The sequence below is a fragment of the Equus przewalskii genome, chromosome 10 (genome assembly GCF_037783145.1).
Source record: "Equus przewalskii isolate Varuska chromosome 10, EquPr2, whole genome shotgun sequence".
Classification (NCBI taxonomy): Eukaryota; Metazoa; Chordata; class Mammalia; order Perissodactyla; family Equidae; genus Equus; species Equus przewalskii.
In genome coordinates this window covers 25699573-25769223 of record NC_091840.1, presented here as the reverse complement: position 1 = coordinate 25769223, position 69651 = coordinate 25699573, and the positions used below count along the sequence as shown (strand labels likewise).

The window sequence follows — 69651 nt, the reverse complement described above, 5'->3', positions numbered from 1 at the left end:
AGCCTTTTCCCCCCTGTGATGCCATTGTTATTGTATTATAATCATTCTCCTTGTCATGATCTGAACTCGTAGAAAACATGGTCACAATATTCACAATGTTAAAAGATTAGACTATTTCCCTCCCGATCCACAGGCCATGTCAAGGGCTGGTAACACTCAAATTACAAGTCACTTAAGTTGCACACTTAGGTGCTGTCGCTCAGGTGCCGCCATGATGATGCTCCATGAGTGTGTACCCCGTATCACAGCTGACAACGTCAACCGTCCTGTACATGTTTGTTAGATTTACAGGTTAAGTATTTCTTCTTTTCTTGAGCAATTATAAACGGTACTTTTAAATTTCAGTTTCCATGTGCTCATTGCTAGCATCTAGAAGTATAAGAACAGCTTGATTTCTTCCCTTCTGATCTGTGCTTATTTTCAATTCCTTTTCTTGCCTTGCTGAGCTGGCTAGGACTTCCAGCATTACATCGAGTGGCAGTGATGGAGGGCACCTCCTTGCTTTGTTCCTGATCTTAAGGATAAGATATGCAGTCTTTCCAAAGAGGGACAGTATATAATGATAAAAGGGACTCTCCACCAAGAAGACATAACACTTATAAATATATACGCACCCAACACAGGAGCACCAAAATTTGTAAAGCAACTCTTAATAGATCTAAAAGAAGACATCAACAACAATACAATAATAGTAGGGGACCTCAACACACCATTAACACCAATGGACAGAACATCCAGACAGAAAATCAACAAGGAAATAATAGAATTAAATGAAAAATTAGACCAGATGGACTTAATAGATATATATAGAACACTTCATCCAAAAACAGCAGGTTCCACATTCTTCTCAAGTGCACATGGAACATTCTCAAGGATTGACCATATTTTGGGAACCAAAGCAAACATCAATAAATACAAGAGAGTTGAAATAATATCAAGCATCTTTTCTGATCATAACGCTATTAAACTAGAAATCAACTACAAGAAAAAAGTAGAGAAAGGTGCAAAAATGTGGAGACTAAACAACACGCTTCTCAACAAACAATGGATCATTGAAGAAATTAAAGAAGAAATCAAATATTATCTGGAGACAAATGAAAATGAGAACACGACATACCAAATCATTTGGGATGCAGCAAAAGCAGTCCTAAGAGGGAAATTCATCGCAATACAGGCTCACCTCACTAAACAAGAAAAAGCTCACGTAAGCAACCTCAAACGACACCTAACAGAACTAGAAAAAGAAGAACAAACAAGGCCCAGAGTCAGTAGAAGGAGGGAAATAATAAAAATAAGAGCAGAAATAAACGATATTGAAACAAAAAAGACAATAGAAAGGATCAATGAAACAAAGAGTTGGTTCTTCGAAAGAATTAACAAAATTGACAAACCCCTAGCCAGACTCACCAAGAAAAGAAGAGAGAAATCGCAAATTAATAAAATCAGGAATGTCAGAGGAGAAATCACAACAGATACCAATGAAATACAAGAGATCATAAGAGAATACTATGAAAAACTATATGCCAACAAATTGAACAACCTGGAAGAAATGGACAAATTCCTAGACTCCTACAATCTCCCCAAACTGAATCAGGAAGAAATGGAGAATCTGAATAGACCAATCACAAGTAAGGAAATAGAAACGGTAATCAAAAACCTCCCCAAAAACAAGAGTCCAGGACCAGACGGCTTCTCTGGAGAATTCTACCAAACATTCAAAGAAGACTTAATACCTATTCTCCTCAAACTGTTCCAGAAAATTGAGAAAGATGGAGAACTCCCTAACACATTCTATGAAGCCAACATCACTCTGATCCCCAAACCTGACAAGGACAACACAAAGAAGGAGAACTACAGGCCGATATCACTGATGAACATAGATGCAAAAATCCTCAACAAAATTTTGGCAAACCGATTACAGCAATACATCAAAAAGATTATACACCATGATCAAGTGGGATTTATACCAGGGACACAGGGATGGTTCAACATCCGCAAGTCAATCAACGTGATACACTACATTAACAAAATGAAAACCAAAAACCACATGATCATCTCAATAGATGCAGAGAAAGCATTCGACAAGATCCAACACCCATTTATGATAAAAACCCTCAGTAAAATGGGTATAGAAGGAAAGTACCTCAACATAATAAAGGCCATATATGATAGACCCACAGCCAACATCATACTCAATGGACAAAAGCTGAAAGCCATCCCTCTGAGGACAGGAACAAGACAAGGGTGCCCACTTTCACCACTCCTATTCAACATAGTTCTGGAGGTGCTGGCCAGAGCAATTCGGCAGGAAAAAGAAATAAAAGGAATCCAAATAGGTAACGAAGAAGTAAAACTCTCGTTGTTTGCAGACGACATGATCTTATACATAGAAAACCCCAAAGAATCCACAGAAAAACTATTAGAAATAATCAACAACTACAGCAAAGTAGCAGGGTATAAAATTAACGTGCATAAATCAGTAGCATTTCTATACACTAACAATAAACTAACAGAAAAAGAACTCAAGAACTCTATCCCATTCACAATAGCAACGAAAAGAATAAAATACCTTGGGATAAACTTAACCAAGGAAGTGAAGGATCTATACAATGAAAACTACAAGACTCTCTTGAAAGAAATAGGCGATGACATAAAGAGATGGAAAGACATCCCTTGCACATGGATCGGAAGAATAAACATAGTTAAAATGTCCATACTACCTAAAGCAATATACAGATTCAATGCTATCCCAATCAGAATCCCAAGAACATTCTTCACAGAAATTGAACAAACAATCCTAAAATTCATATGGGGCAACAAAAGACCGCGAATTGCTAAAGCAATCCTGAGCAAGAAAAACAAAGCCGGCGGAATCACAATCCCCGATTTCAAAACATACTACAAAGCTACAGTGATCAAAACAGCATGGTACTGGTACCAAAACAGGTCCACAGATCAATGGAACAGAATTGAAAGCCCAGAGATAAAACCACACATCTATGGACAGCTAATCTTCGACAAAGGAGCAGAGGGCCTACAATGGAGAAAAGAAAGTCTCTTCAACAAATGGTGCTGGGAAAACTGGACAGCCACATGCAAAAGATTGAAAATTGACCATTCTTTTTCACCACACACCAAAATAAACTCAAAATGGATCAAAGACCTAAAGATTAGGCCTGAGACAATAAGTCTTTTGGAAGAGAATATAGGCAGTACACTCTTTGACATCAGTTTCAAAAGAATCTTTTCGGACACTGTAACTCCTCAGTTGAGGGAAACAATAGAAAGAATAAACAAATGGGACTTCATCAGACTAAAGAGCTTCTTCAAGGCAAGGGAAAACAGGATTGAAACAAAAAAACAGCTCACTAATTGGGAAAAAATATTTACAAGCCACTTATCCGACAAAGGGTTAATCTCCATAACATACAAAGAACTCACACTGCTTAACAACAAAAAAACAAACAACCCGATCAAAAAATGGGCAGAGGACATGAACAGACATTTCTCAAAAGAAGATATGAATATGGCCAATAGACACATGAAAAGATGTTCATCATCGCTAATCATCAGGGAAATGCAAATCAAAACTACACTAAGATATCACCTTACCCCCGTTAGATTGGCAAAAACATCCAAAACCAAGAACGACAAATGTTGGAGGGGTTGTGGAGAAAGAGGAACCCTCATACACTGTTGGTGGGAATGCAAACTGGTACAGCCACTATGGAAAACAGTATGGAGATTTCTCAAAAAGTTAAAAATAGAAATACCCTATGACCCAGCCATCCCATTACTGGGTATCTATCCTAAGAACCTGATATCAGATATCTCAAGAGTCCGTTGCACCCCTATGTTCATTGCAGCATTATTTACAATAGCCAAGACGTGGAACCAGCCTACATGCCCAGAAACTAATGATTGGATAAAGAAGATGTGGTATATATACACAATGGAATACTACTCAGCCATAAAAAAAGACGAAATTGGCCCATTCACAACAATGTGGATGGACCTCGAGGGTATTATGTTAAGCGAAATAAGTCAGTCAGAGAAAGACGAACTCTATATGACTCCACTCATAGGGGGAAATTAGTATATTGAGAAGGAGATCTGATTGGTGGTTACCAGGGAAAAGGGGGGGTGGGGGGAGGGTACGGAGGGGGAAGTGGTGTACCCACAACATGACTAACAAAAATGTACAACTGAAATCTCACAAGGTTGTAATCTATCATAACATTAATAAAAAAAAAAAAAAATTAAAAAAAAAAAAAAAAAAAAAAAAAAAAAAAGATATGCAGTCTTTCACCATTAAGTATGATGTCAGCCGCAGATTTTTGGTAGATGCTCTTTATCGAGTTGAGGAAATTCCTCTACTCCTAGTTTGCTGAGAATTTTCATCATGAATCTATTGAATTTTGTCAGATGCCTTTTTCTTCATCAATTGATATGATCATGTGATTTTCCTCCTTTAGCCTATTAATATGGTGGACTACATTGATTTTCAAATATTTAATCATCCTTATATCCTTGGAATACATCCCACCTGGTCATGGTATATAATTGTTTTTATGTAATGCTGAATTCTATTTGCTAATATTTTGATAAAGATTTTTGTATCTATATTCATTAGGAATTGATGTGTACTGGCTAACTATTCTTTTTAAATTCTGTGGCTTACCCTTTCACTGTTTATAAGCAAATATATCCCCCTTTTTAGATGACTGGTAACATACCATACACATTTCTCTCCATCTTGATTTTTTTACTTAATATATCTTGAAGAGAGTGAGCTTCAAAAAAAGTCAGGGATGACATCATGGCAAATGGTTGAATTGGATGCTCCAAGAATCAGCTTTTTCATGGGCCGGCCCAGTGGTGCAGCAGTTAAGTTTGCACATTCCGCTTCTTGGCGGCCCAGGGTTTGCTGGTTCAGATCCCAGGTGCAGACATGGCACTGCTTGGCACACCATGCTGTGGTAGGCGTCCCACATATAAAGTAGAGGAAGATGGGCACAGATGTTAGCTCAGGGCCAGGCTTCCTCAGCAAAAAGAGGAGGATCGGCAGTAGCTACCTCAGGGCTAATCTTCCTCAAAAAAAAAAAAAAATCAGCTTTTTCACTGAACAATCATTAAGCTGGCAATTGACAGAATCAACTTTTTTTGAACTCTGAAATCTAATTAAAAAGTTACAGCTACCAGAGGAATGCATAATGAAGAAAGGAGCTGCTGAATTTTGACATTTAAGATCAGGCCACTGACTGGTCACTGAGATATTAGAGCAGAAGCCTCAGTGACCACACAGGACAAGGAGTATAGTCTTAGCAAAAACACTTTGGAAAAGTCAGTAAACAAATGGATAACCACATCCCTCAGCAAGCAACAACAGCAAACCCTGGGGAAGAGGAAAAATCTGATTTCCAGAGTCACCACATTATAAAATTCAAAATATCTAGTTTTCAACCCCAAAATTACAAGGCATATAAAGAAACCAAAAATATGGCCCATTCACAGGAAAAGAAATTGGCAGATACCATCCCTAAGGAAGTATAGACATTGGATTAGCAGAAAAAGACTTTAAATGAACTGTTTTAAAAATATGCCCAAAGAGCTAAAGAATGGACAAAGAACTAAAAGAAACCAAGAGAATGATGTCTGAACAAATAGAAAATATCAATAGAGATAGGAATTATACAACAGAACCAAATAGAAATTCTGGAGCTGAGGACAATACCTGAAATGAAAAATTCACTAGAGGGGTTCAACAGTAGATTTAAGCAAGCAGAAGAGTCCATGAATGAAAGTCAATTGAAATTATCCAGCTGGAAGGACAGAAAGAAAAAAACAAAGAAAAATGAACAGAGCCTAAGAGACCTGTGGGACACCATCAAAAATACCAACATAGGCATTATGGAAGTCCCAGGAGGAGAAGGGGACAGAAAGAATATTTGAAGAAACAACAGCCAAAAATGTCCCAAATTTGATGAAAGACACGAATCCACACATCCAAGAAGCTCAAAGAACTCCAAGCAGGGTAAACTTGGAAAAATCCAAACTGAGGCACATTCTAATGAAAAACAAGTTAGACTATGTCACTCCTCTGCTCAAAATTCTGCAATGCCTCCTCATCCCACTTAGAGTAAAATGCAAAGTCCTTGTGATACCCTGTAAGGCCCAGATAGTCCCCTAACCCCTGCCACATCACCTTTCTGACTTCATCTCTGACATTCTCCCTCACTCTCTCTCCAGCCACAATGGCCTCCTTCCTGCTCTTCAAACCCATTAGTAATTCAAACCTATTAGTAATTCAAACTCAATTACTAATGGGAGGTGTGTCTCCAACTATAATAGTAGATTTGTCTATTTCTCCTTGTAGTTCAACTATTTTTTGCTTCACATATTTTGACACTCTTGTTAGGTGCACACACATCAAGGATTGTTGTGTCTTCCTGGAGAATTAACCCCTTTATCATTATATACTGTCCTTCTTTATCCCTGATAATTCTACTTGTTCTGAAGTCTGTTTTGTCTGAAATTAATATAGTGATTCCAGCTTTCTTTTGATTAGTGTTAGTATAGTATATCTTTCTCCTTTGCTTTACCTTTTTTTTTTTTCAAGGAAGATTAGCCCTGAGCTAACATCTGCTGCCAATCTTCCTCTTTCGTTTTGCTGAGGAAGACTGGCCCTGAGCTAACATCCATGCCCATCTTCCTTTACTTTATATGTGGGATGCCTACCACAGGATGGCTTGCCAAGAGGTGCTGTGTCCGCACCCAGAATCCAAACCAGCAAACCCCAGGCTGCTAAAGTGGAATGTGTGCACTTAACCGCTATGCCACTGGGCTGGCCCCCATTCCTTTACTTTTAATCTATTGTATCTTTATACTTAACGTGGGTTTCTTGTAGACAACATATAGTTGAGTTTTCATTTGTTTTTTATCCACTCTGTCAGTCTCTGTCTTTTAATTGGTGTATTTATACCATTAACATTTAAATGATTATTGATACAGCTGAATTGACATCTACCATATCTGTGGCTGTTTTCTATTTATTTTTCTTGTCTTTATTCTTTTTTCTTTTTTTTAAAACCCATCCCTCTTTTTCTACCTTCTCTGGCTTTAGTTGAACATTTTATGATTCTGTTCTCTCTTCTCTCTTAGCATATCAATTATACTTCTTTAAAAATGCTTTTAGTGGTTGCCCTAGTCTATGATATACATTTAAACTGGTCTAAGTCCGTTTTTAAATAACACTATTCTGCTTCACAGCTCGGACAAGTACCTCATAACAGAGCATTCTCTGTTCCTTCCTTCCATCCCTTATAACTTTGCTGTAATTCATTTCACTGGTCCATAAGCTATAATCACCCAATACATTATGGCTATTATTATATGAACAGTTTTCTATTAGATCAATTAAGAATAAGAAAAAGAAAATATCTTATTTCCTTTCATTTATTCCTTCTCTGGTGCTTCTTTTTTCATACAGAACTGAGATTTTGATCTTTATCATTTTCCTTCTGTCTGAAGAGTTTATTTTAACATTTCCTCCAAGCCAGGTCTACTGGCAACAACTTGTCCCAGTTTTTGTTTTTCTGACAAAGTCTTTACTTATTTATATTCACTTTTGAAGGATAATTTCACTGAATACAGAATTCTGTGTTGGGTTTGTTTTTCCTTTCAACCTGTTAAAGATTTCTCTCCACTCTGTTCTTGCTTGCATGGTTTCTGAGAAGCCTCATGTAATTCTTATATTTGTTCCTCTGTAAAGAAGGTATTTTTCCCCTCTCTAGCTTCATTCATGACTTTCTCTTTTTATTTGGTTTCCTGCAGTTTGAATAAATTTCATATTCCCACTCTCTGACCCCAAAAGCACTCCCTCCAGGATCCCCTTATCCTTCCCTCTGGCCTTATGGGGACCTCCAGCCTGGCCTTCTTCTCTACTTCTCTGCCAATCACTCCACTCTTCAAGTCTTTCCTTGCTCAACTTAGATTCCTCTAGAAGCCACTTGAGCAACTCTCGCTAGTGTCTGCTCCTCTCTTGCTTGCCAAGCCAAACTCCAACCTGGTCAACCCAACTCTCTGCCCAAAGCCTGCTGCTGAGCCCGGCTGGAGGGCAGCCCACCACCAAGGAGGCCCCCACCACGCCTCTTGGGGTCCCTAGAACCTCATGGGCTCCCACCACAGAAATTCTTCCATGTCCCCTGGTCAGTGTTCTTCCTGGTTCCCACGGCAACAGCTACCCTTTAGACTTGCTCACCTTTCTCCACTCTCCTTAAACCTCTGGTCCCATTACTTCCTCTCCCCCCAGCTATTCACTTCACATCTACTTCCCATACACACTCATACTAACCCCCAAATACCTGAAAAATTCTTTTTACTCTGAAATGTTTCAAACATCCAGAAAAGTACAGATACTGGAAGAGCAAACACCCACGTGTCCTGTACCTAATGGTGTCAAATTACCTTCTGACCCCAAACCTGCAAACATACCTGCCCACCCCATAGAAGTTAAGGGTCAGACTGCCTGGGATTAAATCTTGAATCCACCACTTACTTATCCTCTCTGTGCTTCAGTTTCCCCTGCTGTCAAAAGCTGGAAATGAGATGCCCACCCCATAGGGTGGGGGCCGGGGAGTGAAGGAACATATGTGCAGAATGTTTCCCACCGTGCAGGGCACATAGTGAGTGCTCAGTGAAAGCCAGCTCTTATCGGTTCATCCTCCCTCTTGACTCAGCGGATGAGAGAATCTGCTGTAAGTTTAACCCCTTGGGCAGAGTTCCAGATTCTTCCCCTCCCACCTACTCAGGAATGGCACTCCTGATTAACACCTCTCTACTGGCTGCTAGAATTGACATCAAACAGCCTTGCTCTCTTTTAAAACACACACACACCCCTCTCAATATGCCAGATACCCTCCAGCTACCGCCCTCTCTGCTCCCTACTGCCTTTCATAGCCAAACTTCAGGACAGAATTGCCTGCACTTGTCCTTCCATTTCCTCCCCTCCCACTCACCCCTCAGTGGCTGTAAACAGCCTTTCAGCTTCCCCTCCACCAAACCTGCTCTTCCTGATAGCACTGAGACGTCATCCAGGGGGCATATCTCAGTTCTCATCCTTTGCGGACCACACGTCCACAGCAGGATTTGACCTCGTTGACCGCTCCCTCCTCCTTGAAATGCTCTCCCAGCCCCCCTCACCTCAGGGCCACCTCCCTCTGCATTGCCTCACACCTCTCTGACCCCGGTCTCACAGGTGTTGCCCTGGGGCCCTCCTTGGCCCTCTCTTCTCTCCCTCTCTTCTTGAACCATCTTACCCACGCCTGTGGCTTCACTTAACACAAGATGCCAATATCCCCAATTTACGTCTCCAATTCCAGCTTCTTTATTGACTTTTCAGATCCATGTAGCAATTGCCTGCTGGACAGCTCCTCCTAGATGTCTCAAAGACACTCAAATTTGACATGATCAAAATGGAGCCAATGGCACAACCACTTTGGAGAACTATTCGGTGGCATCTTCTAAAGCTGAACATATGCACACCCCGTATACTTCCACGTATTTAAAAGTCAACAATATCCAAAACTGCACAGTGGTGCGAGGAGTTAAGACAGTGCTCACCCTTGGGGAGTAGTAACTGGAAGGGAGGATGAGGGGGCTTCTCAGTGCTGGTGATGTTGTTTCTCAACCTGCTTCTCACCTGGGTGCTAGTTACACAGCTGTGTTTGGCTTGTGCAAATTCATTGATTATGATTTACGCACTTTTCTGCCCATATGTTATACTCCAATGAAAAATTAAAACAAAACAAAACAGGACGCATCCTCTTCCCCATCAAGTGCCCCCTCTCCCTGGTGTTCTTTCTCTCTCAGAGAATAGTCTCAACTTCCCACTCAGTTGCCCAAGTCAGAAGCTTGGGGGTATTTCCCCACTGGGCTCCTTTCCTTATCACTCACATCCAATCTATTCCCAAATGCTATCACTCCGACCTCCTTACTATCTCTCAAGTCCACTCACTTCTCTCCACCCTCGCTGACTCTTCTCAACCCAGACCCAATTCCTCTCTTGCTTGGACTTCTTCAGTAGCCTCCCAGCCTCCAATCTTGTCCGCTCTGATTCATCCCCACACAGCAGCCAGAGGGACCCTTCTAGAATGAAAATCCACTCACGTCTCTCCCCTGATTAAAATCTTTCAGGGGTTCCCTATAGCCTCTAGATAAAGTTCATTCTCCTGCTTTGGGGTTCCAGGGGCTCTGTGTTCTGGGTCCCACCCAGACTCCACTCCTTCTTTACCCTTAGCCACCCCTCCCCCAGTGCTTTGCCCCAGGCAGTCCTATGAGCCACAGCTGGGAACCCCCTCCTTCCCCTCATCCCTGCCTTTCCTGGCCAAGACCCACACATCCTTCAGGCCTCAGCTCAGATATCCTCCTGCTTCTGTGATGGGTCCAGGCCTCCTTGGGCTGTCACAGCAGCATGTGCTGCCCCATCCTAATACACATCACACCATAGTGAAACAGGCTGCTTAGGTGTCCACTTCCCCACTGGACCTCGGGCTCCATGGTGGAAGGCATGCTGCCTGTCTTGTTCATCACTCCATCCCAAGCACCTAGTATAGGAGAGGCTCAGGAAAGATTTTTTGGATGGATGAAGGACTGCAGAAGCTGTCCAGGCTGCAAAGTGCTGGACGCCCGGGATTTGTCTCCAAGAGAGCTGGCGAGAAGGTAGAGGGGAGTTCCCCTCAAGGGACCAGAGTCCTAGAATTTAGAATCCCAGAACATCAGAGCTTGAAGGGACATCAGAGGCCAGCTAATAATCCACTTTCTGATTTACAAATGAGAAACCTAAGGGAAGGAGCCACTGGCTGGACAAGGATGGGTGGGAGGAGGAAGAGATGGTAGCTGCAGAGTAAGTGATGATGAAAAGTGAATATTTAGTGCTGATAGGGCTCCTAAAATAATACAGATAATATTCCTTCTGGGTATGATGGCCCCGCCCCTGCACTTGGCCCACTTCCCAGGTCTCCCCAGTGGAGCTGGACGCTGGCCTCCTTACATTGACCACTAGATGGCGTCAGTTCCCCAGGCAACGGGGAAAGCAAATGCTCCCGGCTCACCCTGTGGTTCCAGCCTCCTTCCCAGTTCCTCCCCTCAGACCCAGCGCTCTGTGAGCCCAGTGGCTGTGGCCGTGCTCAGCTGGCATGATACTCGGGCTCCAGGGAACAGCTTGCTTCAACAGGGTGCCTTTTCTCCTGCCAGGAGAGGGTGAGCAATGGACTGTGACCTGGTCATTGGCCAGCACTGCCAGCCTCCCAGAGGCTCTTGACATTCTGGCCTGCATCACCCCTCCACCCCGGGGCCGGATCTGGCCAGGCTGACACCTGCTCATCTTGTTGGCCCAGGCAAGGTGCAGTGGGTGGCACTGGTCCCATTGCATCCTCCAGCAACCTCACCACCCTGAGCCAGCAGTGGCTCCAGTCCTGCTGGCCTGACGGGCCCCTCTGAGGCGACTCATGGCCCCATCTGGAAAGCTGCTCCTGCTCCCACCCTGGAGTGGGACACCTCGATGCTGGCGCCTGCTCCATGCCTCTCCTTTTCCTAATCCTGCAAGCGTGCTCAGCCAAGATGATCCAGCCCTTCTCCAGTATTACAGAGTCTCATTTATTCATTCAACAAACATCTAGTAAGCACTGAGGTTGTGTGTGTCAGGATTGGCACTAGGTATCTGGAAGGTGGTTGAGAAGTGGACAGATACAGCTCCCGGTGTCTTGGAGGATGCAGTGCAATGGGGGACCAGATGTTAACTTCACATTACTAAGCAATTGTTTAATCACTAACTTATGTCCCTAATGCTGCAGTTTTAGTCCGTTTCTAAAACTCTTAGATTTTTTCAGAGCAGAATGGAGCATAGAAATTATCCTAAATAACCCACCACCATATTGTCATGATTTCAGGATTCCAGACTCCCAGTCCCTTGCTCATTCTCTTTACTCAGGAGCCTGCAGGTTGCGGTGCCGGTGAGGAGGGACAGGAGTGAGGCTTCTGTGAGGACCTCAGGAGGAAGACCGACTCTCTGCCATCTCTCAATCTCTCGGCCCTTCTGGGTCTAGGTTGATGAATGAATAAACGAACCTCTGAGAAGGGGCTTGCCCGACGCTGTCCCTTCTCTGTGGAGAGCTGGGGACTCCAAAGCAGGCCCTGCTGGTCTCTCCCGCTCCCATCCTGGGAGGGGGAGCTGGCCCGCCCAGTGCCCTTCCTGCCCCCAATGCCGCGGGCTCCCTAGGCGCCCTCTTGGCAACAGAACAGAGGGCATCCAGAGCGGGTGGCAACTCGCCCCGCCATGGGCTCGGAGCGGCGAGCGATAGGCGCTGGGGGGACGCGGAGATAGACAGACAGATAGCGCTCCCCTCGCCCGGCCCCCGCCCCCACCTTTCCCACACCTCGCCTCCCCGGAGCCGCTCAGACTTGGCGGGCACTCCTGCCCCTCGGCCTGCTAACCGTGGCCCTCTGTCTCCACCACCTGCAGCTCTCAAAGCCCTTGGAGTCGCTGGAAGCCTGCACCGGGGATCTGACTTTGGAAAGGGGCACAGAGCCCCCAGCACACTTGTCTCCCTGACAGAGTCCACGAAGGCGACCCCCCCTCCGCCCCCGCCCTCGACCCCGCTCAGTGCTTGGCGAGACTTGGGGAGGCCGCAGAGCCCAAGAGTGACCACAAGGTGGCGCGCTGGCACTGCGTGTCCCGGGACGCCAGGCAGGGGAAGCGGACAGGAGGAGAATTGACGCGGCAGCCTGTATGAAGGTTGTATGCAGCTAGGAACTGAGATTTGAAGGAGCTCCCCGATCCCCAGGGAAAAGGCGGAGAGCAGAATTGGTGGTAGAAGGGTGAAATGGGCTAGACGTTGGGAACAACTTGAATGACCCAGAAGCCTGGCCTCGTGAGCCAGACAGGATTAGGAGCTGGGGGTCCCCAGCAAGGGAAACCTCTTCTTCAGGGCCTTCTTGGGGAGACAGGGTTCAATGGCGCATCATGGTTCCCAGCTACTGGAGATTGGGAAGGTCCTGAGAGTTTTACACACATCTGCATACAACTACCCATTCACACACAGACACACCATCCCACGGCCCTCCACTCACACTGCTTACACACCCACATACACTGCTGCACTCTCACACATGCATTCCTGCACTCAGGTACATCTCTGTATACTGTGCAACACAGGAAATCCTCACATCACACACCCTAGCACACCTGTCCCATATACCTGATCTTTAAAAACGCCCACAATCCCCCAGTGCTGTCCCCAAAGCACAGACTCTGCCCCAAACTTACTGAAGCACACAGTCAGAGAGCCAGGCTGTATCCCATCCAACCCCATGGGGACCCCAGGTCCCCTGCACCGTCCAGCAAGCCTGGGCCATCTCTGAAACTGCACACACATAGTTACAGAAACAACTCCAATATCACCACCCGCAGGCAGTGCAACCCTACCCTCCCCAGAAGCCCGGAAATCCACACATATCTGCCCCCCCCCAGCCCCCTCCAACAGGACTCTCCCTGGACCCAGTTATGACTTTCATAAGCCCAAGGCACTTCTGCCTGATGGGCCCCCTCCTCTATTAAAAAAAAAAAATTTAAATTACATTTTATGAGTGCATTGAGGTAAAGACAATATATTATCATATATTCAAATATTTTCTTCAAAATTTCTTTTCTTATGATTTTAAAAGAAATTAAAACATTTTCCTGGGCCCTGGGTCCTCCCCACGTTAGGCACGTTTGTCTGCCTGTCATTTGCACAGCGCTGGCTCACACACACACATACATCCCACCTTGGACCACCTCCCTCCACAAACACCCAATGGCAAATTCCTCTCCTTTCCCATTGCACCTAAGCCCACCTCCCACCCCCAGCCGGGGAGACAGACAGACTGACAGATCCTGAGGGCTCTGCAAAACCACCCTCCCCCATCTCCTTCCTTCGGAGACACTGGGGGTTTTATCTGGGCTGGGGGAGGGAGCGACAGGAGGAGGAATGAGGGTGTGTGTGTGTGTGTGTGTGTGTGTGTGTGTTTTGGGTAACAACAAAGAATGGGGGAGAGTGAGGGGGGAGAGAGAGAGAGGGAGAGAAAGAACGACAGAGCGAAAGAGCATGTTTTGCCTCGAAGGCAAGACTTGCAGCCAATCAGAGCGTTGGAGCCTCCCTCGGCGACTCTACTATTGAGTCTATAACCGGCTGGCCGGGCGGAGCTGGCAGCATTTGACTGTGGCTTGGGACGCGACGAGAGGCGCGCAGCGACTGCCTGAAGGCCGGCGATGGTCTAAGCGCCCCTCGGCCTCCCCTCCCCCGAGGCTCTGCCGGGCCCTCCCCTCGCCATCCGGACACACACCCCCGCCTCGTCTCCTCCGCCTCCCCCTCGCTTCTGCCGGCTTCTGCGCTCCGCTCTGCGGCCGAGGCCAAACCCGGGGTGGCCCGGCGCCCGCCAGGATGAGTGGCTCCTTCGATCGCAAACTCAGCAGCATCCTCACCGATATCTCCAGCTCGCTTAGCTGCCATGCGGGCTCGAAGGACTCGCCCACCCTGCCCGAGTCTTCGGTCACTGATCTGGGCTACTACAGCGCTCCTCAGCACGACTACTACTCGGGCCAGCCCTACGGCCAGACCGTGAACCCCTACACCTACCACCACCAGTTCAATCTCAACGGGCTTGCAGGCACGGGCGCTTACTCGCCCAAGTCGGAATATACCTATGGAGCCTCCTACCGGCAATACGGAGCGTACCGGGAGCAGCCGCTGCCCGCCCAGGACCCAGGTGAGGACCACGGGGTCGCGGAAGGGTGGGAGACGCTGGAAGATGCCCGAGGGAGAGAAAGGCAGGGAACGGAAGCTGAAATCTAGGGGCGCGTCAAGGGTAAGAAAAGTACTGTGTGGAGTTAGAGAAGGTGGGCTAGATGACCCCCAGAGGGGACAGATGACCTTCCAGTCCTGAGACTGCACGCGTTCGGGGCGCGGTGGTCTCGGGCGAGGATCGCGGTGAACCGGGCGAGGGAGGAGAGGGCTGTGGCTGTCAGGGAACTTCCTAATCGAGGTGCTTTCGCGGGCACTTCAGCAAGGGGGCCTCCATCGGGTTGCACCGGGCTTTCGGGTAGGCAGCGGGGACTGGGAGCTCCAGGGACCCTCTGGATCTGGGCTGGGGAGGGGGGAAATGGTGAGGGCGACATGGAGAGAGACCCACAGAATTACGGGAAAACAGGGAAGCAGCGACTGAGAAGTAAAGAAGCTGAAAGAGAAAAGTGGAGACGCAGCAAAAGAGAAATGTGGAGGGACAAAGTGAGAGGAAGGAGAGAAGAAAGGAACAGAGGAACGGACGGAAAGAAAGAAGGATGGAAAGAGGAAAGAAGGAAGGAAGGAGTCTGTACTATCCTTGCAACTTTTCTGAAAATGTAAAACTATTCTAAAATAAAAAGTTAAAAAAAAAAAAAAAGGGAAGGAAGAACGGACGGGAAAGAGCGAGAAAAGCGACTGCGGGCAAGGTGGGGGTGAGAAGGGGGCGGCCAGCAGCCGGGGGGCGAGGAGCTGCGAGGCTGGGAGGTGACCCGGGAGGCGTCGTGAGCGGAGCCGCCGCCGTCCCCGCCCGGGCGGTTGCTGGCGCCGGGGACCGCGCTCCGGGGCCGGGCGCGGAGCTGGGAGCCGGGAGCGCCGGGTCTTGGGCGCCGCCGGTCCGGCTCTGTCGCCGCGGCTCCCTCCCGCGGGCGCACAGCCGGGAAATCCAGGGGCGAGTCGGTGGGCTGGAGGTGGGGGACGTCCCGCCGGGCCCTGGGGGGCGCAGAGCCACAGGCCGAGGCTGAGCCGTCCCCCGCCCGGTGTGTTGTCCGCAGTTTCCGTGAAGGAGGAGCCGGAAGCCGAGGTGCGCATGGTGAACGGGAAGCCCAAGAAGGTCCGAAAGCCGCGCACGATCTACTCCAGCTATCAGCTGGCCGCCCTGCAGCGCCGCTTCCAGAAGGCCCAGTACCTGGCGCTGCCCGAGCGCGCCGAGCTGGCCGCGCAGCTGGGCCTCACGCAGACGCAGGTCAGTGTGGGGCGGTGGGGGGGCCGCGCGGGACCCCGGGGCTCTCCCGGCGCCGCTGAGCCGAGCCTGGCTGGCCTTTTAAAGTCCCTACAAGTCCCTGAAAACCTTGCCTGTGGGCAGGGAACCCCAAAGTCTCCCTTTCTGTTGGAAATCTCCGCATTAGCACATGTACAGGCGTGCATATTTGTGAACCCGTGCCCCTGTGTATGTCTGTCACAAGGAGAGGTGTCCTCCTCCCTCTGGCCCAGAGTCCCCAACTCCCACTGACCCCCAACAGTGCTGGTCACTCACTTAGTAGAAGTCCACAACGTGTCATACGCCCCCACCCCCCAGCCCTGGCTAGGCGTGTGTGTGTGTAGAGGTGTATACACACATGTATACACATGTGTGTTTGTTCACATGCTAATAGGTCTGTGTACACGTGGCAATGCTCACATAAGGAGTGCGACCTTTCAAAGGTCACTGTGTTTATAGATGGAGGGGCACATGTACGTGACTGTGCACGCTCTTGGGTGCATGTACACAAATTTGTGCCTGTATCAAAGCACCACATTCCTGCTCAGCACTCAAACGCTCCACCCCTTCCTCTGCCCCCAGCCAAGAGGAGGATAGGGACTCAGAGGTGGGAGCCCCACTCCCACCCTCAGCCTGTCCCTAAAGTCCCCAGCAGCCTGTCACTGCTCAGGGGAGGAGTGGTGGACGCCTGGCTCCCCACAGGTGTTGACAGGCAAGCCTGGGTTGCGGCTGCGTGGGGCCGGGTCCGCCGGGAATCTGGGTCAGCCGGTGAGGAGCTGATTCATTGTTTGTACCAGTCATGGGATGGGGAGTGGCAGGAGGAGGGGGAGATACCCCAAGGGAAATTTGGGCATCATGGCTCACCTGTTCCTGAGTCCCCAGGTCACCCCCATTAGCCAGCCCTGGAGGGCTCCTCCATACCCTAGTGTGTGTGAATGCCGGTGCTCATGTTTGTGGGGTGTTTATCTGGGTGTATCTGTGCATGCATGTATGTATCTTTATAGTTCAGCGTGTGTGTGTGAGGCTGTGAGTGGGTACGTTCCTCCGCATGGAGATGCTTATGTGGGTGTGTGTTTGTCTCTGTGTATCTGGGCGCCTCTGCTTATGGGTTTCTAATGTGAACAAAATGCCATAAACTGCCTAGCCCCCACTGGGCTGCCTTTTATTGAGTGCGTACTACATACCAGGCTGTTCTAAGTTCTTTGGCTGTCTTAAAGTCTTTGAGTGTCATAATGACCTTAGGAGGTAGGTAATAGTGCTGCCATCATCCCCATTTTGCAGATGAGAAAGGCAAGAACCAGAGAGGTTAAGTAACGCCCAAGGTGGCAGAGTGCAATTTGGACCCAGGTGGTTGAAGGATCCTAGCCACAGTTCTATCCCAGATAGCAAAAAGATGCTGGCCTGGAAGTCATGATGCCTGGGTTTTGTCTGGGACTTGTTGTGTGACATTGGGCGCCGGCCTTGCCCTCTGTAGCTGGGTTCCCTGTGGGGGTTTTCACCCAGCATGTTGAGAGGCTAATTCGCTCCCCCTTTCTTCTCTGGCGCAGGTGAAAATCTGGTTCCAGAACCGCCGCTCCAAATTCAAGAAGCTCTACAAGAATGGGGAGGTGCCCCTGGAGCATAGCCCCAACAACAGCGACTCCATGGCCTGCAACTCACCACCGTCACCCGCCCTCTGGGACACCTCCTCCCACTCCACTCCAGCCCCTGCGCGCAGTCAGCTGGCCCCGCCGCTCCCATACAGTGCCTCGCCCAGCTACCTGGACGACCCCACCAACTCCTGGTACCATGCACAGAACCTGAGTGGACCCCACTTACAGCAGCAGCCACCTCAGCCGGCCACCCTGCACCATGCCTCCCCCGGGCCCCCGCCCAACCCTGGGGCTGTGTACTGAGCACCCACCTGGCCTGAACCTCCCACGAAGGACCCCCGGGACCAGGCAGAAGGCGCCTCCGTCCTAGCCGACACTCAGGAATCATCGAGGAGCACAGGGGAAAGAGCAGCCCCTTCCCCCTTCCTTTGCCCCTTCCTCCAAGGACCTAAGAGCTTCCAGATGAAATTTGCATGGACCAAGGATGTCCCCTGAACCTCCCTCCCCCTGCCTAGACACTGGGGGTACCCCTCCAGATGTTGGGGCACTCCACTCCAGCTGGGACAGCTGTTCCCCTTCTGCTGCAGGAGCCTGGATTGGCTTTAAAGGGCCCATCATCTTCCAGCTTCGAAACCTTCATACTTGTTCCCCAGACTTGGGGACTGGGCAGACTGTGGAGCGTTTGTGGGGCCAGCCCGGGCTGGGACGCCAGGCTTTGTGGATTCTGGGACCTGCCAGGCCTGGTTCCTCTGAGCTACCTGTGGCTCCCCCCGTCCTGAGCATCCCCTCTGCCAAAAAGACATTGGACATCGTGACTGGGACTCAGGGTGAGGACCTCAACCAGCCCCTGCCCCGCACTTCTAGCCCTCATTTAAGATTTGAGGGTTAAACCAAAGAACCCCCCCCCCAAGTGAGAGAATCTTTTAATATTTGTGGCTTTAGAGGGAAGAACTCAAGGAGCCATCTCTTCTGCCTCTCTGGTCAGAGAGGAGGAGCGGGTCTCTGATGTTTCCTAAGGACCCATTTCTTATTCCATGTACAGGACTTTGCACAACTTTTGTTTTAAAAGCTGTTGAAAAAATAGGAAAACAAAGGGCATTGTTAACAGATAGGACCATCTCCCCTGCGCGGGTGTCTCTGCTCTGTGCCCCGCCCCGCCACCGCTTCCTCTCCTTCAGTAAGTTGATAGTTTTGGCACCAACCCCCAAATCTCCCAGGAGAAATACCAGGCAAGACAACCCCCAAAACACCCTCTTTCTGGTGGCCTTGGAAACAGATGGCTCCCGCTGAGATGGAGAATGTCGGGTGAGGTGCACGGGGAGAGGGGGAGGATTATAACCCGGTGCCTTTAGGGGTGAGGGGGTGTCTGGAGGGCTGGTGGCGCTGCCCCTCCTTGTCCCAGACGTCCCCTTGGAGCTAACTTTCCTCCACCCCTCGTGTGGTCAAGCATCGAAGCGAAGGAGAGGTAGAAGACTGTAGCTATATATATAGTATGTATTTTTTTTAAGAGCAACAGAGAAGCAGCCTCCTCCCTACTGTGGTTTCCTATTTATGTGGCCCTTTCCTCTTGGATGTACCTGCCTGTGCGTTGCAAGCCGAGAGAAACAGGGATGTGGGCTCTGGCTGGATTCGGGTTTAGTGGGAGGCTCAGCAGAGAGGAGAGACATGGTAGGTCTCGAAGAGTCCCACCCTAAGGGACAGGAACGAAGCCAGCTCCCACTCCCTCCCAGCCTTCTCATTTCTCCTTTCTTACTGGACCCATCTTTATATATAAAGTTAATAAAAAAGAAGAAAATGACCGCTGAGCTCTTTGAACTGGAGGCTGGAGACAGACAGCTCTCGGGGAGGGCCTGGGAGTTGGGGAAGGTGTTCGGTGGGGACGGAGCTCTGCGCCTCCAGGGTGACAGGCGCTCCTGACCCGGTGGCTGCCCCCAACCTGGGCAGGTCTGGGTGGGTGGGAGGCTCCCAGCCATGGCCTCCCTGACTCCACTCTGCTTGGCGGCTTGGCGTTCCCTGCCAGTCAGCTGGCCTCCACCACTGCCGCCGCCGCCGGGTCACCTCAGGGCTGCTCTTTGATCTTGGGCTCACACGAAGACATGCTTGCACACGTGTGTAAACCCCCTGCCTCCACACCCAGGCACTCCCTGGCCCCTCACCCTCCTGTCTATCCCTTCCAGCTTGGGGCGAGGGTGGAGCCTCAGGCGGGGGAACACCACTGCTCCCACAGCTGGCAAGGACCCCAGGTCATTGGGATCTAGGCTGGAAGATGGAGATGAGGGGGTTCTGTGTTTACCTTCTGGTGGGGGGGGGTGGGCTCGGGCCCTGACTCAGAGGCTTTTTGCTGCTGCCGCTGACTGCTTGGGCCCGCATTGCTGCCATCCTCCTCTTCCAGCTGCCCAGCTCCAAGACCTTGGAGACGGAGAGCTGGAGGCGGTAGAATGAATGGAGGTGGGTGTGAGCAGCACGTCTTGGAGCAGATGGGAGACAGCACGAATGCATGCACACACTTGGGAAGCCACCTGTCTTATACACACACGTGTACCGAGACACACGATGACATCTCTCCATCATCGCACGTACGTGGACTCCTGCTTGAGGTAAACGTGTCATCATCTACAGGCACAGGCATAGACACAAACCCACTCCTGAGACACCTTCGCATCACACAAATGTATAAAGCCAAAGCCATAACACTCGAAGAGATAGAGGCCCCCAATACACAGGTGTGCAAACACACATTGCTCAGATCACCCCAACATCACACGCAGGCACACGTGCATGCATGCACACACACGTGGGGCCAGTGGCAGCTCCCTGTACTGGAAAAAGTCTTAGATTGAGAATCAGCAACACCACTCAGCAGCTGAGGTGACCCAGCTCATCCTGAAGCCTCCCCATCAGGCACTCAGTTTCCTCATCTGTCAAATGGGGACAATAATCCCCACCCTGTTGTCCTCTGGCGCACTGGTGAGGCACAAAGCAGAAGGATGAGAAGGCAGAAGGAGGGGGTCTCAGTCACCGAAGGACCTGCTTAGACAGCAGTCACAGGTACACAGATGGACGAAGGGTTCTCGGGGGGGGGGGGGGGGGCTCCAGAACAGTGGGGCCCTCCATGCTCCCACTCCACCCCTTCCCTCTCAGAAGGCAGGCCTTCCCCTCCCCCCATGCCTGAGGGAGGCGGAAGGGAGGAGGGCCTTCAGCCCACGACGCCAGCCAGCCGGGCTGGCAAGGGTTAAGTGGCAGCTGCCAGGCGGGGCTGAGCTGAGCAGTTTGGTTTGAGGGCTGCGTGCAGGCAGGAGCAGCGAGGCGGCAGCCGGGCAGACTTGCTGGAGACACTGCATTTTATTAGGGCTGGGCTGCCAGCAAAGGGAGGGAGAGGGAAAAAAAGGGCAGAAAGAGAGAGGAAGGAAGGAGGGAGGCTGGGCGGGCAGGCTGGCGGGCGGGCGGGCTGCTGCGGGATGAAAGGATGTTGTAAGCTCCCTGATTCCTCCCTGCTCATCCCTGCTCTGTCAGGCTGGATTAACTGCCCGGGTGACCTCCCGTGGAGGTCAGCCCCACCCCTGACCTCCCCTTCCTCCTCTCCTCACCTCCAGGCCAGTCAGGCACCCTCTTTGCCAACTTTGGTGGTGGTGGCGGGGGCACGAGGACAGGAGCTTGGGTGGGGGACCTGGCAGAGTGCCAGGGCAGGGCTGCTGAGCCCATCTTTTGCCAGGTGCTTCTTAACGATACCTAGTGCCTCGTGACAACCTTCAGGGAAGAAGGAGGGGCTAGGGGACCCCTGTCTGCCCTGAGGGTCACTATTCTCTAAACCTTAGTAACAGCTGGCATTTGCTAAACTCATCCTCTGTGCCAGGCACTTTGCTCGTGATCCTCACAACAGACTGGGAGGTGGGTGGTATAGAACCCATTTTTTGGATGGGGAAACTGAGGCTCAGAGAGGTCTGGTCTCCATCGAGGTCATATAACTAATACATGGCAATACTGGGTTTGAACCCAGGTCTGTCTGGGGAATGGGTGCTCTTAATAGGCTTTTCTGTAGCTCAGTTTACTAAGACGCCCCAGGGCAGAGTGTCAGTGAGCTGGAGCCACCGCAGCTCCGCCCACCCCACCACCAGTCCTGCTCCCTGGGTTCTTCCCTGGGAGGAGAAGCGGAGGGGGAAGAGGCTGGGCTTCTTCCCCCTGGGCTGGTCCTAGGAAAAGCTTAATGTGCACGCTGGAGTCAGCTGACCTGGACAGGATCTTGCCTCCACCACGTTACTGACTGTGTGATCTTGGGCAAGTCGCTTCACCTTTCTAAGCCTCAGTTTCCTCATCTCTAATGTAGGGATAACGCCACCTACCCAGCAGGGTTGTTGAGAGGATTAAATGGGATAACGTGAGTAAAATGCTTAACAAGGTACTAGCACAAGGTGAGTACTGCTCAGTTAATGAAAGTTGCTGTTGATGATGGTGATGGGGAGATGGGGCTTATTCCCCTCCTCACCTCCTGCCCCATCCCACCTTCCCATACCCCCATTCAAACTCAGGCCCTTGGCTGTACTTGCCACCTTGGTTGATCACCCATCTCTAGGTGCACTCCCCAAAGGGATAAGTCAACCAATATTTATTGAGCACCTGCCATATGCCAGGCAGTTCTAGGAGCTGGTGCAAGAGATGACCGAAGCCTGGGGAAGGGAGGCACAGACCTGTGCTAGGAGCTCCAGGGCCAGAAGCAGGGCCCACCTTGAAGAGGCCCCCAGGTGGGCAAACCTGACACAGTCAGGTAGGACTGGACGGGCTGTCAGAGGAAAGGGCACAGGCACTTGGTGGCAGGTGGGAAGGAAATCTGGAAAGGCTTCATGGAAGAGGTGGTATTTGAATTATGCCTTGAAAGAAGGATGGCAGCATGACAGGCAGAGCTGGGGGTCTGGGAACATACTCCCTGGAGATCCCACCTCTGGAATAACTCCCCTTCCAGGACTCATGGGGTGGAGAGAAAGGAGGCTTATGGGAGAGCCTGAGCAGCTGCCACGTGGATCTTGGTGGGTTGGCTAGAGCCAATGCTGAAGGGAGGGCAGGCATGGATCCAGAGGGTCCCTAAATCCTTCCCTGGGTGCTGAGCTCTGAGAAGGGCCAGGGTCTGGCAGTTCCCAGCCCCTCGGATGTGCCAGCAGCTGCCCTAACACCGTGAGCTTGGGGAAAGGAAGCTCCTTGACCCCATTCTGGGAGGAGACAGCGCTTGCCCTTCTCCCTTGGGGACGTGGATGAGAAGGGTAGTCTTCACCAGTGTCCCTGAGGCCCCTCCCTTCAAGGGGTCCCAGGCACTAGGGGTTCTTAGAGACCTCATCCCAATTCAGCCTCCATACACCATCCGCCTCAGAAACACACTCTCACGACCACTTACTCCCCAGTCCAGAAGAGTCCCCCACCTCGTGGGGAAGGGGGTCCTGGGCAGCTGAGACAGGACCCCAGGTGCGCAGCCTCCCAGCCCCTAGGTGAGGGCTCTGGTTGGCTAGCTCAGGCCGAGTTGCATCAACCAAGCCCAGAGGGGATGGAAGAGGAGTGAGGGGAGGGGAAGGGGAGAAGGGAGGGGGGAGGAGAGGGGAGCTTTCAGCCAGCACCCTGGCCTCTGTTTTTCCAGCTTTAATTGCAGCGTTAATCACCTTAATAAGCTGTTTACCAACCACCCATCAGCCTGAGACTGGGAGACTGAGAAGCCAAAAAGTGCTTGTAGATGTTTCCTCTGCGGCTGGGGGAAGGCGGCGGGAGGTCAGTGTTGATGGGGGCCCTGGGGGTGGCTTGGGGCAGAGGGAGCAGGGAGGGGGCTGATGGAGCAGGCTGAGGCCAGGGAGTCAGGAAGGCTGGCCTCCAGCTCTTCCAAGGGGCCAGCGCCCTCCCGCACAAGCCTTTGAGTCAGCTCCTCAGACATCCAGCCTGAGTCCCCAGCTCCCATCTTTCTCCTCTGTCACTAAGCCACGCTGGTCACTACTAACTGGGTGACTCTTTCCAGGCTCCTAGTCCGAGCTCTGTGGAGGCACAGCCTGCATCTCACCTTCTTTTCTGCCTCATCTGGGCGTGGACCACATGGAGTTTTTTTGTTCACCCGGGGGAGGGTTGTGGGCTGCAAGGCCAGGGGCTCAGGGAAGGCTATTATACCAAGCCCTGGGGGCAGAGCTGGGGAGGATCTGAACTGGGGACATGAGGGATGAGGGACCTGGGCATGCTCACCCGCACACGCTCCCACCCCACGTGCCTAGCGCAGGCTGGAGGGGCAGGACCCTCAGTGGACATCAAATGTCTGAATGAATAAATGAAGCGATGGGGAGCTCTTGGGCCCCCTCACACAATCGCTGTCAGCAGCAGCTGCCACTCCCATCAGAGAGGGCGCTGTGAGGCTGAGGAGGAAATAGTAACTGCCCCCCTCTCTCGGCTGTTGGGGGTTACATGAGACGACAAAGGGAAAGCCAGTACCCAACCGTTCCTCTGAGCAACTGCAGGAGCTAACAGTGGTTGCACCCTCACTGGGCATTATCTCATCTAACCCTCAGGAAGCAGCCCCACAGAGACTGTGCGAAGTGCCCGAGGTCACACAGCAAATGAGGGGCAGTGCTGTGAGTGCCTGCCAGGGCTCCTCTGCCTACACTGGCCACATCTGGACAGGCACTACTAAGGGGGCTCCTAAACCCTGGCCCCCAGACTGTGGAACCAAGAGTGTTCTCTGGATGGCAGGCAGGTGGGACCCAGTGATCTGACCATCTTCCCCCACCCCCCACCGCACTGCTGTTCTTGAGTTAGCTCAGTCCGCTGGCTGGTGAATTTAAGGGGCTTCCTGGGGTAGGGGTGAGGGGTATGGAATTGGCCTCTTGAGCCCCTGAGAGTCCTGGGAAGCTCAGAGGCCCTGGAAGCACTAGGGAAGTGCTTCTGGGTCTGGAGTCTAGTGGCTGCTCTCTGCCCTGGGGGGCAGTCCAAGAGAAGGTGGGGATGAGGGGCCCAGGGCAGCCAGGTTAGGCACCCAGCAAGGAGACAAACCTGGGGAGGGGGCTGGCAGAGGGCGGGGCCTTGAGGCCCAAATTCCTGGGTTGTCTCCTGGGGCAAATCAGAGCAGGAATGGAAATGTCTGCTGAGTAAGCAGGGAACAGAGACTCCACACCCTGGAGGATTAGCTGGGGCAGGGGAGGGGGCACCCCCCCCCATCCTGGCAGTTCACCTTACACCTGGCAAACGGCAGCAGCGTGCCCTTCCCTGCGCACTGAGGGCGCCTAGCCACGTCATGCGATGCGTGTGGCACCATCCCACGCCCACTCCTCGGGCCAGTCAGGCCTGCCCTGAGCTCAGGAATCACCCATTGGGAGGTGGTGACGTGCCCCTGGCTAAGGGATGGTGGGGGGAAGCTGAGGAAAACAGGAGGCCAGAGGGAGCAGGAGGCTGGCTGGTAAGGAAGGGAAGCGGGAGAAAATTGCTCCCAAGTGCAGACTCAGATCCTCCCAAGATCTGGGCAGGGAAGATGCTAACTGAGCACCCACTATGCACCAAGCCCCATACCAGGAACTTTCACAGGCACTGTCTCATTTAATCCTCTCAACTGCCTGGCATGGTTAGCGCCACGATTATCCCACTTCACAGGTGAGAGAACTGAGGCTCTGAGAGGTTCAATAGCTTCCCCTAAAGTTCCCCAGTGAATTGGAAGCAGGAATTCTGAATCCCTGGTCTGGGGGCCTCTCACTACCCCATGATCTCCAAGACTGAAATGGAGAGAAAGAGTGGAGGGGGCCAGGCTCAGCCTTTCTTCTTGTTTCCAGGCTTGCCCTGTGCCCTTAGAGACATCAGGATTGATGTCATTCCATAGACTGGGACACATGTGTCCAAACAGGCACACGTAGCACAAACCTGACCTCAAACCCTGACTTTGACACTTACTAGCTGTGTAACCTTAAGTAAGTCACTTGCCCTCTCTGAGCCTCACTTTCCCTCATCTATAAAATGGAGCTAATCATACCTATCTTGTAGGGCTGCTGAGGAAATTAAATGAGATACACATAAAAGGCTTAGCACAAAGCTTGGCACAATGACGGGAGCTCAGCATATGATGCTGTCAGTTTTTTTTTTCTTTTCTTCTTCTTCTCCCCAAAGCCCCCCAGTATGTAGTTGTATATTGTAGTTGTAGGTCCTTCTGGTTGTGCAATGTGGGACGCCACCTCAGCATGACCTGATGAGCTGTGCGAGCCCAGGATCCAAATCGGTGAAACCCTGGGCCGCTGAAGTAGAGCAGACGAACTTAAGCACTGGGCCAGGGGGCCGGCCCCCTATGCTGTCAGTTTTAGATGCAACCAGCCTCTGTGCAGTCAGGACACTCCTCAGTTGCCCTAGGGAGCTCCTGGCACCTCAAGGGGCCCAAAGTTTGCCCCTCCTTCTCCATAGGGGGAGGTCTCATACTGGGAATTCCTCCTTCTACTGGGAAAGTGCTTTCTGGATTCCAACCTAAGTCTGCCATGCTTCAGATGTAATGGACAGAGTCATGCGCTGGGCCTTAGCACCAGCAGAAGAGAAGAGGGCAGAGGTCAATCTCTTTCAGTTACTAATCAGCTAAAGAGCTGCTCTCCACATCTACAAACTTACAGTATCTTATTATTTTGTGTTTCCATTCTAACAGGAAGATATTTTCTTATTTATCACTGGACTAGAAAACAGCTACTAATGTCTTATATTTATCTTATATCCAGCCACTATACCAAATTTTTCTTAATTCTGCAAGTTCCTTTTTCCCCCTAGAGTCTCTTGAATTTTCTAGGTATACAATCAAATATCAACAAAAAGAAATGGTTTTATCTCTGCTTTTTAGCCAAGTGGGAGGGATTCTGGGGTTACAGGAGGGATAACCTTTTATGAACGAAGAGTCAGGGGCCTCGTCTGCCTCTGTAGCTCTGACCTAGGCGGGTGCTGGGTGGTCTCACCTCTTCTGGCACCTTCTCACCTGGGGGGTACCCAGAGGGCTATCCTGGGAGCATGACCAGACTTCTTGGCTTTTTAGCCAGCCTCCTGCACAACTTCCTCCCCTCTTCACAAGGCAGCTTCCATCCAGCCCACCATTCATGCTGCTGGGTGCCTGGGGAAGACAGCCAGACCAGGCTTCTGCTCACAGGTGGACACCAACGGAGGAGCAGGGGCACTTGGACAAGACCCCTCATGGTCAGAGAAGGTTTTTCTTCCTTGGCGGTCAGAGATAACGACTGATCCTTGCTGAATCCTTCCCGTATTATAGTGCCTTTTGGGTTTTAACTCAACGAGTCCTCACAACAACTCTGTGAAGCCCATGCTATCATCATCTTCATGTCCCAGATGAGGAAGGGGAGGGACAGAGAGGGTAGGAAACTTGCCCCAGGTCACAGAGTTGGACTTGAACTCAGGCATCTGGCTCTTTAGTATTTTGTATCCCTGACGATGGCACTATACTCTTCACCAGTTTGTGACAAGCTGGTGCGTCAGAGGAGAATTTAGGTGGATGGGGGAAGAGGGACAATTTCAGCACCAACTTGACTTGGCCAGGGAGAAGGGCTAAGTCTCCACGCCCTCTGGCATGCCTGGTATATTTCACAATTTACTAAGGGTGCACTCTCCCTGTCTACCTGTCTCCACAACCTTCTGAGATGCTGTAATCATTATCCCCACTGCGTAGGTGAGGAAATAAAGACCCAAAAAGGTAAAGTGACTTGCCTAAGGCCTCTCAGCTGTGTGTCTGCATTCCAAACACTCCACAAAGTCTCTCTAGAGGAGACAAATTCTATTTTTCAAGGGACCAGGGGGAATAATGCTTCCTGTTCAAATGGGGCTGCCAAAGGGCTGGGAGTGGGAGGGACCCAAAGCCAGGGATGGGTCCCAGGGCAGATTCAGGCTTCGGAGAGGGAGGGAGCAGGACTTGAGGAGGTCACAGGGGTGGAAGAAGCCTGCCTTGGTGGATCCAGCTGATCCCCCTGGGCTTGGGGAATGTGACAGGAGCGCAGCAGAGGCATGTCAGGAACCTCCCGCAGTCTGGCTTCCCCCAGGATCTGTTGGAGCAAAGAATTCCCGGTGGCTCCAGGGCTGGGAGGAGAGCGTGCGGCAGGCTCCAGCTTGCAGAGACAGAGAAAGCCTCCCCTGGGTCCAATTTGAAAGGAGTGGTCTAGTGGTTCTGAGGCAGGCACAGGGGGCAGTAGGAGGCGTGGGACCTGGGCAAGGGTCACATGCCCCCATCTACTCTTAGTACTCTGCCCAACTCCACACTCTAGGGCCCTCGACCCCATAGAGAGTGGGAGCAGGGCTGGGGGAGGGGTGATCAGGCAGAGGAAGGAACCACTGAATGGGGGAGCCCCAGTCTGAGAGGGGAGGCCAGTGCTCTGCTCTCTGACAATCACCAGTCTGAGGGAAGAGTACAAGTCCTGAGGGGTTGGGCAAAACAGCACAGAGAAGGTGATCACAGGTGGCTTCTAGGCCCAGGGGTTTCCTGAGCAGAGTGGGGGAAGAATCATGTCCCAGAAGAATCATGTCCTCAGAAGAATCATGATCTGAGGGGGATAAACCAGATGCCACGCTCCAGGCCTCACGATTTGACCTGTATGTTACTCATCAGCTTGAAGTTGGCGGGGGGGTGTGGGTAAGAGAGCGGGGGCCCCAGGCCAGGGGCATACCTCAGGCTGGCCAAAGGGTTTTCCTTCCATCTGACCCCCAATTCAACTGAACTCTGAAAGGGGATAGTTCAGAGGAAGCCGGGAGGAATATATTCCACATATATTCCACAGAGAGTGGCATCCTCCCCTGGAAATGAAGTCATCTCTCCATTTTTGGGCCAGAGAGGCTGAAGGCCTGGCACTGTGAAGAGCTGAATCAGAAACCTTGATGTTTGGAGGAAGCTTGGGGCCAACTCCTTTCCTTTTTTAGGCTGGCCAGACATGTCCCCCAGGATGCCAATGGGGCTAAGCACCTCGGAGTCATCAAGCTATGGGGTTGGAAAGAGCCGCAAACTGTATCTACTCTGACAGGGGAAGCAGAGCCCTATACTCAGGGGGCCCCCAATCTGATGGGGGACAGGCTCTACCTTATAGAGCCCTAGACTGGAGTAGAAAGTGGTGGTGGACACATATCAACTCCTACACACACAGAGGATTTGGCAAGAGAAATTATCTGAGCCTCCGAGAGGGTAGGTAACCTTGCCACGGTCACACAGGAAGTAGTAGCAGAGCAGTGCTCTCCTCATTACCCTGTGATCCCAGGCCCCCCTCCTCCCTCCCTGGGGCCAGAGTTGCTGTCAGGGAAGGGGAGGAGAGCAATCAGTGGAGACATCTGAGAGGACAGTCTTGGGGTTCCTGTGCCTGGGCCGGAATTGATGGCCACTTCTGGGAGCTGTGGGACATGCCAAGAGAAGCTGGGACAGGAGCTCTTGCTAGAGCTTAGGGAAAGAAGGAGGCAAGGCTTCAAGGAACAAAGAAAAAGTCATAATGAAATTATCGGGTTTCTGTGTCCATTCGGTCTCCCTCCCCAACCACTCACCAGGGAAACATTCCCAGAAAATAGGAGATGAAGAGCCAGGAAAAAGGGTGGGACCAAGAAGGGGCAGGAGAAGAAAGAGAAAGAGAAAGAGACCACCCCCGCCCCCACAAACACTCACATAAGGGAAGCTGGTCTGCCTATTTCGGGGTATGTTTCAGTCTGTTTCTGCATGTGTTTAAGTCCCTGTGCATCTTCTTGGTTCATTCCAGGGTGTTGAGCTTCTCTCTGTGAGTATATTTCTCTATGTATGTCCATGTACCGTCATGGGAAGGCTTCATGCACATGTGCTCATGTGTGTCTCTCTGTTCGGCTCTGCCCGCTCCACGTATGCTGTTGTGTGTCTGCCTGGCTGCGCGTGCACCTTCTTCCGTGGAAGTGTGTGTGCGCTTACAGGCTCCCTGTGCTCGGGTCCCTGCCTCTGCCCGTCTCTGTGCATTTGTCTGGAGCCTTTGTATTTTGAGATGTGGGGTGGAAGGGTCTTTAATTTCCCTCTTTGGAACCAATCTAAGCTGGCCAGGAAAGGGTGCAGGCGAGGCCTGGAGAGGCAGCCAATTTTCCCTCTCTAAGAGTTCTGTCTTGGAAGAAGAGAGACGGAAGTGGCCCAAGGACTCACTGGCTCCCAGGTCCAACAGCCATACTACTCAGAGAAGGGGTGGGGCAAGGGCTGGAGTCCGGAGAACCAGAGCTGAAGGCGCCCTCCTCTTCACCCCTCCTTGGAATGGGAGAAGCAAGGAAAGATGGGAAAGAAGGGAAGCTATGAAAGAAATACTCTGGGGTCCGTGAATTTTTCTTTTCCACCATAATTGTTAAAACATTATTCACCTCCTAGAACAGGAGCTCCCACATAAAGGGGGCTCCTAGTCCCTTGAAAGCCAGCTCCCCTGTGGGCAGGGTTTAGAGGGGTCTTTGCAGAGGCCTGAGCCCATCCCCACACCTTTATCTCAGCCACTGCCTGCTGCTAGCTTCTGCCTCTACTTCCCTTCTAGCACCATCACTCCCCCTACCTCCGCCCCGGCCAAATGAGCCCAAGCAAGGAAAGAGTTATCCCAGGTGAGCTGGGGGTGGGAAACGCCCACAGGATGCTTTTCTGAGGGAAGAGGGTTCAGTGGCCCTGAGGACAGAAAGCTGAGAGAAGATTTGCCACCACTACAGTGGAAAGAATTGAGATTAGACATCGGGCAGAACAAGAAAGCATCAGATCAGGAGAGGAGAGAGAGTGGGTGTATCCTCATCACCTTGGAAGCAGGAAGTCAGTGTCTGCCTTCTCTGGCCTTTCCCCTCTCTATGTACATCCCTTATAAGTTCGGGGAAGTCCTTGATCTCCAAGACCCCGTCTATGCAGGCTTCAGCCACCCGGATAACATTCCATTGACTCTGGATCCAATCCCAGAGGCAAGTTCAGGCATCTAAACTCCAAATGAGGTTTGGGGCTGAGTAATCGACTGCTAGGGCTGTGCAGACATTTTGTCGGGGAACGACCAGCTCCCCACCCCCACCTCGCACAGTGGATTTTTGGGTGGGGGAGGGGCGGTCTGTCACTCAGGGTCTTCCCAGCCCCCTCCCACCACCACACTCTCCCTCTTCCCACCTGCAAGTAATTTGGCCAATGGGAGGGCAGTTAAGATTACAGTGTGGAATCCTTCTAGGTCTGAGTGGGTTGGGTGGAGAGGGGGCTACCTCCTTCCCCCCCAGACCCCGTGTGCCCTTTTCCTCTTCACAGCAGCAAATTACTTGTAATTATTTCACATTGAAAGCCTTCAGGAGCTGCTCCCAAAATTGCTTTAATTGAATTAATTGAATCTCATTTTGTTGGGGGAGAAAATGGGGGGCACGTCTTAAAATAGCCTATGGGGAGAGGGAAAGGAAGCCCCAAGTCAGCTTTCCTGTGGCTGAGACCCTTGTCGGGGAGACAACGTGCCCTGGACCCCCTTCTCCATTTTCCAGTCTCAGCTGACGTCAGATGCCCAGGGCTGTGGCCCTTTGCCTTTAGGAGCTTGCCTCTGTCCTGCTCTCAGAGGGTGGTGCCCAGAGGTGTGTGGAGTTCTCCAGTCTCCAGCCCGGTTCCTCCTCCTACCCTCAGGAGGCAGAGACGAATAGATGGCAATGGCAGTACGAACTCACCCTCGCCGTGACCTCTCCTCCCCGATAATCCTACAGCAGCCATAAATGCCGTTTATTAAGGGCTTACTATGTTCTAGGCACCCTGTCAAACATGTTACAAGCACTATCTCATTTCATCATCACAACCACACTGGGAAGCAGGTCCCATTAGTATTCCCATCTCAAGGGGAGAAAAACGAGGCTCAGAGAGAGGTTAAGTAACTTGCCCAAAGTCACACAGCAGAGCTGGGACTCTGTGGAGGCCAAAGCCCCCATTCTTAACCACTCCCTTATTAACCCAGTTTTCCCAAAGTGGCGTCCTCTTCACGGGAAGAAACCACACGTTCCCCTTCCACAGCTCCGATGGCTTGAAGGAGGGTAATGGGGCACCTCCTCCACTGGGGTTCCAGCCCCATCCTCACCCAGGAGCCCAGGGAAACTGGGCCAGCTCCCAAGTGGAAAAGGATTCCCGTCTCCCCCGGAAAGGGCCGAGAGATGGGGGTAGGGAAGGAGGGGTGCTGTCAGCTCAGCTGGCCTCTGGCTGGGAGAGTAATTACACTCCCTCTGCTACTTAACTTTACAACCTGGGCTGTTGTTTTAACGATGCGACTCGTGTTGGGCTGTCCAATTAATCTTGCTTTGGAGGCTTTCCGAGATGGGGCGGTAGATCTTATCTCAGGTCTGTGGAAAGAGGAGTGTGCAACCTGCAGCCGCAGGGAACAGGGCCCTGAGGGCCTGTGGCCCCAGAGAAGACCCAGAGGAGAGCTCAGGGGGGTCTGGGCCGAAGAGAGCAGGTGGAGGCGGGAGCCAGGGGCAGGGGAAGGCGTTGGTGGGGAGGCAGGGGAAGAGGCGGATGTTTCTCCTCTTGGCACCCTCTTTCTTCACTGCTCCTGGGTCTTGGCTTTGGCCCACTGTGTGCCATTTGCCATCCCCAGGATGTGGATCTCCATGTGTGTTTTGAGCAGTGGGTGTGGCCACTGACCCAGAATGGGGCTTGGGAAGGACTGAGAGCAGGCCTCCTTCCAGGTGGGGGGCTTCCACTGAATTTCACAATCCCCACCCCCCCCAACCCCCACCAGCCCTACGTTTCACTCCACTGGGGCATCTCTCTGGCCAGCGGGGTTGGTTCCAGGTGCCTGAGTGGGCTTTTCAGACTGGGGCAGGCCCCAAGATGGCAGTGCCTGGGGACGAGTTCAGGCACTAAGAAGGAAGCTCCATTTGGGAGCTTTTGGCCTGGAATTGGAGGCCCCTCCCCCAGCCCCTTGGGCCATGCTGGGCTGGATTCCTGAATTATTCGAAGCCCTTGTCCTCAGCCCTCCTGTGTTGGGTGCTGTGTGTGTGGTGGGGAGCAGTGGCCATGAATCTGAGATGGAGCCTCTGACTGTGCCCATACTGCCTTCTGTACTTCCCTCAGCCAGGCACATACAAGCATCTGGCCATTTGTCTGCCTAGGTCACCTTGATATCCCCAGGATGTAACAGAGAGCAGAGGTGCAACAAATGTTTGTTGGATGGAGGAGAAGTCCAGTTCCTTCTGGGGTTTTCTTCTTCTCCCCTTCCTCCTTCCCCTAGGCGAGCTGAGGCCATTCTACCCCAAGGAGCACACTTCTTCCAGGGCAGGACTGGCCTGGCCCAGTGGGGGTGCCCTCTCCCAAGGTGAGCAGGGGCAAGGGAGGCTGTGAGGTTCCCGGCTCCCTCCAGAACTGGGTCAGGAGAGACTTCGCTGGTGAGGATCGCTCAGACTTTGGTCATTCCCAGCATTAGCATCTTCCAGTTTCACAATGGAGCATATGAAAATATGGATGTTGTTAGAACATTCCAGAGCTAGAGCCAGATAGCTAGTTAGTGGTAGAGGCAAAACTGGGATCCATTGCCTCTAGCTTAAGGCTAGAAGAGTCAGATGGGAGAGAGAGATGAGCAACCAGCCCCGGAAGTCAGGAAACACACCTCACAGCCAAGGCCCAGGTTTTTGTACGAACTTTAATCTCTGAGAGCTCATGGGATGGGGGATGGTAAGAGCTTGGGGGGATGCTAGACAGATTAGCTGTGAGGAGCTGATTGCAGGGTCCACCCCACCTATTTGGGGGTATCTCCACCTACACTCATCCAGAAAGCTCATTTGTCCCCATTCTCCCCAAAGTGTTCCCTTCTGGGTTCCCGAGAGTGTGTGCGTGTGCATTGGTTAGGTATTAGGGATGGGGAACAGGCTCTTAATAAATACCGGTGAAATTCTATGATAATTGGATCCATTATTTACTCAAAGTGGATAGACATGGGGGAAGGAGGGCTTTTTTAGGAAGAGAGCATAAATTACACATAGGTCCACAAAACTCCACATTTTCAGCATCCCTTCTACCTCACAGGATGGTGAGCAGGTCTACCAGTTATGGGGCAATGGGCTGACCTCCAGGAAAAGTCGGTGGGCGGGACCCAACGGTGGTCAACTCGAAGACTCTGGATGTCCACTGCGCTTCTGCTTTTGCTCGCCAAGAGCCTGGGCAAGGCCCAAGGCACACAAAGAGAAAAAACACTCAGTGTTTCTTGCTGGCTTGACCCCAGGCTGTGGTGGGACTGCAACCCCCTCACGGAAGAAGTGGCAAGGCTAGGGATTCTGGGAGCCATCCGAACGTCAGCCAGTGACTCTCTCACCAGAGCCTTGACCAGCTGGAGGGAAGGTGTCCAGTCCATGGTAGCAGTGGGGGGCAGTGGTTAAGAGCAAAGTCCTTGATTAGGCTGTTTGGGTTATGGGGCAAAGGGGACAGGACTCCACCCCATCCTTTTTCTCTAGCTCCTCATCCTCCAGAGAAAACCCATCTGGAGCTGGTTTCCTCCCAGTCCAGAAGGGGTGCAGGTGGGCTGGGTCCTGGGCTTTGTAGGAGGGCTGGGGGCCGAGCTGCCCTTCCCCAGACTCACATCATCTGAGGTGGAGCCAGGACATCTGGGCAGTGATGCTGATACCAGGCTCCAAAGCTGTTGCCATAGCCACCGGTGGGCAGGGCCCCTGCCTTGGGTAGATCCCAGAGGGATGGAAGGGGTGGGGAGCAGGGAGACAGGGAGGGGGGCCTCCCAGGGAAGTCCCCTTCCTGTCCCCCCGAGTTCTGCTTCAGGAGCTTCTTGTATTTGGAGCGTTTGTTCTGAAACCAGATCTTTACCTTCAGGGAGAAAAGGGGGAGGAATGGAAGATCAGGAGAAGGCTATATGTGGACCGGTCAGGTGGAGGGAAAGGGACCCAGGGATAGGGAGCAGCCCTGGGAGAAGTGCAGAGGTCAGGAACATTTGCTGCCATCCTCCATAGCCCCTGAAGCCCCTAGTTCCTGCCTCTGAGCTAGTACCTAGCCCTCCAGTCTGGGTACCCTTCTCTACCTGGACAGACCCCGGCCCCCCACCTTTTAACACATTCCCCCAACTTACTGAGGACCACCTATGAACACACCCCAGAGAGCTGTGACAGCAGGGCTAGGGGACTCATCAGTCATTCATACGGGGTGGGGGGTAGGTGAGTTCCCAGAGCACACACGTGGGGACGGTGAGTGGGCAGGAAGGTGGGACCGCCCCACCTGGGTCTGGGTGAGGCCGAGCTGCGCCGCCAGCTGAGCCCTCTCGGGCAGCGCCAGGTACTGCGTGTGCTGGAAACGCTGGTTCAGCTGCTGCAGCTGCAGGCTCGAGTAGATGGTCCTCGGCTTGCGCAGCTTTTTGGTCGGGGCCTGCGGGCGCCGCTCCGAGGGCTCCGGGGACAGCGGCGGCTTCTCGGAGCCTAGGGGCGGCACAAGACGGTTTTCCAGAGGGTCGCACGCGCAGTTTCATAGGCTCATTTGCATCTCGTTTGCATGCCGGCCTCGGATTAGCAAAAAGCGCAGGCACCTGGCCGGCCTCTCTCTACCTTGCTCCACGCTCCTTTCGAACCCCACTTCCACCGTGCGCCAGGTGGTGCGAGACGCAGTTCTTGCCCTCAGGGAGCTCCCACTCTGATGGGTCCTGTGACCCTAGGAAGGAAGCACCAAGGGCCAGAGCGAGGGTACGGGCGGCGCCTGCGGCGGGAGGTCAGAGTACAGCAGGGTACAGTGGCGCCAGCTTGGGGTGGGGCGGGGCAGAAAGGCTCGGTCGAGGGCTGGACTGAGGCCTGGAGATGACGGGGGAAGGGCATTCCAGGCGGAGGGAACGCAAACGCAATGCTCAGAGGCCCCAGGCAGTGTTTGCGTGGCAGCTTCCCCGCTGCCGGAAGAAGGGTGGATGGGGGGTGGGGGGGTGGGGGGGTGGGGGGGTGGGGGGGTGGGGGGGTGGGGGGGACCGAGCGAACCTTGAACGCCAAGATGAGCACCCTTCCCAGCAAGAGAGTGTGGAAAGTGCCCCCAGGGTTTGTCATTGCCTCGCCTATTGTAAGGGCCCGCCCCTCTCCAAACGCACACCCTGCAAGAAAGAGACCATCTCTCACCGCCCCATGGCTGGCTGCCTGGGGAGATGGCTTTCAGGGGCCCTAGAAGCCAGGTCAGTGTGGGGCAGCCCCCTCCGCCCGGCTGCAGTCACAGAGGGGTTCCAGGCGGGCAGGGAAGGTGACTGGTTCGGAGAGCGCGCAGCGCCCTCAGCGCAGGCCCTGGGGCCGCTCCTGGATCCCGCTGCGGGTGCCGCCGCCGGAGATCTGGTCACCTCCTGCCCCCAGGGCCCAGCCTCTCAAGGAATCTCGGCCGTGGGACAGCCTGGCCTTAGATTGCAAGGGGGGTGGAGGTGCGAGAGGTTCCCCTCTTCCGATGGCTAACCTATGCCACTCTACCGGGACACCCGAGGCCATTCCATGCAGATGGTAGGGCGGAGGTGGAGCAAGCGGCTGCAATGCCCCCGGGTTTAGGGCAATGTTCGCCGCACCCCACACGGGTCTGCAGAGCCGCCCCAGCCCCAGCCGAAAGAGCGCTTGGCCCTGGTGCCCAGGTGTCCGTCCGGGTCCCTGACCCGCCCTCTGCCTTCTTCCGCTCACCGGGCTCACTCCACATACGTCAGGTTCCCCGCCCTTGGCCGGCCGCGGTGACCAGTTGCCTTCACCTCCCCCGCATCCCTCACCCGTGGCCTCGGGCGCTGCGGGCTTCTTAGATCCACCCCCTTCGACCCCCGCCTCAGCCACTTCCCAGAAAAACCATTGGGTTTCCGCTCCCGCCCGCGCCTGTCCGGCCTCCCCTGCTTCGACCCTACTGCTCACGGCCCCAGGCTGGCAGCAGCGGAGCGACCACCCGCGCCTCTCTGGCTGCGTGGACGGCGCGCTCTGGGCGGTGACGCAGAGACAGGCAGGGAGGCAGCCCCAGCTACTGAACTCTCTCCGCCCTCTGCGCCCTAACTCTCCCACCAGACCCCCTTCTAAGTTCCTTGCCCGACAGCTGCCTTTCTCCACACCAGTTGCAGCAAGTCTGACTGGATCTGCCCTGGTCGCCAGTATGGAGCCCAAGGGCCTCCCTCGAGGCACCTCCGTGCTCACCTGCTCAGTGCGTGGTGGTAGCCAGCTCACTTGGAGCCAAACCTCTCCCTGAGGCGGGAGTGGACACAGAGTGGGGGCAAAAGGAAGACCCCAAGCCCTCACTCACACCCCAATCATTCAGTCTAGAGTGGGCCAAACCCACCACTTTCCGTAGAAAAATGCTACAATCTAATGTAAGGCGATGTGTGGTTTTCGTTGGATCCGGGGAAATTCCGTAAAGAAAAGGAACTCTCCATTCTCTTGTGTTTAGACCAAGCAAAGGGAAGGCAAGGAGTGTGGAAAACAGGGCAGCAAATACCAAGCTCATTTAACGACAGTTCTCTTAAAGACAAGGTTATCTTATTCCCACCCTACTACAGACACACGAAAATGTCCCATACTGGCAGACACTGAAGGCAAGCATCCAAGGGACTCGTCTGTGGAAATTAGATCATTTGTAGAAACACTACCCCCCCCCCCCATCCCCTGCTCCTCCTCCAACGACAGACCCAGCACCCGGGAGAGGCAGCCCCAGTTCTGGCACAGAAGGCAGTTAACTTCTGGGGACTCTGAGAAAGTTTCCTAAAATCCTCTTTTTTGGTCCCATGCAGTGAGAGTCAATAGGCAAGGGCCAAGAGCCTGGAAGGCAGGCTTTGTCTTTGACCCAGGCACACTCTTTCTTTGGGCCTCAGTTTGCCCATCTGTACATCAAGGAGGTTGAGCTCCCAAATCTCTAAGATCAATTGTGGCTCTGATGTTTACAAGGTCATGTGTCCCAGCGGAGCAACAGGGGAAGGCAGGGACGTGTCTTAGTCCTGGGCTGACTCCAGCGAAGTCAGTCAATGGATGTGCATCCTTGGAGGAAACTGTGCCAAAGACAATTGTGGGGGCCATTAGGTGGGGGCAGGGAGTGCAGGGGGCCTGAGGTCTAAGCCTGAGCCAGTACAGATGGGTGTATGTATAGCCTTGCATGGGTTCTGCCTATGCAAGGCCCAGGACCAGGAAGACAGGCCAGCTCCTTGGCTTCTTTGAGACCTTCCAGTGAGCACTTTCTCAGGAGCTCAAAGTTGTTCCAGGCGATGGGAACTGGGGCCTAACCCATCCCAAAGGCAAAGGGTGGAGATGATAGGTGTGGCTCGCTCCTTTGGCTGGAAGGCTGGGGTCTACAATGAGAGACTGCCTGACCCACCTATGGCTACATTTTTAGAACAATGGGTGGTGGGGTCCTAACCCCAGACTCTGCCAGGCCAGCTTTCCCTCTCTGTCAGGCACTTTCGGGCTCGGTCTGGGGGAGAGGGGAAAGGACCCCCCCGAATACCTCAATTCTACCGCCCTCCAGCTGGGACCTGATTTCTATTTATCAGGCTTTGACTTGAGCACTGCTTTCTGAGACAAGACGAAGGCAGAGAAAGGCGACATGGGGAAGAGAAGGAGTGCACGATGGAGAGAATCCCGGAGAAGGGGCTAGGCACCCACACCCACATCTGGATTGTTTCAGTTTTCCGTTACACGTAGGTACACACAACCCCGCTGCTCCAGGGGGTGGGGTAGGGAGCCCTGCCGACGGGCTTCACACAAGTGCAAATCGAAACCAGGTCGGTCTTGAAAGGAGACCTAGATCAACTCGCCCCCGCCCCTCCCCCTTGTCTCCCGCCCCATCCCTTCGCCCTCCCCCCACCCCCAGATCCGAGTGGAATCCGAGTAAGGTCTGAATCCCGCTAGCCGCGCCCAACCAGGCGAGGACGAAGTTTAGGGGCGCACAGGAGCAGGACCCCAGAGGTGGGAAGAGCCGCCGCCCGGACTTACCTGCCTCCCGCTCCTGCTGAGCCGGCTGGGAGGGCGCCGCGGGTTGCTGGCAGGGCAGGTAGGAGTCTCTGGGGGTCGCCGGCCCGGCGTAAGGGTAGGGCAAGAGGTGGCCATACGGCCCAGAATAGGGCAAGTCGGAGGCTGCTGCGGTTGCGGGAGACAAGCCAAGCTGGTAGGCAGCCACTACTGATGGGACGGGGGCGATGTTCGGGAAGATGGCTTTGGAGGGGTCCGGGCCAGGGACGGGGCAAGGCAAAGAGGTCATTGTGGCCGGGGCCGGGGCCAAAGGGCCTAGGCCATGGCCCGGCACGTAGTCCTCTCCCTCCGCCAACTCTCTTTTTCGAGCCTCGGGCGTTGGGGCCAGATGAGCCCCCCAGCCAGCCTCCCCCACTCTTAAGATCCTGAGGAAAATGTCTCTCTGCGCCTCTTCCAGCGGAGAGCGCGCGCCTGGGAAAGGGGTTCCGGGGGGGTGCCCCCCATGGCTTTTCCCCTCCCCCCTAAATCCATGGGGCCCCCCTCTTCCAGCTCTTGGGTTCGGTTCCCGGGACCCGACGGGGGCCCCGCCCATTTAGACGCCGTGGATTGGCTCCCGCACGCGGTGACCTCACGGAGGCCTAGTGCCGGGCCCGCCCCCGGGGGCAGCCCGCGGCAGGGAAATTCACAACTGGGAGATGGGAGGAGGACGGTGCGCACGCTCTAGGCCCAGCTATCTCGGGGTCCTCTCCGAGAGAGGTGCCGAGGTTGCAGCGCGGTTGGGGCAGTCTGAGAACCTCGGTCATAACAGAAACACGAGGGAGTTGGCGAGGCTGGGCTGGCCAAGGGGCGAGGGGAGCAGCACAGCGGCGGAGGCCCTGTGGCTTCGGGGACGCAGGGAACCTGCGGTCGCATTCTCCAGCTCTGGGGATCTGCAGGGCGATTCTGATCCTGCCGCCACGGACCTGCAGGGGAGTTGAGACCAGACAGACAGTGCCCGCAGCTTATTCAGCGCGTCGGAATGCGTCCCTGCCGAGCGCGGGCAGTTTGTTGGTAAACAGACGCCAGGTCTGGGGAGGTGCCGCCGGGCGCCCAGCCTGCCCCGCAGGCGCGCGGCGCGCACGCCTCCTCGGGTTGCCCTCGGCCGGGCACGCCGCGACCGCCGCGACTGCGCCTCACCGGCCCCCCTCCTCCCCCGCCCTGGCTTCCACTTCCGGCGGGGGCCCGGGTTTGGTTGCGACGTCACAGCTCCTGCAGGCCCCCGAGGCCGCGGGAGGGATCCGCCGTCTCGGCTTTTTCCCGAGTGGCGCCCCGCCTTTCCTGGCGCCGCGTGAGGCTGAAGCCTTGCACGAACCGGGAAAAAATCCGGGAGTGAGAGGCGAGTCCGGTTTGATGGCTCTGCGGAGGGCGCGGGAAATAGAGGAGGCCAGTCTCGGTGGCCGCGTTTTGCAGTGTGTGTGCAGGACCTGCCTCTGAACGTTAGTATCCAAGGCCTCGAAGGGCAGGTGTCTACGTATACAAGCGTCTATGGCCACAGGTCCGCAACTACACAGAGACTCCATTCAAATACAACATATACACTTGCATATACCAACACATAGGTGTCTACACCAATGTTCGCACTAGCATCTCTCCACGAACAGAGAGGTTCGTTTATGGATCTGCAAATACAGAGTATAGGCTGTGATGTCTACCTATCTACATTCCCAATGATGAACAGTAATACCCCTGAATAAAAGCACTATTCTTGTCTCTTACACAGACCCGCGACTATGCAAGTCAAATTGCCGGTGTACACACTCGAAAATACAGAAAACCCAAGTACATAAACATTGATGCATGTGTACCCACCCTATGAAAGATACCTGTCCACACACATTAGGCTGCTGCATGTTAGGACAAAGACAGTTACACCCCCAAGCCCACCAGTCCTCACAGATTCCCCAGCATACCCACGTATCTTCTCCCACCTGAGTACGTGCCTCGGATGGGCATATTCATGCCTGTACACACACGTGTGCTCTCATCAGAGTTCATAGTCAAGATAGCAGTCTTAGAATGGGGGGGGGGTGGTGAGAGAGGATGACGATCTGAGAAAGAAGGAAGCTTAGAAGAGTAAGAGAAGGCCCTAGGGGGTGGCCAGGCTCAGACCTCCTTGGAGAGACAGAAAGGTTGAAGGGGTGTACAGAGGTGGTTAAACCCCCCCAGTCAGGTGTCCCTGGGGGAGGAGGAGCATACTGGACTCCCCTTTGGAAGGGATAGAAATGAGTCTTTCCAGGAAAACACACCCCTGGCACCTGGCTCTGAGCTCTTCCCACTGAAGACTTGCAGCTTCAGGAGCAGACTCTTTAGGGGATCGCCTACTCTCTGGGCACCTGGAGAACCCACTTCCTTCTCATCCAACAGGGTATGCAGGTTTAGCTCAGTTGAGAAATGCTATTTCCATATGGGGACCACCTTTCCTGCTTTCTTCCCCAACTCCAGCCATGCCACCACCTCCTTAGAGCTGGGGCTATGAACTTACAGGGTAACCATCCTTTCTACCAAAATCACCTTCTGCAGGGAGGCAGCCACACAACAGTGCCCTGGTGGGTTCCAAGGACAGCATCTCAGAGGGCACCAAGGGAAAAGAATGCTCTTTGGGGTGGGGCTGGCTGTCAGGGAAGGTTTACAAAGGGGGTGATTTTGAGGTGGAACTGAAAGGCTGGGTGGAAGGACACTTCCTCCCAGGACAATGAACCCAGAGACCTTTCTGTGCTGGACCTAACAAGAAAGGGCAAAGGTGGGTTTTCTGGCAGGCCTCTGTAGCAGTTGACTTTTGACATCCTCCAAAGCTGGAAGACCCATAGTGAGAGGCCCTCCTAAACTCTGAAGGGGCTTCACTGAACTCATGCAGGATCCTCAACCCCATGCAGCAGTAGAAAACACCCTGCAGCCCTTTAGAATTTATGAAACACTCACAACATCCAAGCCCTGTGCATCTTCACAAAACCCCTGGAAAGCAGATACTATTATTATCTCCAGTCTACCAATGAAAAAATCTCTCCCTCCATCACCACCTCCATCTTCAGGGCTCCCTACTTCCCTGTGCTGGAGGGTGTGAGGCTGGGGCACCTGGTGGGAACCCCCCCTCCCCGCCCCCCAAAGCAGTGTCCTCAGATGCAGACTCTATTTCACCAACCACAGGGCCTCTGAGCGAGAGTCGGGAAAGGAGGTAGGGATGGGGACAGGGGCTAGGAAGGGCAGTAAATGTGTGTTTGCTCAGAGGGGAGGGAGGGCTGGCCTGAGAGGCCTGAGGCCTGGGTTCCCATCCCAGCTTGGCTGGCTGTGTGAAGCCTGGGTTGGCCATTTCCCATCTCTGAGTCTCATTTTAGCCAGAAGGGATAAAATGAGGGAGCTGCACTTACAACCTCCAAGCCTTTGTCATTGGCTTTAGAATGAATTGCAAACACCAAAATCCCAAAACATAGTAAAACCAAGAAGGAGGAAGAAGAGTTGGAGGAGGAGGAGGAAGGAAGGCAAAACAAAACGAACTCTCTCCTGTCTCTACCAATAACATAGCCTCTGGATGGTCAGGAAAGCTAAAAGTGGCTCTCGCAGCTTTCTCACGCAGGTCCTCTCCCTTAGCCAAAGGGGTCCGCTTGAAGATCCCCGGTACCGAAATAAGGCCTTGGGAGCCGACCGCGGGGTCCAGAGTGGGGGACACCGCGCCACCGCAGGCTCGGGAATCAGCCGAGGTGCGGCGACTGGACCTGACAGATATGCGCGGAGCGCGATGTTTGTAGGCTCTTCGCAAGTCGCCAGACAAACGCAACCCACCGGATCCAGTAACGATTCTTTATGCAGAATAAGCGCCCGCGACCCTGAGATGTATACCTCGCTTCAGTTTACTCGGAGTGAGTTCGGACTCTCCCCTGAAGCCGGGAACTCCGTCCAAACCAGTGCCCCTTCCGACACCAGAAACACGTGGTGGGTGCGCAGGGCTTTCCGCACAGCCCTCGGGCTTCGTATCCAGCGGGCTGCACGCTCCTGAGCAAAAGGTGGGCGTCTGTGACTGGAGTCCGCTCCGGGGTCTGTAACCCGGTACAGATTCTCCACGCAGCACCTGTGTGGATCTGCCCAGGGAAATAGATTCCACTGCGACCCCAGTTCTCGGCCCTCGGGGGCCAGAGCGGGATCATCCGAGCCCTTTCTCCTCCATCCCACCCACCGTCCCCAAACGAAATTTTAGTTTAGTTTTGTCCGTTCTCAGTGGAATTTAAGTCCGATTTGGCGGCGCTTCCCTAGTAACTCGGTTTGGGGAAACTGTGAATAATTTATTTGGCGGGGGTAGGGGGTGAGGATTCCTCGTTCTGCTCAGCCTGTTGCGCGGTTGTTAAAGCCCCACTGTAGGCAAGGCGGGGAAGGGGCAGTCTAGAGACCCCTGCATCCCCACCCACTCCAATTTGACTTTTCCTGAAATTTTGAATTATTGTGTCTCTTTTCTTCTCTCTGATCGAGCAGTTAATAAGCGCTGGCGCAAGCGGGGCGGCGGGCTGGTTACCGACGTCACCGCCAGCCTGGCCGTGCACTTCGGTTGGCGCTCACCTCCACGCTCCCACGAGAGCTTTCTCTGTGACTGGCGTTCCCGCCTCATTTTCCAGATAACCTTGGAGACACTGCCAGGGGAGGGGGAGGGGAGAGGCCTTGGGGTCAGCGCCACCTAGAGATCTGGGCACCGCTGGGCAGGCGGGCTCCCTTCCAGGGTCTCCGGCTCCCTCCTCAGCGACATTCTTCCCACGTCGTCTTTGCTTTATTTCCAAATTTCAGCCTCCGCCCCAGCGAAAGCCTTCTGTTTGGGACTGACTGGGACGTTTAAAATACACGTAAATGCGAAGTCACCAAACAGGTTAAAAATAAAACAAACTATGAACCACTCTTAGACCAAGTACCCCCACCCCACGCCCCAAAAAGAACATTTAGCAAAAACTGGAGCGGCTTTGAAGGTGCGCTGGAGGCCCCGCTCTGCGCGGCTGGAGCTGGCGGAGCGCGGGCGCGGGAAATGGCCCGGGCAGGGGGCGCGGAGGCGCGGGGCTCGGCGGCGGGGACGCGGGAGTTCTCGGTCGGGTGTCCCAGCCTCGGACCCGGCGGGCCTGAGGGAGGAGCCCGCGCCCAGAGCCGGCGGACAGACCGCGGGACGGCACGCCGGACGCCCGGGGGAACGTGGAGAGCTGGCGGGAGGCCCCGCGGCCAACCCGGCTGCAACGAATTCGCCGCGCCCCGAACGAAGACAGCTCGGCCAGGTTCTTCAGACCTTCCCAGACCGCAGCACGGAAACTAGGGCGTTCCGCCGAGGTCTCCATCATCCGGTCCCGGGGGAAGCCGGAGGTAGGACGTGGCGGAGTGGGGACATGCATCTAGCGGGCGCCAACGAAGCGAGTGTGTGCACGGGCGCACACAACATAGCACCGAACACACACGCACAGCACAGTCACACTCATACTCCCATAACCCAGCAGCCGGAGCACACACTACACAGGCAAGCACACACTTGCGGCAAATACACAACCACATCACACATACACACCACACAGCACCCACCCACCACACAGGTACACATACACACACGTTACTCGCGCCCGACCCTCTGGACCCCCTCGATTCCGCGGAAGGTCTACACGGGTGGGGTTACAGTTTTCACTTTCTGACTCCCCAACTAGACCCGTTGGAGGTCCGGCCTGTTTTTCTTTCGTAACAAAAAGGTAGGTTTGGTCCCCGCATCCCAGTCTGGGCTGCGGAGATTGCCCCTTACCTCTGCTGGGCCGGGCCTGAGAGAATGAGGGAATATTGTCTTGGGGAGGAGAGCGGGACCACCACGTGGGCGCCGCAGACGCACCCGCACCTCCTGACCCCCAAAGTGAGAAAAATAATCACAATTACAAACCCCCCCCCCGCCAAAACACAAAAATAAAACCCGTAGTCTTTCCCTCTGCGTACCACCGCGTTGGGCTCTGGGCTTCAGAGCGTCAGGCCTGGTGTGGGGGAAGGGGAGATTGGAGTGGGGGATGAGAGACAGCTCAGTCCCACCCCCACTCTTCCCCTTTCTTCCAAACCCTCCCCCACCCGGCTCAGCAAGGAGGGGCGGGGGCGCTAGGCCGAGAGGAGCGGCCCAGGCCCACTCCTTCTGTTTGAGGAGGGGGCGGCGGCTGGCGCACCTCCTCCCGCCCACATTTGCCCTCCGCCGCCAATCACCCTTATTAATTCGCGCTGGGAAAGGATCACACACTGGAAGTTCGTCAACGGATGCCTGGAAAAGTCTGGAGGACACGGATGTGGACAGTAAGGGAGAAGGGTTGGGACTTTCGGGGTGGGGTGGGTGCTGGGCGCTAGTCATGGCCACCTGAGCTGCGCTCTTGCCCATTTCCATCTTCTCAGACCAGTGTGCCCCTCCCCTCCCCTAACGACCCCTCTCCACTTGTGAGCTGACCCACACCTATCCAGGCTGGACCTTGGCTGAGGCACGGCTCCCAAACTCTGGGGGGAGACAAGTCCTCCCCAGCCCAAATTCTGGGTGGAACGTGCCTCAGAACTAGTAGGAGGGGCAAGCTCAGCCCCACTCCCAAGCACCAGCCAACCCAAAGGAACGCTGGCTGCCTCAGTTGCTGTCCACAGGAAAGGAGGGGCGCGGATAGTGGTTCTTTGGCTGTCTGAGGCACAGGAGGATCCAGATGGAGGCACTGTTCCTGGAAACACCTTAATGAACCTTCTAGAGCTTTCGGAGGACAAGGGGAGCAGCCGTGATCTGAGGCCCTGAGTCTTGGGTAACACAATAATAATGGTAATAATAGCTACAATTATTGTTTTCTGTGTTGCAGGCACTATGCTGAGCTCTTACTTGCGTTATTTCGTTTATCACACGAATTCTATGAAGTATCATATTATCCCCACTTTACAGATGAGGAAATTGAGGCACAGCAAGAGTGAGTAACTTGCTAAAAGCTAGAATTGGAACTCAGGCCAGTTTGTCCTCTTAACTCCATGGAGTTGTGTTACCTGGCGAAGTACCACTCTGCAAGGGCAAGAGGAAGTGCTGAGCAGGCAGAGAGGACCCCAGGAGAGGAATGCCCTCTATGGAAATGGTGGTAAGATGTGTGTAAGTAATAATATCAATAATGGCCGATATTTATTGTGGGCTTGTATACTATGCTTCACATGCATTTCCTCATTGAAATCTTCAAACAACCCTGCAAGGGAGTCCTATTACTATGCCCCAATTTACAGATGAAGAGACTGAGGCACAGAAAAAGTGTGTGTATCCTCTACACCCACTTGGTTGGAAGGTAAGAAAGTGAGGAAAGAGCTGAGACTGAGAGTCAGGAGTTCCACACTGTGGAGGGCTTGGAACGCCCACCAAGAGCTCAGAATGGGGCCCATGGGTGAGGGGCAGAGGGGTTGCTGAGAGGCTTCCTAGGAGCATCTTGGGTACGAAAGTGGTCTGGGAAGGGAAGAGTCAGGTGGCAGAGAGCCCAGTTAGGAGGCTTTTGCAAATAGGTCGTGTGTGAAGAGAGGAGGGAGGGCCCAGCGGGTTGGTGGCAGAGGCAATGGAAAGGAGGGGAAGCATGAGAAGAGTGGCTCAAAGACAACTCTGCAGGGCTTGGTGACTGTACTGGAAGAGGGTAGAGACAAGAATGACTCTGAAGTTCCTGGCCTGGGCAACTGGAGGAGCCCTGGGGAAGAAGCCATGTGTTTGGTTCAGAGATTCAGGCATTTGATGGGCAGATGGACCATGGCCCAAGATTTGAGGTTTGGATGCTCCAGCATGCAGTCAGCCACTCTGGTTTCCCTCTCGCTCCTGCACAGGTGTCTTTCTCCTACACCCTGCCAGGATGCACAGGTGACACTTGCATATATGCAGATGTATGCAAATGAGAGTAACCAGGTCTGGGCCCTGAGCCAAGAGCCAGGGGAGGGGGAGGGCCGCCCTAGCCCTGACTCACCCTCTGACTTGCCGCCTGGAATGCCACCTCCCCAGCTGGGCTTCCTCCAACTTGGGGAACTTGCTTTTGGAATCACCCTGAAGCTCAGCCTCAGAAAATCACCAACCCAAGGACCTGGAGGGGGCTGGGATTGGGGACTTTCTAAATCAGAGTACAGCTTTATTCTGGGGCCTCCTTGCAAAATGGTGGCAGGAGGGGAGAAGGCAGGAAGAATACCTGGGTGATAAGATATTTATAATTAGACAACACATATGGCATGCCCTAAAGCATTTTCACATCTACTGCTTCACTGGGGCCTCAAAGTAACTTGTGAAGTAGGTGCTTTATTAGCCCCATTTTACAGATGAAGACACTGAGGCCCATGTCATGAAGTGCCTTGCCAGGGAAAGCCTGGCTAAGTGTGTACAGAGCTGGATTTCCAATCCAGGCCGTCTGACTCAGTGCTCATTACACTACTCTACGGCTTGGTGCTGGGCTGAGAGAAGGGGATGTTGATTCCAGAGTCTGGGGCTCCATTTGGGGAACTGCTGATCCTCAGGCATCCAGACAGTTGTGGGAAAGATACCTTTCATCCTCTCCGTCCTCAAGAACTTCAGCAAGTAAGTGAGCTCTTGTCTCTAGACCCCCTGTCTGGCTGGACTGTGCATCTCACTTCCGGCTCCTTCAAAACTCTCTGCAATTCAGTACTCTCTCTCTCTTTTTTTTTTTAAAGATTTTATTTTTTTTCCTTTTTCTCCCCAAAGCCCCCCAGTACATAGTTGTATATTCTTAGTTGTGGGTCCTTCCAGCTGTGGCATGTGGGACGCCACCTCAGCGTGGCTCGATGAGCAGTGCCATGTCTGCACCCAGGATTCGAACCAATGAAACACTGGGCCGCCTGCAGCGGAGCGCAAGAACTTAACCACTGGGCCACAGGGACGGCCCCTCTCTTTTTTTTTTTTTAAAGATTGGCACCTGAGCTAACGTCTGTTGCCAATCTTTTTTTTTTTTTCTTCTCCCCAAAGCCCCCGGGTACATAGTTGTATATTCTAGTTGTGCTATCAGTACTCTCTTTTTAAGCACCTGCTAGTACAGTTCTGTGTGGGGCACTGTGAGAAATCAGCCTCGGTCCCACCCAATAGTGACTTTGGCAATTTCTGTGTATTAAAATTGTGAACAAAAACATATAAAGTACAGTGAATTAAGATACACACAGTTAAGGAATATTTATAAACTAGATACCTAGGTCAAGAAATAGGACTCTGCCAGTCCCCCAGGAACCCCGCTGAGTGACCCTCCTTGATCATAATCCTCTCCTCCACCTAAGCATCCCAGTTTTTGTGTTAATCACCTCCCTGCTTTTCCTTCCAGTTTCATCACCTGTATCTGCTTACTTTCACCTGTTTATCACCTTAACATGAATAGAATCATACTGTACACAGGATTCTTGCTTCTCTCACTTGACAGTTTGTGGATTCTAAGACATCCTCCCCTGACTTCCTTGTCCGGGACTGCAACCACCTGGACCACGTGCTCAGCTGCATTGCCCCTCTCAGATGCTCAGATGGGTTGGCTGCACGAGGGCAGGGATGGGGCCTTTATGCCTCGGTGAAGGCGGTGTCCAGCACAGGCCAGGCACACCATAAGTGCTCAGTATGCAGGCACTGAATGAATGAAAGAGAATGAGTGAAATGGTGACCTCTGCGTACATTTATGAGAAATCTCAGGACAGGACTGATACTGGAGGCCATAGGGTGACATTCCAGAGGTAGGCTCCTGCCAAAGGGCCCCTTCTCCCTCCCTCCCCTCCTGCTACTCCTCTGGAATGAAAGGCCTAAATGGTAGCATCTCCCTAGATCCTGGCCCTTTCTGTGGCGCAGCCAGGTACAATGGAAAGCACACCAGCTTGGGAGCCAGGCAGATCTGCATTCTAATCCTGCCTCCACACCTTACTGACTTGGGTGAATAAAACTTCGCTGTGCCTCAGTTTCCTCATCTGTGAAATGGGCATAATAACCCCAACCTCACAGGGGGTTAAGATTCAGTAAATTACTCCAAGTAACTGGTGCCTAGTAGATGTTTCACGTATGTTAGCTTCCCTCCCTCTTTCTGTTGGTTCCTTTGGCTCATCACAAGGATATGCCTACCCCCATCACTTAATCTACCTGGAGGGTACCAGAGCCCACTTGATTAAAAAGCTTTTGTTTCCAGAGGACCCAGTAGTGGCTGAAGGTGTCACTCCCAGGACAGAAAGCTCCTGCAGGGCAGAGACCCTGCCTTCCTCAGCTCCTCATCCTCACAGCATCTGGCACTGCACCCTGCATACCGAGGTGCTCAGGGCGGCTTTCATTCTCCAGCATCCCGAAGTCACTCTCAGCTCCTCCTTGGTACAGGGCCACTTGTGAGGGTCTGCCCCGCAGCAACACGTGGAATACCTTCTCACGGAGGACCTCAGCTGATCCTCACTTCCCGGTCAGGTGGGGCAAGTATTGCTGTCCCCATTTCACAGATGAAACCGATGCTCGGAGCAGCTCAGGGCCTTGCCCAACATTGCACAACCAGTTAAGTGGCAAAGCTGGCATTGGAACCCCAGCCTCTGGACTCGGAGATTCTCTGAGTTTTTCCCGAGCAGCACATCTGTCTTTGAATGGGTGAAGAGGAGAGAGGGACTGTCAACACTGGCTGTCGCACCGGCCTGGGGGGTCTCTGGCCATGTGTGGGGGTGAAGCCTGGATCTCTGTAGGGGGTAATACAGAGACAGGAGTCAGGACATGGAGACATGGAGAGAACTAAGGCAACCGGCCCCATGGGAAGTAGGCTGTGGGAATTGTCTGCAAAAGCGTGAAGGGCTTCAGACTAATTCTGTGCGACTTTTGAGGCCAGAATGCCGAGAACCAAATGGAAGTCAGAGGAATATAGATTTAGGTTCAACAGAAGGAAGACATTTTTAGTAGAGTTTTCCAAAGCAGCACATTCTCCACGCATCTCAGGCACCAACTCCTGCTGCCTCGTACAGAGGGATTTTTCACTCTTGTTTCCTCTGCTGGAATAAGCATTGGGGGGGCAGGTTCACCTCTCTTTGAGCTTCACTTCCTCACCGTGTGTGTGTGTGAGTGTGTGTGTGTGTGTGTGTGTGTGTGTACAATCTGTCCTCAATAAGTGTTTGGGAGTCCCGGTCACTGAGGCGCTCCAGCCGAGGCAAGGGATGTTCTAAGATGTGGTTGGGAGCCTGAGCTCTGGAGCGGATGCCAGTAAGTTTGAATCCCAGTTCTGCTGCTAGGCGAGGTGGCTTAGAATTTCTGAGCCTCATTTTTCTCATCTGTAAAATGGAGTTAATAGTCCTTACCACATAAAATTGTTGTGAGGACCAAATGACGCACCTTGTGTGACTAGCAGAGTGCCCAGCACACGGAAAGCTAATAATGCAGCTTTTTTGATGACATATGTGGTTGAGGGGCTGTGTCATGGGCTAGAGAAATGGGGTAGGTGCCCACTAATGTCCCAATTCTGACAGCACGTGAGTCTTTTCCGTGAGCATCAGGAAAGGAGCTGAGTAGAAACCAGGAAGCAGATAGACTCAACGGAGGAAAACTGGGTTCAAAATAGACAGGACTCCCATTCAGAGTCCCTAGGTTCTTGAGACTGTCCCGTGGACTTTTCCTACCTTGCTCTGCCTGTCCTCCTCTTAGGCAAGCCCCCCACACCTAAGGTTCGGACCTGGGCATCATTAACCCCAGAAAAGGTGCGAGAGTCCCCATCAGCGTGGCCTGCCCTGAAAGCCTCGCCTCAGCCAAGAACAGGGCCCAAACGTTCTGATTTGGCTGTCACCTGCCCTAACCACAAGCCCTTTGCTGGCCCAAGCCTTTAAACCAGCCAGATGACGTGGCACCTCCTGGAAGGTGGCGGTGGCTCCTGCATGCCAGACACCCCGGGCTAGGAAAGGCCCTCGGCCACCTCGGGAGCAGCCCTCAGCCTCTAGCACTGCTGCTCCTCAAAGTTTCATAGTCCGTTTTAGAGATGGAAGGCACCTCAGGGGTCCCCAGAGCCCCTGGGTCTCAAATTCTGGGCTCAAGAAGGTCTGGAGTGGGCCTGGAAATCTGCATATTAATAAGCTGGCCCCCTCTACTGCCATGAGACACTGATTTGGCCCAGCTCCCTTGCCCTCGGGGAGAAGCTGAGCCTGAGAGGGGACAAGACGGCCCAGGATGACATACTGGAACTGGACGAAAGCCCAGCTCTCTGGACCCTGGTACAGGGTGTTTTCCAGCACGGCTGCCTGTCAGGGCTCACTCCCCCGGAGAAGGGGAGGGCAGTTCACTTGGAGGTCTTCCTGAGTCTGGTCCCCAGGCCTCCTTCAGAGGTCGTGTCAGTTACACAAGAACCAGTCACCCTCCTGGAAACGGCCGCTCAAAACAGCGAGATGAGGAGTCTCGGGCCTGCCGGGGTCTCCTCAAGGCCAAGGCAGGGGAGCGAGTCGGTGTTTGGGGCTGGATCCATGGAGGGTCATGCAGGCACACATTCCAAAATAGCCATTACACTGGCGGAAAATTTTGGTCTGATTTGGAATTACCTCTCTATTCACCAGCACCAGCACCAGCATTGGCACCAGCACTGGGCACATGGGACCGAATGATGGCGTGTTGAATAAATGGATGATCCTTAATGTTGGTTGGACTCAGTCATCTCCAAGGCTACATGCCCCTCCCCTCAGTGGCAAGAGGTGTGGGGACTCAGCGAAGCCTGGAGAACGCCAAACAGTGGGCGCTCAGAACAGAGGATGGCCAGGGAGGTGCAGCCGAGAGGAGGGAGGGGGTGAAGAAGGCAGCCGTGAATCAGACACCTCCCCATTCCCACCCAAGGGGCCAACTCCCATCAGGTCTCAGCCCCAGAGGTTCCATGAACAGAATGGGTCTCCGTGACGGTGCGCGTAAAGTGGAGATGTTGCTTTTGTGAGCATGTGACGAGTGTGTAACTGAAACTCTGTATGTGTGACTCTTTGTGGCTTGGGTGTGGCTCTGTGCGTGGTGTGGGAGCTGTGTGGTTGTGGGCTGCATGTGACTGTCCGTGTGGCTGTGTGTTTGTGTCACTGTGTGCGTAGAAATGGGAGTTGCCTGTGCGATGTCGTGCGTGGCTCACGGAGGCTGGTTTTGAGAGTGGCTGGGTGTGGAGAGTGCACTGGTTTTGAGAGAGCATGTGGCCATCTGTGTGGCTGTGTGTGGCTCTGCGTGATCTGTGTGCACCTCTGGGTGGAAACAGCTGTCATGGATGCGTGTGACTCTGTGGGACTCTGCGATGTTGTCTCTGAGTGTGCCGGCGGGTCTGACTGTTATTGTGGGCATCTATGCAACTTCCTGGTGGGTTACTGGCATTGCATGTTGTATGTGTAGCTAGGTGTTATGCCCTCAGCAGTGTGTGTCACTGTGTGTCCCTCAGGGACTTGGTTGTGTCACCTTGTGTGACTGTGACTGTGTGTGAGACAGCATGCCCCTCAAACAACCTTCTTTGGGTTCTTTGATGTGGCTGAGTTTCTAGGGGCCGCAGGACGCCTGCCTCACTCTTGAGGACTTCAAAAGATGGCGGCCCTTTCTGCCCAGCGAGGGAAAAACCCATTTCCCCTCACCCTGCCCCTCTCCTCCCGCCTGGAGGAGAAGCCTGTTTGTTTTCCTATTTTTACTGCCTTGGATGAGTTCATGGCCGCAACTGACTCACCACTCTTTCCGAGAGACTTGGGGAAGGAAATCGGGGTTGCTTGCTTGGGGCCTCTGCCCACTAGCCCAGGATTCCAGAGCAGGGCCAAGGAAGACATCTAGGTCCACTGAGGGCTGTGTGAGCACCTCGAGCCATTCACCCTCCCCGAGCCTGGAAGGTCAGCGAGTCTTTAGAGGTGACCGTCCAGGCCCCATCTCCTACCCCAAATGAGAGGCTCTCTCCTCATCTAAGATGCCTCCAGTCACAAGGTCAATTGAAAGGTAAGCTGGGGCTTTGGACGTGCATCTGACATCTCACCCAGATCCACAGCTCCGGGTTCACCCCTGGTCCAGCGCAAGCAGTAGCAAGGATGCCCCACCTCAGCAGCACTGTTTGGGCGCCCCCTATGGGCAGAGGCTGCCCAGGCTGAAGGAGGCGGAGCCAGAGGAAGGAGGCTGCACAGCTGGATGGGGAGACTCGCTCGCTGTCCCCTGGAGCCCTCCAGTCTCAGGGGGAGTCAGGACCCTCCAATACACAGGCACTGAGACAAAGACCAGGAGAATTCAAACTGTGGCTCCCTGGGCCGGGAGAAGAGTCATGTTCCAAGTCAGAGGAAGAATCAGAGGCTTCTGGCAGGGACTGCGGGGACTTGGGACAGGCTGGGAGGGAGAGTGTGTCCTGGAGGGTGAACAGCTGGCAGGACCTAGGGATGGAACGAGTCCAGGAGGCGAGACGAGGTGGGAAGGCCAAGGTGGCATAATCCTCGTGTGAGGTGACCAGGGAGGGCTTGAGCTGGACTCTGTTCTCGTGGCAGAGGAACTCCCCTCTGCATAGGAAGTCCCCTCTGGTGTCTACCTGGTATCCCTCCAGCTACAGCCAGCATACAGCACCCCCATGTCTGGTTGTCCAGGAGGGAGTTCTGAGGCTGGGGACCATCCCCTTCCCCTGCCCTGGCCTGGGGGCCAACGCCCCAACCACACGCCCAGCCAGCTTGCCCAGCCTGCAGCCCCCTGAGTCCACCCTGCAGATGCCTCTGCCAGGCTTTTAGCAGCCAGTGGCTGAGGCCGTGAAGACTTCCCTCCCCTCCTGCCCTCCTGGCCCCCTGCCTTGGGGGCTCCTTGCAGCTCCTGGGACTGTCTACCGCGCGAGAGCCCTCCCTGGGCCAAAACTCCTCCACTTCAAATTTCTGGGTGTTTGAGCCATGCCCCTGGAGGAATTGGGAAGAGCCTCAAGCTAAGGAGTCAAGAGGCCAGGCTTTGCTTTGGGGAGCTCACAGAGAAATCATTTAGCCTCAGTTTCTCCATCTGCAAAGTGGGGCTAATGGTGCCTGCCCTGCTGGGTTCCCAGGGTGGGTGGGGGAGGCTCCAGTGAGCTCATGGGTGTGAAGGCCCTGGTGAGCTGTAAATAGCCCAGTGCTAGTGGGAGGGAGGGAGGGAGCTGTTATTCCAGCTGGGCCTGGCTGCCCGCGGGGAGGGCTTGGCCACTGAGGGGCTGGGGAATTGTGAGGGTCTCTGTGCCAAGTCGAGACTGGCACCCCAATGAGAGCTGGGGGCAGGTAAGGCTCTGCAGAGGCCACACCAGGGACAAGTGCTGGGGTGACAGCCACAGGTCTGTGATATGAGGGCTTTGGGCAAGTCACTTGGACAAATGACTCTGAAGAATCTGCTTTTGGGAAGATGGTTGAGAAACCAGAGGTCACAGATGACGCCACTCAGCCTCTCTGACATCCCTGTCTCTGCAGGGAGGGGGCAGAGACACCAGCTTCTCTGTCCCTCTGTCCCTAAGCCCTGGGGACAGGAGGCTGAGCACTAGCTGGTCTGGACTCAGGGGATTAACTGTGGCACTTTCTGGTAAGGAAAATTCTGAAGCCGCAACCAGTTCCCCAGGGGGGTTTTGCTGTATCTTTCTCTAGCCTGTCACAAAGATGGTTCCAGACCCTTCCCTGTCCTCTTCAAATGGGCCATCCAGCTCCTTCCCCCATGTACCCCTCGTCCCCTCCAGTCGGTCTGCCCACCGTCTCTCTCTACATACTCCACCTTGGGCCTCCCCCCCCCCACCCCGGCCCCTGAGCCTGTGAACAGGCTGCTCCCCCTCTGGAATGCCCCTCCCCCCAGGAAACAGCCCCTCAGCCTCACATCAAGTTCTGCCCCTGCCAATTTCTGGCCAAGTGACCCTGGTCAAGTCACTAAATCTCTTTGAACCTCAGTCTTCCCATCTGTAAAATGGGCCTAATACTACCTCCCAGGGTGGTGAGAAAGAAGAGAGAACGCATAAAGCACCGAGCTTGGTTCCCGCCCCAGGTGGGAGACTCAGCACCTCCACCCTTTCCAGAATCCCCCCAGGGCCTCGGTTTGCCTTATACTCACTTCCTTTATTTATTGCTTCGTGACGAATCAAAAGACAGATATTGACAGAGCACTTGCTGTATATTTAGCTCTGTAGCAAGCTCCGGAGAGGTCCAGGAAGGGTTGCTAACCTAGAAGGTTGCCAGCCTGGGTGGACAGGTGTCATCCACAGACACGGACATCCAGCCACTCCGACCCCGCAGCTCTCATCCAGCCTAAGTGAATAGCAGGGTTTTGGAGGAGAGAGAACGATCAGGGCAGGAGTGGTTCAGGCAGTCTTCTTGGAGGAAGGGGCCTTGAAGGACAAGTAGGATGGGCAGAAGGGACAAGAAAGGCAGTGTGGACAGAGGGCACAGCAGAGGAGTGACCATGGTGTGCTCACTGGGGGCACCAAAGTAGAGACAGATTGTGTGTGGGAAATCTTGGGAGTGAAGACTGGGTTGAGAAGGTCAGGCCAGATGCTAGAGACCCTTGAGAGCCAAAGACAGGAATGTAGATCAGACACGATAGGAAACAGGGAGCCAGAGCAGGTTCTTGAGCAGGGGAGTGAAGGTTGAAAGGGAACGGATGGGCCTCCTATTTATTTAGCATTGACTGTATTCCAGATTCTAGCTAGGTGCTTATTAGGTTTTCCCACTTAATCCCCAAGCATCCCGGTGAGACATGCATTGTTATCTCCATTTGATAGATGGGGAAACTGAGACTTGGAGAAGTTAAGTAAATTCTCCAAGATCACAGAATTGAGGAGAAAGTGAGAAAACCGAAGTCTGCCTAACTCCAGAGTCCATGCACCTGCCAGCACAACCCATTGTCCCCCAAAGACAACGGGGGTCAGAGTTAGGCAGGATCCTCTTTCCCTCCCCACCCCCACCCACCCCTTGGTGGAGTTTGCTTTAGGGGCTGGGAGCGTTTGGGGCCAGTGGAGGTGAAGCTGCCTCGGCAGGTTGATTTTCCAGCTGCTCATGGGATGGAGGGAACAGGGACCAGACGGGACACTCGTCACCGGTCAGCATAGGGAGAAGTCTGGAGGGCCAGGGTAAGTGAGAGGGAGCAGCCAGCGGTGACGCTGGGCTTTTGAGCCTCCCTGCCCAGGAGCAGGAGGCTGTTGACAGAACCTGAAGTCGCAGGAAGGATGTGGACTGGCTTTGGAACAGGCTGAGCCTGGCGCAGTGGCCAAGTAGAAAAAGCCCCGGCTCTGAGCTCAGCGGAGAGGCCTGACCTCCAGGACTTTCCAGGCACTCTTTCCTGTCCCTTTGAGACTGGGGACGCCCAGAGAATGGGGCCTGTGGTACCTCCTTCCTTGGCCTCCGCGCTGGCCCTCAGAGTGGGGCCTGGGCGGGGAGCATCCTAGGAAGGCAGCCTCCCCCTCCCTCCTCTCCCTCCCCCTCCTCCATCAGCCCTTGGCATGCCCTTTGAGGCCCGGGAACCCAAGGACCAGCTCCTTCCTCTACATCCCTACCAGGGCTGCTCCCCTGTCCTTGCTTGTCCCAGCCCCACCAGCCCTTGGGTTACCTGCGCATGTCTCTTCCCCTCCCCAGGTCATCCGTTTATTCAACAGATATCTCTTGAGCACCAGGCCTTGTGCTGGGCCCTAAGGATACAGCCATGTCCTCAGAGAGCTTGCATTCTAATAGGGGAGGCCGATAATAACCAAGTAATTAAAGAGAAACTCGTTTCAGGAGGTTAGTGCTGCAAGGAAGAATAAAGCAGAGCTGTGAAGACGTTGGGTGGGCGGGTGGGTGGGCAGGGATGCCAGGAGACCTAGGGTCACTCTTTTAGATTGAGTCATCTAGGACAGCCTCTTGGAAGAGGTCTCTTGAGCTCTGAATGACCAAAATAATGGAAAGTGTAGGGAAGAGCATTCTAGTTAGATGGAATGGCCCGTGCAAAGGCCCTGAGGCAGAGGCAGGCCTGGTGTGTGTGTGAGAAACAGCAAGAGAAGGAGAAGATGAGGCTAGAGAGGTGGGCAGGGTCCAGATGGTGTAGGGCCTTGTAGAGTTTCCATGTTGTTTTGAGTGAGATGAGAGGCTTCGGAGGGTTTGGAACAGAGGAAGGACACGCTCTGATTTATATTCATAAAGGTCCCTTCGGCTGAGGGAGTGAGTACTGAGATCAGCCAGGGTCCTTTCTCATCCTTCTCTTCTAGGATCTTGATGCCCCCTGGTCCCCAGACTCCTCTGCACATCTGGACACAGGCTCCAGGGAACATTCCAGAAGACCTGCCTTCATTTACTGTCTCACGTTGAGAAGGATTCTGGGGAGACTTTGGGAGACCCCCAAGGAAATGACTATTGTGGAAGAACTGCCTTGTTTTCCCTTTGGGGGGCCCTTTGTCCCCAGCCTGGTGTAGGGGTGTCTCTGTGTCAGGGGCTCTGTGAGGAGGGTAGCCCCTGACCAGGGTCACATCGACACCTAGACAGACATCTCAGGTCTGGAGAAATTAAGGGAAGAAGGAAGGGATTGAGGTGGTGGAGCAAGTGGACCAGCAGGTGACCTTTGCCCTCTGCCCTCCCCTCAAACCCTGCAGGAGCCCCTGGCTGCTCCAGCAAGGGGCGGGGGTGGGGGGACTCCATCTGGGTGGGGCCGGTGGAATCTGGCGGACCTCCTGGGGGCTGCCCTGGGGATGGACGCCCAGCAGCGTTGGGAACAGACTGAGTCAGATCCGGAGAGCGGCACAGGGCGGCCCAGCTGAGATCACGGCCTGGTGGCTGGAGGTGGCCTCCCAGCTCGAGTCCTCCACCCCCAGCTGGTGTCCATCCAGAGAGCCCTCCGACACGCACCAGGCGCCTTCCCGGCGTCAGTGTAGCACTCCTGGGACGCAAGATGCTCAGAGCCAAGACCAGGCCGTGACTGGGCTCCAATCTCCACCCTTCCCGTGTGCCCAAATTGACGGAGGCGTGACCCTGCCCTCACGGAGCCCCCAGTCTGAGAGAAGATGAGAAGATGGAGACGCACTTAAAGAACACAAAGATGAAGGGGTCTGCCCAGTGGCATAGCAGTAAAGTTCACGTACTCTGCTTTGGCGGCCCAGGGTTCGTGGGTTCGGATCCCGGGCATGGACCTAGCACTGCTGGTCAAGCCACACTGTAGAGGCATCCCACATGAAACAGAGGAAGACTGGCACAGATGTTAGCTCAGGGCCATTCTTCCTCACCAAAAAAACCCTCAAACCCCCCACAAAGATGAAGGTCAAAAGGAAACCCCCCAGTGGACCAGGTCAGGGAGAGACGCACTGTGCCCAAGAGCCTAGGGCAGGCACTGTCCTGACACGAAGCGGCCATGGGTGCCCGTGTGGGTCAGCTCGCTCGTGGCTCCTTCGTCCAGAAGCCCGGCCTCTGACCCCCTTGTACCCACAGTGCACTGAGGCTGGGAGTTGTGCAAGGGTCAGCAGGCAGGGTGGCGGGCTGGCTGGGGAGGGGAGATTCCTGTCTCCTGCCCCAGCTCCCTGAGGCCTTCCCTCCCGCAGCCTTGGCCTCGGTGCGCAGCAAGCTGTTGGAGCTTGTTTGGCCTAAGGGTTCGCACCCTGCCTCCTCCCCCTTGCCTTCCTGCTCAAGAACAGCAGCCAGAGGCCTGAGACGGAGGAAAGCCAGGGGCTGGTGGTGGGCCGGGGCACTGCTGAGTCCCTAAGTCCAAGGGGAGTACGAAAGGCCCCCCCGCCCCCCCCCCGACAGAACCTTGTGCTGGGAGGCGCCCTGCCTGAGGGGGGCATCAGTGAGCCTCCAGCAGGAAAGACAGGGCTGAGCCTGGGGCTCAGAAACACTTGATTTCAGGCCATGAAAATCAGAGAGCTCCTGAGAGAGATGTGGCTGAGTGGTTTTCTAACAGTCCCAGCCATCTCCAGGTGCCACGGGCTGCCTTGAGAGGGAGGGAGCTGCCCAATGCAGAGACATTCAAGTAGAGGCCACAGAAGTTAATCATCTTCTCACTGACTATTCATTGAGTCCCTTCTGGAGGTGGCCCAGTCCAGGCAGTGAGTGGGGAGGCAGTGTTGAACCACGTGATAGTTTAAAGTCCCTTCCAGTGCTGAGATCCAAGACAGCATCAATCAGGGCAGGGTTCTCAGAGGAGGTGGCAGGGACAAAAAGAAAGGGTTTCTACAAGGGGCCAGGGATTGGAGCTTACCAAGCCTGGGGCAAGCTGCCTAGACACCAGCCCCCACCCCAGGGGGTGTAGGGGCTTAGGTCCTGGGGGTGCAGGGCGGGGAAGGGGAGCCAGACAGCTTCTTAGAAAGTGGCAGGCAGGTGAGCAGAGCTCCCCAGTGATAATTAAGGAACAAAGGTGCCGAGGAGCAGGGAGCCTGCGCAGCCCTCTGGGGCAGGCGGGCTAATGGGAGCCTGGAGGAGAGGTAATAACAAGCGGAGAACTGAGCAGACAGCCCGGCGTCACTACGCCCACAAGCCGCCCCCTCGCCCTCCTGCGCCAGAACAATAACTGAGCACCCAGCTGGGGGTGAAAATATATGGATAACACACAGGCGAGCTGGAACCCAGGCGCGCTGCACCCAGGTTGCTGCAGGGGAGAGGGGGCCGGGGTGGGGAACAGATGAGCCTGCTGGTGGCAGGAGGGGGTCAGGGTGAGGGCAGGGATGGGGGCAGAGAATTTAGGCAGGTGGATGTTCACCTGGGCTCCCAATGGTGTAAGGGTGCCTGGGAGGGATGCTTGAAGGAATCACTGTCCCCTGCAAGCGTGTTCTGGTGACACCTCTCCAGATGCTGGAGGTGGCCCTTGAGGTCAGAGCGCCCAGCTCAGAGTCAGAAAACCTGGGGTCTGGTTCTGCTTTGGATAGTACTGGGACGCTGGGCAAGGCTCTCGGCTCCTGGGCTTCCTTACCTGCTGAAATGGAAACAATAATACATACCATGCAGGGTGGTAGGATGGCTCAGTGGGCTGGTGTGCAGGAAAGCGCCTGGCTCCTAGCAAACCTCAAGACAGATCTCCCCAGACTGGATGGAAATCTGACTCTCACCTGGAGCCACACAAGTCAGTCCTCTACCCGAGGCTGCATGAGCAAATTTCACTCTCAAAGATTCACACAGCGGCCTCCCTAGTCATTCCCCCTACACACGCGTACCCACATACACACACGTGACAGCAGAACCCCTGAACTCCTCACAGACTCTCCCAGGGGCATGCTCGTCTTTACTGTTTGTTCCCCAGCTACACCCCCAAACAGAGGCCCACAAAGCCACCCCAATCCCAGCACCAATACAGTGTGCATTCCCGCTAACCGGACAGAGCCCCATCAATGAATAAAGAGTGCTGAACTACATGTGGACTTTTGTGTACCCAAGTGTGCGTACACCGCCGTATACACTCATGCATGTGCCTGCAACTTTGGAAATGAGGCCAAGAGAGCGTCCAAGTCAGCCTCTTCTTCAAGACCATTCTGTGCTCTCTCAACTGATGGTTGTCTAGTCATTGGAGATTTCTGCTTGCACATGCGTTATACGTGTGTTCACATGCGCACACCCATTGATGCATTTGGTTAGTACAGTAGCTGGTCTCCTCTCCTCCACCTCCCTCCTTGTTCCAATCCAGCCCAGCATAATGCTGTCTGATTTGTCTTCCCGAGACTCAGCCTTCCCCGTGTTTCTCTGCTGTTCTGACACCCTACATGGCTCCCCATTGCCCTCTAAGCTAAAACCCAAGTGCTTCACCCTGCCATTCCTCCCTCCAGTTCTTTAGTGGCTTCCCCAACTTCACAGGACCCCAGTAACCTTAGAAGACATCAGTACTATCCCCCAATCCAGTCCGTGAGTCCCCTTCACAAGTGGTTGTCCAGCCTCCCTTTGAGGTTCCAGTGATGAGAACTCACTGCCTTCTAAGCTGGCCCATTTCATTTCATCACAGATGAGCTGTAGTCATTGCAGCTTAATCTAGCAAACACAACCCCGCCTGGTTCAACTCCTGCTGCCTTCTGGGGTTTTCCTGTGATCCCTTGCTCGGTGGTCCCGCCTTTAGCATTCCCTGCCATCATGCCACCTGTTGTTTCATGTCTTCTCTGCTTTGCCACGAGACTCTGAGCCTCTTGGGGATGGAGTGCTTGAAACAAACATCTGCCACGATGTTTAGGGACCACTGGCCTGAGACTCAGCTGCTCCAAATTCCCCAGTTCTGCTCTCATCTCCCTCCAAGGGAGCAGGCACGGCTGAAGGAGGGATCTGAGGTCCCTTCTCGACTCTCCTGGAGCCCCTAACTATCACAGCACCAGTTGGGTTTGAGATGTAATTGCAGGCACACTCCCTGGTCCCTCCCTGCATTATTTTTCTCCACAGCGCACATCCCCTTCTCAGGCTATGTCACTTGCTTTCTGTCTCCCTCTTCCAGAATGTGAGCTCCTTGAGGGCAGGGATTTGGGGCTGTTCTGTCCATTGCTGTCTCCACAGTGCCTAGACTAGCACCTGGCACCCAGGGGTCATCATCTGTGGAACGAATGGAGGTAACTGATTTCTTCTCCATCACCCCTACTGGACAGTGAGCTCCAGGAGGGTGGAGTCCATGCCTGGACCTGTCTGCCCAGTGCCCAGTGTGGTGTGGGACGCATAAGAGGAGCTCAAGTCCATGTCTGTTGGCTGAATGGACAGGGACTGTCAGCAGAGCTTCTGTCCATCCATGGCACACCTGGAGCCCCCTGCGGGCCCAGCCACAGGCAGGATGGGCGAGAGGGCAGAGGCAGAGAGGAGGAGACCCAGCTCCCTCCCTGGCAGGTCTGCACACACACCCAGCTCCCGACAGCTCTCTGGTTGACCAAGCTGCAGGCTTGGGGTGCGAGCAGGACATGGGGGTAGGAGTCAGGGTAGGCTTCTTGGATGTTCCAGGAGAAGCAGAAGGAGGGGTGGCCGTGGCTCAGGGGGCCTGGAGATAGGGGGGAACTGCTCCACTCTGTGCCCTTCTCACAGACCGCAGAGTCAGCCCCCTTCTGACACTTTCTAATAGGGCGGCTTTGGGCCTCACTTAGCCTCTCTGACCTCAGTTTTTCCAGCTGCAAAATGGAGCAGATAATAGTACTTTCTTGTGAGCAGAGCCACTAGCACAGAGCAAGCACTCAAATGTTATCTGTCATTATGGGGATGTCGATGGCAATGATGATGATGAAAAAAATAAACAGGGTGAGACAAGAGACCGGCCTGTCACTTCCTAGTCCTGGGGGTTGTCTCAGTCTCCTGGCCTTTGGGTTAAAGGAAGCAGGATCCCAGGGGGCTGGGCCTTAGGGGAACTGAAGGCTGGATAGGGACCCAGGGACCCAGAAAGGAGATGGCCGGGCCAGTGGGAGGTAAGGCCCAGGGAGCCCAGGCTCTCCAGTCCATAGGAGAAAGGGGAAACTGAGGCCGAACTGAGCCACTTCCAGTTCCTTTGCTGCTCTGCCTTTTGGACGATGCCAGCGGTAGTGGGGGCACGCGCAGAGGACGGCAGCATCAGGAAGTTCTCCTGTAAGGCCTGCTACCATGCCGGGGACTTGAGATGTGCCCTCACTGCTGTGGGCTCCACCAGCTCTGGGCAGAGAACGTCCTTGTCCTGGAGGTCCCCGGGATAGTGAGAGAACCCTCCGGACAAGGAGTTAGGAGACCCAAACTCCAGCCCGGGCTCTGCCTCTCACTCATGCCTTCTCTGAGCTCAGTTTCCTCCTCTGTCAAGTGGGAGGATTGGACTAGATGGTCTCTAATGCCAACCCGATGGACAGGCTGTTTGGTTCTCTAGGGAAAGTGAGGGGCAGCACATCAGCACAGTGCCTGACATGTGGTGGGGGCTCAGTGAATACTGGGGTTCCAATGTGCGTGAAGCAGTCCTCTGAGGAGATAGAGGGCAGGGCTCCCCTCATACTGCACCTGCCCACTCCTGCTAATAAGAGAATCCTCCTCCAGGGAGCCACAGACGATGATGAAGGTATCAGCCGGCCTCCTCTGCTGGTCCCTGCCTCTTCCCGGCCATCTCGACCTACTCCCCACTCTGGCTGCCCCCCAGCATCCTGGCTCCTCCAGGGTGGCTGGAAGGGAGGGCAATGGAGTTGCTGCCGACTGCCTCACAGACGGGCCTTGGCTCTCCGGGGCCTATGCAGGTGTTTAGACCTGAGGGAAGACTAGGGTCTCACCTAGTTTTCCCCAGAATTTTTAGTTTCTTTAGGGCGCAAGTTCTACAGACTTCAGAGGCATCAAAGCCTCCATGGTCCCAGCACTGAGGGTCAGAATGAGCCCTGCTCACCACACAGAGCCTCTGCCCCTTTCCACTGAGGCCCCGGCTACACCCAGAGCCCCCGCCCATCCCTGCTCATAAGAAGGTCCTGATCCACGGAGGGTAGCCTGCAAGCCTCACCCTGTGTGAAAGAACTGCTCTCAGAGGCGCCTTTCGAACAGAGTGGGGCATCCAGAGGGCGCCCATCTGCCTGCTGGGGCCAGGGGAGGGCACGTGCAGGCGGACACTAGAAGTATGAGCTGGTCTTTGGCCCTCAAACGATGGCGAGGGAAGGAGAGGTCGTCTCACGGGGCAGGCACAGCATGTTCTGGGAACCCCCAGGGCCCAGGGCTGCGTGAAGACACACAGCAGACGGGACTGGAGAAGCAGGCAGGGGCTGGGCCGTGCAGGCATCTGTGGGCCATGCCTAGGAGTCCAGCAGGAAATGGGGAGCAATGAAGCTGGCCACCCCTAAAATGTGTGGACCCCAGGACAAGAGTATCGACGGAGGCCCACACGTGGAGATAACAAATTGCTAAGTAAAATAATGTTCTTCTTGCCTTCCTTGACAATAAGCCTTCATAACAACAAAATCAAAGAATTTGCATAGGGGCCGGCCTGATGGCCTAGTGGTTAAGTTCGGTGGCCCCCAGGGTGGCCCAGGGTTTGCAGGCCTGGATTCTGGGCATGGACCTACACACCGCTAGTCAAGCCATGCTCTGGTGGCATCCTGCATACAAAATAGAGGAAGATCGGCACAGATGTTAGCTTAGAGCCAATCTTCCTCGCCAAAAAAAATTATTTTTTGCATAAAGTCTTGATTTTTATAAGGCTGAATATTTAGGTGACTAAAATATTCTAATGTAACTACTAAAATCAAAAGGCAAAACATAAATTATAGCTAATGAATATAAAAATAGTAAATAAAATTATTGAAGTAAATCTAAATTTCTAACTTAAAATTTTGTCAATAGAATTAAACATGAGATATTTTTATAAAATATAATGCTTTGTAATCCCAACATTCAGTGCCCATCAAATTGCCAAAATAAAGATTCATTATCGAATTTCATTATGTTACATCCAGACCTACATTTATACGGATTAAGAGCTATATGCTCTCAATTCTAAATTTAGTAGAGTAAAATGTTTCTCACCTGCAATGTACATCTATTTTGAATGCTACACTAATTTGCATGTACTTCTGGAACTCAGAGAGAAGCAAGAACACAGATGCTTGACACTACCAGGAAATTTCATTATGTGAGAATCCATTGCATTATTCTTGAATGTTTTAAAAAAACAACCTTTTGCATGTATGTTATCTGGATTTAACAAACATATCCATTTATTTTTATTTCACCCAAGCACTTGTCCCATGTCCATCTCTGTCACTGGCAAAGGCACACTCTGACAGCACACAGACGCAGTTGCTTTTTGTTTCAAGAACTTAGAGCGAGAAGTTTCCCCGGGGCCTGATCAGCATTAATCACAAGAGCAGATGTTTAAAGTTGTGGGACGGGCCACGCAGCGCTCAGCGCAAGATCCCCCACGACCTAGGCATCCCCAGGTTCTTTGACAAATGCAGTGTCAGGGCTGTGTTTCTGTTTTGAGGGGCCTGGAGCAGGGGTCCCTCTGGCTGGCTATGAGGGCAGCACTGATGGACGGGGGTGAACAGAGAAGGGACAGGGTTAGATTCCCACATTAGCAAGATCGCCTGGAAGCTTTGGGGAATGGATTAGATGGGAGTGAGGAGTCAGGGGGAATTTTAGGGGGGACTGTTGGAGTAATTTCTGGGTGAGAAAATGTGGAAGCCTGGACAGAGAAGTGGGTATGGGCATAGAATGCTGAGGAGAGGTATTTAGGAAGAAAGAAAGTTCCTCCTTCTCTCCATGGTCTCTAGAACCTTCTCTCCAAGGGTGGGTGGGAGGACACGGACAAAAACTCGTACAGCCAAAGTAAGAGAAATTCAGAATCAAGGACAAGAGATGACCAAGATCCACCCAGTCCTGGGCTGTTTGATGTGCTCCGGCAGTTAGCAAGTGGCTAACCAGATGCCAGGGCTGGCCGACCCTGCCCATGGCGGCAGAGCCCGTAAGTGCAAAGAGAAGGATCTGAGCTAAACTTTTGGGAGCACTGCTCGGGACGGGCACAAGGTGGAGGACAGGCTGGGGCCAGGGAAGAGCACCCAGCCCTAGAAGCCCTCCCCAGGCAGGCTGGGGCCTAGCGCCTGGAGACATCAGGCTGCACAAGATGACCTCACAGGGAACCCTTCCAACTCCATGCTCTTTGCCTGATCCCAAGGGCTAAAACTCCGCCCGCATCCTCCACACTCCACCATGTCTACACCTGGCAGCCCTCGCAGATGCTTATCTTCCCTCCCCCACCCCACCCTTCCACCGGCCCCGCCTGTCCGTCTGCCAACAGCCCACTCCTGGCCTTTCATCTCATGCCACAGCAGCCGGCCGCCGATGCTGCAATCCCCCGCCCCCCAGGCTGGCCAGCTCCACAGCTTCTCTGGGGCTTGGGCCCCTCAGGGCCGGAGACCCGGGTCCCCCAGGGCCTTGGCTTCCTGCTGCAGACCCTGTCCAGGGTGGCCTAGGGGGTACGCCCCTCCTCACCCTGTAAACATGAGCACACACCCTGAGGCACACCCCCACTGTCCTTTCCTCCTTGGCAACTTCCCCTCCATCACTCCTCACCCCCAGGACCCCTCCTGTTTCCTGCCCTGTCTTCTCTGACTTGAAGGCCCAGGCAGCCAGGGGGAGGCCACGAGGCTGCAGGGGAAGGCTCAACCATCAACCATCAACCCTCGAAGGGACAGACACTGGGAATGAGAGCTACCATTTTCTTCACCAGAATTTTCTTCCTTTCCTGGGATTGGTGGAGGCAGGCAGCAGCTCCACAGGCGGACAGGCTGCCAGCACAGGCTTTGACCGCCTTCTAGACCCAGCTCCACGCCCAGGGCCTTGGGGGACAGTGTGGGGTGAGGCCGCCTGGCATAGGCAGGGAAGGGGGACAGGATAAATTCTCTGTGATACTGGTGGGTGGCAGCAGCCTGCCGGGAGGCTGGGAGGGAGGCAGAAGACGCTTTGATGGGGGCAGGTAGGCTGAAGAAATAACTTCAAGTTGCCCTCTAGGGCTTGCTGTGGACCGAGGTATGGATGAGACAGAAAAGGCTGCAATACAGCCTCCTCCTCTGGCTGGAGTGAGTTGAGGCCAAGGCGTATCTTGGCCATCCCCCTGCCTCCAGCAGAAAAGAACAGAAGCTGCACCCGGCATGGGGATGTGTGGATACAGAGGCTTTGTCCAGAAACTGGCCCCCCGCCCCGCCAGCCTTGAGCACTCTCTTGGCACAGACAGGTGGGCCTGGCCTGAGCCCTGTGGGCCACAGTCATCCAACAGCCAGACCAGGATATGTGGGTGTCTCCTGCACAGGCTGGGGGTCCCCTAAGGGCAGACACTGGCTCTTCTGTACCTTCCTACCTGCTCCACCACAGTATTGGGGCCACTGCCCACTGCCGGTGACATCCAGGTGACTTCCCTGAAGCCCTGGTTCACTTCATCATCCACAGCCTCGTTACCAGGTCCCTCCTGCGTTCCAGGAGCTGCACAGGGAGCTGCAGGGCAGCACTGTCATCACCCCCAACCGTTTGCTGCTCAAGGGGAGGGAAACAAAGATGTGGGGTGGAGAGTGAGAGAGAGGGGGCTGAGAGATCCTCGAAGCTGCCCAGAAAGAGCATGGCTGGAGCAGAGCTTAGAGGGATGGGCAGGAATTGGGGAGCAGAGCATTCTCCGCAGGGGAGAGGGGGAGGCAAGAACAACTGTCCCCACTCCACTCAGAGCATGAGGGCGAGCGGACTTGCCGACCAGCGGCGCTCAAGACCCGCTGTCTGGGGAAAGGGAGCAGGAAGAAGGTGTATGTGCAACGAGGGGCGGGGGGTCCTGGAGGAAGGGCGTGAGGGAGACCCTTATTTTACTGCTTAATTTCTTATGCTGTTGAAACTCACACAAGAATGTATTCATCTACTACTGGTGGAATTAAAAAACACAATAAATGATGAAATCTGAATAAAGTATTGAGTTTAGTTAAGAGTAATGTACTGCTGTTTGGTCCTGAGCTGGAACAGCTCCCCCAGTGATGTAGGTTGTTGACAATGGGGGAAACTGAGTGAGGGGCACTCGAGAACTCTCTGCTCTATCTTTGCAACTTTTCTGTACATCTAAAGTTATTCTCAAACAAAAAAGTAGGTGTTAAAAATATCATAAGGACCAAAACAAAAAAGTCTCACTCAGACGAAGTGCTGTCACTAGAAAAGTCCATGTGGTGACCTTGCCACGCTGGTGGCCACCTTTGGCCTGAGGAGAGGCTGGGGGTGGTGGGAGGTGGGAGCGGCCCAGTGGCAGGAGAGGTCCCAGGTCATTTCAGGAGCACAGCTGGATGGGGAGGCTCTCAGGGCTGGACCAGCGGGCATTAGGAAGGTTTGTCTTGATGAATCAAGGGACTTCTAGATTAATGGTAAGCCACACAGACCACCAGGCAGTCCGCTATGGTGCCATGGGGTTATGGTGGCAAAATGTGGGAGCTGTGAGAACACAAAAGCAGGGACCCTGACCCAGACTTGGAGGGAGGGAACCTCTCATGCCTGAAGGGTAAGTAGGAGATAGACGGGGGAGAAGCGAGGAGAGCTTTCTAAATAGAGGACCTGTATGTTGCTCCTTCGGGCTGGGATGTGGAGTGGAAGGGAATGTCAGCTCAGGGCCACAGCCAGAACGTGGAGTCCAGCTTGGAGTCCAGACTCCTTACTCATCCTGTCCCTGGGCAAGTCACTTAAACTCTTGGGGCCTCAGTTTCCTCATCCATAAAATGGAGATTATCATTCTATCTGCCCTGCCTGCCTCCTAGAGTTGTCGTAAGCATCACATGAGACACCTATCGTGGAAGGGCCTGGCATGGGGCACAGTCACCCTGGAAAAATGAGCACTGAGTCCACAGTGCGTGGAAGGGTGGGCGCACCCTCTCTGCCCAGCACCAAAGTCAGTTCTGGCCACGCACAGCCCTGGATGCAGACTTCAGAGGAGCTCCCCACAGCAGGTCCCTCCCCAGGAGCCAGTGTCCTCCCCACGATTGCTGGGGGCAGATGCCAGGCCCTCCTCGGGCCCCCAGGAGATAGGCCAGAGTCCCCCACAGTGGGTGGGGGTGGGCAGCGAGGGCCTGGGAGAGCTGCTGCCAGGGCTGGGAAGATGCTGAGGTGGAGATGGAGGTATCTGTGAGGGCCCAAGCCCAGGGGGGAAAAAATTCTTGCTGGAGCTGTATAATTAAAATCCTATTAAGCGGCGCCTGGCAGTCTCCCATCAACCCCCACTGAGGCTCCATGCTGAACCCTCACAGCTGCTGCGGCACCCTGCTCTCCGGGCACCAGCTCGGGGCTGGCTCTGCCTGGGGAGAGCTGGGGGCCAGGATACGGCTGGCCTTGGGCAAAGCCAGGGTGGGCCAGGATGGGCACAGAGGAGGGGGAGTGCGGTCAGGGCTCCGGGCCAGGCCTGCCTCTGGGCCCCTGCATCGCTTCCATCCTTCCCTCTGCCCTGTGAGGACTCAGCGTCCTCCCTCCGCCCCCTCAGCCTCTCAGGGGACTGAGGCACCATCTTCCTGGCTTCCCACTCGCCCTCCTCTTCTCTCCTAGGCTCTGGGCTCTCCTCTGAGCGGCTCCTTGGAGCCTTGTGATGTCCTCCCTCAGCTTTCATGCTCCTCAGCTCAGGGTTGTTGTCCGCTGGCACTCTCCCCTTCCCCTAAGCCCTTCCTCCTTCCAAGACAACATCCCTCTCTCCTCCCTCCTTAGCTTCTAGACTCTTCCATGCAGTCTGCCAAGACTCCCCTACCCAAATTCTATTTACCCTTCCTCTGTGTCATAGCCCTTCAATATTCACTTCGTCTATACTCTGCTGTCTTTACCTGTATCTATATCCTGAGTATATTGGTACCTTGGCTCCCCCATTGGACTGATTACTGTCAGCCATCACTCTGGAGGGCTCCCTGTAAGCTGAGTTCAAATGCTGTGAATTCGGTGAGCTCAGGGATTGATTGGTCTCCCCTGAGGAGCAGCTCCATCCAGAGGGCCCTGGTGGTCAAAGCAAAAGAGTCCTGGGTAAGAGCATGGGGCCTGGACAAAAGGGCTCCCCACCATCCCCTCGGAGTGGCTCAGAGAAGAGCTGCATATGCAGGGCCCATAAAATGGGGCAGGGAGGAGTGGTAGGATGGAGAGGCTGGCGGGGCCTGGCCTCACCCCTTGAAGAATGCGTCCCAGCATCTTTCCAGACCCACACCCCCAGTTTTGAAGCCTGCCCCTTAGCTTTCCCTCTTTGGCCTCCACTGGGCGTAAACACTCTAATCCCCTCCAAGGGGGCAGGGGACTAAAGGAATCCCCTCACCCTCCACCAGGTGCTGCCCTGAGTGACTGGTGAGAATGGCATGCGCAGGGCAGACTGCCTGGAATGCCAGCTGTGGGGGGCATGCTGGCTCTGGGTGCCCCTCTCTGTGTGATTCCTGGACCCCCTCCAGGGTCACAGGACCGGGACATTCTGAGCAGTCCTAGGGCCCTGTCCCTGCCACCACACCAGGCTGATCTCACCAGCTTCCCCTGATTCTCCGAGACGCCTAGGGCACAAGATTTCACCCTCTTCAGAACCCATCACGGATCCCAAAGGAATGTCAAGACCACAGCATGCTGCTCTTTGACCTTTCCAACTGGATTCTGAGTGTCTCAGAGGCCGCTGCAAAGCCTGGGACCCCCCTCACCATCCAGAGGGTCTGCCCCTTCCCACAGCTGTCTGGCTCCTTGTAACTGGAGAACTGAGCTCAGCTTCTCTTTCAGTCTCAGGGAAGGTGACATAGGAAGGGGAGAGCCCCCCACCCAGCCCCTTCCCTCCCATCCTACCTCCAAACCTCTCCAGCATCAGCCTAGAAGTCAAGGGTTCAAGTCTGAACTGGCTTGGGCAGCTGTCACATCA

General features: G+C 54.0%; 2 protein-coding genes and 1 long non-coding RNA gene across 7 annotated transcripts; 2 read left to right on the top strand and 1 right to left on the bottom strand.

Moving 5' to 3' along the window:
• The first annotated feature begins 13910 nt into the window (after positions 1–13910).
• On the top strand, positions 13911–19467 carry DLX3 (distal-less homeobox 3). Its single transcript, XM_070560659.1, has 3 exons — positions 13911–14805; positions 15872–16062; positions 17625–19467. Exons 1-3 carry the CDS (start codon positions 14481–14483, stop codon positions 17970–17972), a joined length of 864 nt encoding a protein of 287 aa, XP_070416760.1. The 5' UTR covers positions 13911–14480; the 3' UTR covers positions 17973–19467.
• Positions 19468–33228: 13761 nt separating this feature from the next.
• On the bottom strand, positions 33229–39622 carry DLX4 (distal-less homeobox 4). 5 transcript variants are annotated; one of them, XM_070560657.1, is made up of 4 exons: positions 38514–39622; positions 35148–35295; positions 34825–35021; positions 33229–34419 (listed from the first exon to the last, which is right to left on the bottom strand). In XM_070560657.1, the coding sequence occupies exons 1-4, from the start codon at positions 39079–39081 to the stop codon at positions 34052–34054; spliced, it is 1281 nt and encodes a 426-aa protein (XP_070416758.1). In that variant the 5' UTR covers positions 39082–39622; the 3' UTR covers positions 33229–34051. The 5 variants fall into 5 exon arrangements, with proteins under 5 accessions (XP_070416758.1, XP_070416757.1, XP_008518571.2 ...); XM_070560656.1 differs by having other exon boundaries at positions 33229–33761; positions 38514–39192; XM_008520349.2 differs by having other exon boundaries at positions 35148–35250; positions 38514–39073.
• Positions 39623–43586: 3964 nt separating this feature from the next.
• On the top strand, positions 43587–59743 carry LOC139073911 (uncharacterized). Its single transcript, XR_011523077.1, has 2 exons — positions 43587–47061; positions 56621–59743. It is a non-coding gene; the product is annotated as an uncharacterized lncRNA (long non-coding RNA).
• Positions 59744–69651: the final 9908 nt, after the last annotated feature.

Coding starts and splice junctions, on each gene's coding strand:
- DLX3 (XM_070560659.1), top strand. CDS start 14,481: ATGAGTGGCTCCTTCGATCGCAAACTCAGCAGCATCCTCACCGATATC. Junction 14,806..15,871: donor GCTGCCCGCCCAGGACCCAG/GTGAGGACCACG, acceptor TGTTGTCCGCAG/TTTCCGTGAAGGAGGAGCCG. Junction 16,063..17,624: donor TGGGCCTCACGCAGACGCAG/GTCAGTGTGGGG, acceptor TCTCTGGCGCAG/GTGAAAATCTGGTTCCAGAA.
- DLX4 (XM_070560657.1), bottom strand. CDS start 39,081: ATGGGCGGGGCCCCCGTCGGGTCCCGGGAACCGAACCCAAGAGCTGGA. Junction 35,296..38,513: donor TCAGCAGGAGCGGGAGGCAG/GTAAGTCCGGGC, acceptor CTCCCGCCGCAG/GCGCCGCCCGTACCCTCGCT. Junction 35,022..35,147: donor CGAAAGGAGCGTGGAGCAAG/GTAGAGAGAGGC, acceptor TGCCGCCCCTAG/GCTCCGAGAAGCCGCCGCTG.